The 61,182-nt window shown below is 40.2% G+C and overlaps 2 protein-coding genes across 4 annotated transcripts; one reads left to right on the top strand and one right to left on the bottom strand.

Moving 5' to 3' along the window:
* Positions 1–19,384: 19,384 nt before the first annotated feature.
* Positions 19,385–38,559, top strand: LOC121984584 (extended synaptotagmin-1-like). 2 transcript variants are annotated; one of them, XM_042537584.1, is made up of 14 exons: positions 19,385–19,856; positions 22,856–22,930; positions 23,002–23,109; positions 25,905–25,937; positions 26,029–26,118; positions 30,414–30,530; positions 32,390–32,533; positions 32,649–33,068; positions 33,213–33,350; positions 34,054–34,245; positions 34,350–34,628; positions 34,857–34,994; positions 35,601–35,906; positions 37,985–38,559. In XM_042537584.1, the coding sequence occupies exons 1-14, from the start codon at positions 19,665–19,667 to the stop codon at positions 38,198–38,200; spliced, it is 2,448 nt and encodes an 815-aa protein (XP_042393518.1). In that variant the 5' UTR covers positions 19,385–19,664; the 3' UTR covers positions 38,201–38,559. The 2 variants fall into 2 exon arrangements, with proteins under 2 accessions (XP_042393518.1, XP_042393519.1); XM_042537585.1 differs by lacking the exons at positions 19,385–19,856; positions 22,856–22,930 and having other exon boundaries at positions 23,005–23,109; positions 26,029–26,110.
* A 1,610-nt stretch (positions 38,560–40,169) lies between these two features.
* LOC121984583 (KH domain-containing protein HEN4-like) lies at positions 40,170–46,973 on the bottom strand. Of its 2 annotated transcripts, none has more exons than XM_042537582.1 (8): positions 46,754–46,973; positions 45,288–45,946; positions 43,850–44,320; positions 43,488–43,733; positions 43,083–43,388; positions 42,171–42,223; positions 41,978–42,071; positions 40,170–40,543 (listed from the first exon to the last, which is right to left on the bottom strand). In XM_042537582.1, exons 2-8 carry the CDS (start codon positions 45,924–45,926, stop codon positions 40,367–40,369), a joined length of 1,986 nt encoding a protein of 661 aa, XP_042393516.1. In that variant the 5' UTR covers positions 45,927–45,946; positions 46,754–46,973; the 3' UTR covers positions 40,170–40,366. The 2 variants fall into 2 exon arrangements, with proteins under 2 accessions (XP_042393516.1, XP_042393517.1); XM_042537583.1 differs by having other exon boundaries at positions 40,386–40,562.
* Positions 46,974–61,182: the final 14,209 nt, after the last annotated feature.

The raw sequence follows: 61,182 nt of genomic DNA, 5'->3' as shown, positions 1-61,182 counted from the left end.
TCTAGGTTGGTCGGGCGAGGATGAGTGCTGAGTGAATGTACTCGGGGGTTAACTCATAGGATTAGAGTTTACTGTAGCACACTATAGCAGTACTGTAGCGTTACTGTAGTAGTACTGTAGCAATCGACTGGTGGTTTCATCGGTCGACTGGTGCAATCGACTGGGAGCGAATAGAGGGCTGATATCGAGCCGTTGGGCTGTAACGGTCGAATTTCCATAGAGGGCAGTCGACTGATGGTTTTGGCAGTCGATTGGTAGGCGGAATTTTTCAACCCGTGGCCTAAATAACCAAGACTTGGGAGTTTGGTTGAGGTTGATGAAATAGAGGTGGTTAACCCCTATTAGTAGTCTACCTGTGCCCTAGCGTCTCAAGTGTTCTTGTGAGAGTTGTGGTGAGGTTTCTGCACCCACAAGGAGCTACGTGAGCTAGCCGGAGTTTACCGGGGAGTCATCCATCGACGGATGGGGATCGTCCACATTACGGATAGCCGTGGAGTAGGAGTCCTAATCTCCGAACCACGTTAAATGATTGTGTAACTTAGTTTGCATTTCTTACCTTGTATTTAGATTAACTTTCTATTTGTTTATTTGTACTTCTGCTGCGTAACTAACAAGTGTAGGAAGAAGCGATCGATTTGGGTGAGATGCTATTCACCCCCCCTCTAGCGGACGTCAAGGTCCCAACAAGTGGTATCAGAGCTAGGTGAGCTCTTGTTGGACTAATCGCTAAGAGAGCGGCTAGAGGAAGAAGATGGAGTCGGAGGGATCTCTCAGATGGGACATCCAAATCCCACCTCAATACGAGCGCGAGGACTTCGACTATTAGAGGAAGTGCATCGAGATGTGGTTCCAAATGAATTGGAACCAATGGATTGCATTGGAGGAACCATTTAAAGCTCCAACGGACAAAAAGGGAAAGCGTCTCCGACCTCAATATTGGACTGAGGAGCAAAGGGAGCAATCAGAAATGAACAAGGAGGTAACTAGAATTTTAATTAATTTATTACCTCCTAATGTGATATTGAATGTAGGTGAATATGAGAATGCAAGTGACCTTTAAAAAAAGATAATTGCGCTTCATGAGAATCCTACACAAACCCAAGAAGAGGAGGAGCCCAAGGAGAAGAGCTCATTGGTCCAAGAGGAGAAGGACCAATCAGATGTTGACATGTGTTCAACATCCGAGGAGGAAAAGGAAGATGAGGAGGTATCATCTGTTAGGATCGTTCGTACTCGGCTAGAGAGGGGGGTGTGAATAGCCGACCCCAAATCTTCCGTTTCTTTCTACAATTAGGGTTAGCGCAGCGGAAATAACTAAATAGAAACGAAACGAAGATGATCAAACCTTAGACGCAGCGATGTAACGAGGTTCGGAGATGATACTCCTACTCCTCGGCGTGTCCGTAAGGTAGACGAAGCCTATCAATCCGTCGGTGGATGAGTCCCCGGAGAACCGGCTAATACAAGCTCCTTGTGGGTGGAGAAACCTCGCCACAACACACTCTTGCAACAGCAAGTAAGGAGAGTACAGAAATACAAGGAAAGACAGCAAGAAATACAACAGTAAGAAAACTCTTGCTTGCCTTCTCTTCGACTGGAAGAACAGGTGACCCAGCCAAAGAGAAGCTCACGCAAGCTTCAACGCTTCAAGAACTCAGCAGAGCTCAGCAGCAGAAAGAAGAAGAAGGTTCGGAGGAGAGTAGTCTGTAGAGTCGCTCGAACCCTTATATAACCTGCGAACCTGCAAGCCAAAAAGCCAGAAACACAGGAGCCAAAAATAGCCTAGCCGTTGTCTCTCAACGGCTAGGGCCAGACCGATCAGGCATCGCCCTGATCGGTCTGGAGCTATCCTGATCGGTCCGAGACACCGATCAGGCCCCAGTCTGATCGGTCCCCGGACCGATCCCACCTCTCCTACAGAGAGGTGGCTGCGTCTCTGATCGGTCGTGGAGACCGATCAGCATGGTCCTGATCGGTCTCCAGACCGATCTAGCTGTTCTACAGAAAAGCGCTCAACTTTCTGTGCGTACCCTGATCGGTCCCGGGGACCAATCAGGACTCATGCTGATCGGTCCCCAGACCGATCAGATGACCTGAATCGATCCACTGATCGATGCAGCTCTTGGTTTTTGTTCAAACCAATTCCCACGCCTTCCACACCAATATCCGGTCAACCATGACCTATTGGTATCTCATCCCTAGCATCTGGTCACTCTCTTGACCTGCTAGAATTCCTAGCCAAGTGTCCGGTCAATCCTTTGACCTACTTGGACTTTCCTCAACACCAGATGTCCGATCATCCCTGATCCATCTGGATTTTCCCTTGCCTGGCTTCACTCACCCGGACTTTCACCTGGCTTCACTCACCAGGATTTCCACACTGCCTAACATCCCAGTTAGGACTTTCCCACTGCCTGGCTTCACTCACCAGGACTTTCCAACTGCCTAACATCCCAGTTAGGACTTTCCCACTGCCTGGCTTCACTCACCAGGACTTTCCAACTGCCTAACATCCCAGTTAGGACTTTCCCTCGTGCCAAGCTCCCTGCTTGGACTTCTCCAGTGCCAAGTCTCCATACTTGGACTTTTCGCGTGCCAAGCTCCCTGCTTGGACTTTCCAGTGCCAAGTCTCCATACTTGGACTTTTCAGGTCAACCTTGACCTAGGGTTGCACCAATAATCTCCTAACCATCTATTCTTGTCTCACATCAAGAATAGAACTCTCTCACGAGTGTCAAACATCAATATGCAACTCAACTAGGTCAACCTTGACCTAAGGTTGCACCGACAATCTTCCCAAGTCAAACATAAAAATACAACTCGAGTCAAGTCACCTCGAGTCGGGTCAACCAGGTCAACCTTGACCTAAGGTTGCACCAACAATCTCCCCCTTTTTGATGTTTGACAAAACCCATAATCAAGTTAGGTTAACCCGATAACCTAACTTAGGTTTTCCAACCATCTTCCAATGTCCAATGTTCTTTCCTTGAACATTCTCTGGACATTCTCCCCTTAGGTTAACCCGATAACCTAACTTGGGTTCTCCAATAATTCTCCCCCTTTTTGACACACATCAAAAAGAATTCCAATGTTCTTCCTCGAACATTCCTTGACATTCTTCCCCTAGCTTAGGTTCTCCAATTATTCTCCAATGAACACTCTCCCCTTTTGACACACATCAAAAAGAATTCCAATGTTCTTCCTCGAACATTCCTTGACATTCTTCCCCTAGCTTAGGTTCTCCAATTATTCTCCAATGAACACTCTCCCCTTTTTGACACACATCAAAAAGAAAAAAAAAAAAAAAGGAGGGTATCAAGGTCAAGAGTTTCTTCCTAATGAAAGTCCCATACCTTTTATTGAAACTCTTAATTTCCCCCTTGACACTAAACTCAACAATCAACTTAGTAATAGTCCCATATCACTAATCCTCAAAAGTCTTAAGGAGTAAAAACTCCCCCTAAAAGTCAATTCCCCCTTGACTAATAGGTAAAACTCCCCCTCGACCATTGCACCAACAATGTCTTGGTGAGTTTTCAAACCTTTAGAAACCCGAAACTCAACTCCCACAGCTGAAATTTCAGACCACAGTCGAAATTCAGCAAATTTAGCACGCCTGATCGGTCACCGGACCGATCAGAACCCCTCTGGATCGGTCCCCAGACCGATCCAGCCTTGGACAGCCTCGAGTTCTGATTTCCTTCTCCCGAAACTCAGAAACTCACAACAAATTCCAGAAAATTCGAAAAATTATGAAATTTTGAGGATACATTCCTCATAGCATATACTATCATGGAAAAATAGTTTTCTATGAAAATAACTTCCATTTTTCAATCTTGATACAAAGTTCAAAAACTTTGAAATAGTTCAAGTTTAACTCAACTTTGTATCACAATGTTCAATGATGAATGCAATCACTAAGATAGCTTCATCAAGGTTTTCCAAATCAATTTCAAAATGATTTTAAACCTTTTAATTTACGACCATAATCTTAGGGCTAAATGTACATGACTTGTACACAAGCTTTCCCTATGATCCTCCATTTCTTGAATTAGGCTCATCTAGGTACAAGAACTATGCACCTTGATCCTAATTCATGATCCTAATATCTCACACACATCTAAAGTGTATCAAAACACATCCATGGCAATTTTGATGTGAGATATGGGTTTAGGTATCTTAGACTAAGGTCTCATGCATTTTCTAAACACAAATTTGATCTCAATATCAAAATGTGTTTTTCATCCTTAAATCAATTCAATTGATTATTAATGCAAGAGATGATGACATGGCATAAAATGGTATCATAAATGAAAATATGTGCCAATGTCATGATGTCATGGCATAAAGTTTGAAACTTAAATAAACATGACATATAAACTAGCCTAAGCATTATCATGACATTTCAAATGATAATAAAACTAAACATGATGTCATGACATGTGAGGGCAAACAATTATGACAAGATTTAGCATAAATAAATATACCTAGATTACCTATCTAAGTATCCTTAACCACTTTGTTAACCTAAAATTTAACCCTTGATTGCCCTAAAATGCCAAAATCCTAATTTTGACACTTCTTGAACTCTAGATTAATTCATGCCACTTAAAGATCAAATTTATCCTCAAAACTTGGCATGTTTCATTTTTCCTCGAGAGTTCTCTAGATTTTTCCAAATTGTGCCAATTAAAATCATTCTTTTCCATAATGACACATTTTACTCTTCCAAGGAGTAAATGATAATTCTATTTCATTTTCAAAGGTTCACAAAACCTTGAAAATGCTCCTTGATGATCAATTTCCTCAAAGTTGGTTAACTACCCTTCTTATTGGAGTTGACACTCTCTAACTCATTTATGGGGTAGAGAAGATGCTCCTAGGAACCCAATACCTATTAGAGCTCATTGGGTTCACTAAATATTCACTAGGGATAACTTCCCTAGCAACCCTCCTAATGACCCTCTTAGGCTTTAAAACCTTGGTCATTTGGGTCTCATCAAGGTCAACTATAGGGGTGACTTCCCTTGTGACCTTGGTAATGGTCTTCCTAGCCCTAGGTTTTGTTCCATAATCGAATGGAACATTGTGGTAAGTGGGCTTGACCACTTGGGACTTAGGTTTGTGACCCATACCTTTCTTGTCCTTGGACATTGGTTTTTGACCCTTAATCCCTAGGGATGACTTCTCCATGTTCTTAAGAGTCTTTTCCAAAGTATCAAGTCTTGACTTCAAGACTTGATTCTCCTTCTCTAATATCTCAATTTTTGATTTATCACTCTTTCTTGAGGTATTCTTAGGCATATGTCTAGTTGATTTAGGATTCCTACCTAGGTTATCCTTAGCCTTAGATGGGTTGATCCTAGGGTTAGCCTTTCTAGAATTATCCTTATCTAGACTCACATGTTTAGTTCCTAAGCACATGTATTGATTCCTAAGGTTATCATGCTTGTTATTATCGACAAGTGCAATAAAATTCCTAGCATGCATTTTATTAGAATTGCAAAAATGAACCTTAGAGGTTACCTTAGGGTTTGCCTTAGCTCCCCCTATCGATGTGCCCGGTCTCTTGCCCTTGTGAGGTTGCCTCCCCCTCGGACAATGGCTCCTATAGTGTCCCCTTTGCTTGCATTGGAAGCACACGATGTGCTCCTTGCCCTTGCGTTTCGGGACTCCGGCTCCCTTGACCTTTGGCGCCGGTGGAGTCTTTCTTACCCTCTTCGGACACTTACTCTTGTAATGTCCATGTTCCCTACACTCAAAGCACATAATGTGTAATTTAATTGAACTTAAATTGCTTGAGTTACCTAGGGTTGAGGGTGGAGATGAGCTTTCTTCTTCATCCCTTCCGGAGGTAGAATCTTCTTCTTGCTCCGATCTTGAACAAGAGGAACTCTCCTCCTCTTCTTCCTTGGATGTTGAGTAGCCCTCAACTCCCAATTCGCTCCCTCCATGATGTGAGCTACTTGGCTCACTAGGCTCCTCTTCATGGCTTGAAGTGGAGCTCTCCTCATGGTACTTGGCCAAGTTATCCCATAATTCCTTGGCATTGTTGTAACCTATCTTACACAAGATGTTAGTAGGCAATGAAAATTCAATTATTCTCGTTACCTCTTCGTTGATTTCGGATTTGTGAATTTGTTCTCTTGTCCACTCCTTCTTCTCAAGTGGTTTTCCTTCCTTATCCACCGGAGGAATAAAACCTTCTTGTACACAAAACCAATTCATTATGTTAGTCATAAGAAAGTACTTCATCCTTACCTTCCAATACGCGAAGTCACCGCATTCGTAGAAGGGTGGAATGGTGACATCTTCTCCGAGTAGATCCATCCTCTAGCTCGTGCTCCCCGGGTGTTAATCCGTCGAAGAGCGGCCTCACTCTGATACCACTTGTTGGATCAAAAAGAATTTAGATATCTCCACAATGACATGATATTATCCACTTTGGGCCTAAGCCCTCATGGTTTTGCTCTTGGGCTCTCCCCAAAAGGCCTCATGTCAATGGAGATATCTTTCTCTTATAAACCTATGATCTTTTCCATGTGTTTTCAATATGGGACTATTTTTGCAACCTTGCAACCCCAACAATCCTCCCCTCAAACAAAGGACCATGGGCTTCCCACGTCCGATTCTCGACCCACCAGGTCTTCCTGCCCCTCGGTCTACCCGACCTACTAGGACTTTCTGCCCCTCGGTCTACCCGACCTACTAGGACTTCCTTGTCTAGCCGTAACTAGGACTTCCTGCCCCTCGGTCCACCCGACCTACTAGGACTTCCTGCCTCTCGGTCCACCCGACCTACTAGGACTTCCTGCCTGGTGTCTGGTCCTCTTGATCCGAACATAGGAGCCCCCACTTTCTTTGTTCGAGGTCAATATTGTACTCACATGGTTCAATCAGACCATAGCTCTTGTGCACAGTCGGCGGTTAAACCTTCTGGCAGTCCGGGCTCTGATACCACTTGTTAGGATCGTTCGTACTCGGCTAGAGAGGGGGGTGTGAATAGCCGACCCCAAATCTTCCGTTTCTTTCTACAATTAGGGTTAGCGCAGCGGAAATAACTAAATAGAAACGAAACGAAGATGATCAAACCTTAGACGCAGCGATGTAACGAGGTTCGGAGATGATACTCCTACTCCTCGGCGTGTCCGTAAGGTGGACGAAGTCTATCAATCCGTCGGTGGATGAGTCCCCGGAGAACCGGCTAATATAAGCTCCTTGTGGGTGGAGAAACCTCGCCACAACACACTCTTGCAACAGCAAGTAAGGAGAGTACAGAAATACAAGGAAAGACAGCAAGAAATACAACAGTAAGAAAACTCTTGCTTGCCTTCTCTTCGACTGGAAGAAGCAGCAGCTCCAAGCGCCTACAACAGTAGGTGACCCAGCCAAAGAGAAGCTCACGCGAAGCTTCAACGCTTCAAGAACTCAACAGAGCTTAGCAGCAGAAAGAAGAAGAAGGTTCGGAGAAGAGTTAGTTCTTCTGTAGAGTCACTCGAACCCTTATAAAACCTGCGAACCTGCGAACCTGCAAGCCAAAAGGCCAGAAACACAGGAGCCAAAAATAGCCTAGCCGTTGTCTCTCAACGGCTAGGGCCAGACCGATCAGGCATCGATCGGTCACCAGACCGATCCACGGATCGATCAGGACCTATCCTGATCGGTCCACAGCTTACCTGATCGGTCGTGGAGACCGATCGGGCCGCAGCTGGATTGGTCTCCAGACCGATCCTTCCTTCTTCTCTTCGCAATCGCATCTCCTGATCGGTCCGCAGACCGATCAGTCCCCAGACCGATCAGATGACCTGGATCGATCCACTGATCGATCCAGCTCTTGGTTTTTGTCCAAACCAATTCCCACGCCTTCCACACCAATATCCGGTCAACCTTGACCTATTGGTATCTCATCCCTAGCATCTGGTCACTCTCTTGACCTGCTAGAATTCCTCGCCAAGTGTCCGGTCAATCCCTTTGACCTACTTGGACTTTCCTCAACACCAGATGTCCGATCATCCCTGATCCATCTGGATTTTCCCTTGCCTGACTTCACTCACCCGGACTTTCACCTGGCTTCACTCACCAGGATTTCCACACTGCCTAATATCCCAGTTAGAACTTTCTCACTGCCTGGCTTCACTCACCAGGACTTTCCAACTGCCTAACATCCCAGTTAGGACTTTCCCACTGCCTGGCTTCACTCACCAGGACTTTCCAACTGCCTAACATCCCAGTTAGGACTTTCCCACTGCCTGGCTTCACTCACCAGGACTTTCCAACTGCCTAACATCCCAGTTAGGACTTTCCCTCGTGCCAAGCTCCTTGCTTGGACTTCTCCAGTGCCAAGTCTCCATACTTGGACTTTTCGCGTGCCAAGCTCCCTGCTTGGACTTTTCCAGTGCCAAGTCTCCATACTTGGACTTTTCAGGTCAACCAGGTCAACCTTGACCTAGGGTTGCACCAATAATCTCCTAACCATCTATTCTTGTCTCACATCAAGAATAGAACTCTCTCACGAGTGTCAAACATCAATATGCAACTCAACTAGGTCAACCTTGACCTAAGGTTGCACCGACAATCTTCCCAAGTCAAACATCAAAATACAACTCGAGTCAAGTCACCTCGAGTCGGGTCAACCAGGTCAACCTTGACCTAAGGTTGCACCAACACCGAGGAGGAAAAGGAAGATGAGGAGGTATCATCCACATCATCAAGGGAGGAAGAAGTGGAACCGCCCACATCTTCAAGTGAAGAGGAAGAAGAGCAAACCAAGGAAGAGGAGATCTTGGAAGCTCAACCCTCCACCTCAACTACCAAGAAGAGCACGAAGGACCATATCAAATGTTTTGAGTGTGGTAAGATGGGGCACTACAAGAGTAGGTGTCCTTCGCTCAAGAAGGTAAAGGAGTTAAACTCTAAACTCACTAAAGTTAATTTAGAAACTAATGTGAGTTGTAGGAAGAAGAAGGAGAAGAAGTACATTAGATGCTTTACATGTGGTGAGTGAGGTCACTACCACACAAAGTACCCAAGGAGAGGAGAGCTCAAGAAATTGACGCACTTGAAGAAATGGGAAAAGAAAAGGAGCACAAGCCAAGGGGGAATTTCAAAGGTAAAAGGGAAGGTAATCCCTATTTTAAAGTTTAATCCAAGTTCAAATTCCTTTATGCTTGTTAGGAATATTGAAAATTATGTACCCATGCATAATTATGGATTTAGGTATAATAATAGAAATAGGGTTAATACTAATACCCCGGTTCTGAGATTCTGGTTAAGTATGACTTAAAAGGTTAGATGGTACTATCCATATCACCAAGGTGCACCTTCCTTTTCGGAAGCTCAAACTTAAAAACTCCAAAGTTAAGTGTGCTTGGCTTGGAGAAATTTGAGGATGGGTGACCTCCTGGGAAGTTTTTCAGGGTACGTGCGAGTGAGGATAAAGCACGCTGAAAGGACCTCCGGTGGTCTGTGGAGGAAAGAAAGTGGGTGAAAATCTAAGCATTAATCTCAAGAAAGGGAGGCATATGCCTAAGAAGGTGGGTAAGTCTAGGGATGCCCAAAGTGGACATGTTGACTCTAGGGTTAAAACCCTAGAATTAGAAAATCAAGTCTTGAAGGTAAGGCTTGAAGAAATGGAGAAAGTCTTAGATAGGTTCATTATTGGACCTAGAGGATTTGACATGTGTTTGAGTGGTCAAAACCTTAAAAATGTCAAATTAGATCTCTCTCATGTCAAGAGGAGGTCAAGTGCTAGGGTGACACATGAAAATGACAAGGGAGGAGTGACAAAGGGTAAGGGAAAATCATCCAAGGTCTGTGATAAGAAATATGCATGGGTTGCATATGATTATGGAAAGAATGAGGTGCCCAAGGTTAAGAAGAGGAAGTCTACTAAGGTACACCATGTGGGTTTAGCCATGGTAGATGAGTCACCAAGGAGGTGATTAAGGCTAAGAATTCTAAGGTTAGGAAGAGCCTTTGGGACCCATGGTAGATAGGTTATCAAATGTGTCAAGTGGTTAGGAGATAGACTTGAGTCTCTAACCTAGTGGGTTGGCACAATTAGGATGGTATCATGCATAAAAATATGACATTGGGGTCACATTACATGAAAAATAGTTTTTGATGTATAGATGTCATATAACCCAATGCTAGGGATGCATTATGGTTTAGTATGGATAGATACATAAAGAGGAAGTCAAAACTAAGACTTTAGGTCAATGTTTAATTGAACAATTTAGCTAGTTTTGAATTTTATGTCGATCTTGGGATCTGTGATAAATATATTTATATATATATTTTAACCAAGCAGGCATGGATAAAATAGATCTCTCAACAAAATTTGGGATATTTTGGAGGTCTATGAAATTTTTAGCGCATTTATGAAAGTTGGTAAAAAATGTTGATTTTTGCCAACATAGAGACAGAGTACCAATCGACTGGTACAATTACCAGTCGACTGTTAATAGTAATTTTGAGCACAGAAGACCTCTGTAAGCTCATTTTGACGATGGCAGTCGACTGGGTTTATACCAGTCGACTGGTAATACTGTTCATGAGCACAGAATGTCTTTGTAACCTCATTTTGATGATGGCAGTCGACTGGGACTTATAGTAGTCGACTGATACGGTCTCAAAATATTTTTTTGCATTATAAAATGACCAAAAGAGTGGTGAACATGTATGTAATCTTATGGGGGATTAATACATGATGTTATGGTCATTAGAGGTCAAATAGTTCAATAATTGGGATATTGTTGGATCTCTTTTTGATGTATGGTAAATGGGGAGAAATTTAGGTTTAAGTGGGAAACTTATATACCTTTGTAAGAAATCCTAGCTCAAAGGGGGGAGCTTAGGTGAAGGGGGAGCGATTGCTCATTTATTAGCAAAGGAGGAGAAGTTTACCTTTGCAAGAAATCCTAGCTAAGGGGGAGCTTAGGTGAAGGAGCCTAGGATTAGGTTCCATGATTTATGCATGTATAGATTGCATATTTATTTGCATTATTATTGCTATATTGTTTCCCTAACTTAAACGGGTTGCCAAAACATCAAAAAGGGGGAGATTGTTGGAGCAATCTGGGTACTCTAAGTTTTGATGTTTGAGCAAAGGTTTAAGTTAGGTTTATTGTTGTATTTGATATGCATTGCGAGTGTGCAGGATACAGGTACAACAAGGAAAGTCAAAGTGTGATCTTGGCAAATGAGAAAAGTCCCAGGATGAGTCTTGGCGGTGTAAGTCCAAGCATGTAGTCTTGGCAACGTAAGTCCAAGTGTGACTTGGCAATGAATGAAGTCCCGGAGGCGCGACTTCTTGGCAAAGGAAGACCCGAAAATAATGACAAGGCCGATGGAAGCTCCAGAAGACAAAACGTGAAGGATGGGGAGACATCCAAGGGACACAAGGTTGATGGAGGAGGCTAGAAGGCTATGTCTAGGTTGGTCGGACGAGGACGAGTGCCGAGTGAATGTACTCGGGGGTTAAGTCCTAGGATTAGGGCTTACTGTAGAAGTACTGTAGCGTTAATGTAAAAGTCGACTGGTGGTTTCATCAGTCGACTGGTGCAGTCGACTGGGAAAGAACAGAGGGTTGGTATCGAGCCGTTGGACTGTAACGGTCGAATTTCCACAGAGGGCAGTCAACTGATAGTTTTGGCAGTCGACTGGTAGGCGGGATTTTTCAACCCATGGCCTATATAACCAAGACTTGGGAGCTTGGTTGAGGTTGACGAAATAGAGGTGGTTAACCCCTATTAGTAGCCTACCTGTGTCCTAGCGTCTCAAGTGTTCTTGTGAGAGTTGTGGTGAGGTTTCTCCACCCACAAGGAGCTACGTGAGCTAGCCGGAGTTTGCCGGGGAGTCATCCACCGATGGATCGGGATCGCCCACCTTACGGACAGCTGTGGAGTAGGAGCCATAATCTCCGAACCACGTTAAATGATTATGTAGCTTGGTTGCATTTCTTGGCTTGTATTTAGATTAGCTTTCTACTTGTTTGTTTGTATTTTTATTACGTAGCTAACAAGTGTAGGAAGAAGCGATCGATTTGGGTGAGACGCTATTCACCCCCCTCTAGCGGGCGTTAAGGTCCCAACAAAGATGATTGAGTTGCTGTCCGACAATGTGCTGGATTACCTCAAGTGAACCCACTCTTGCAAATCTTGTCTCATTTTGTGTTACTCCTTGTAAAAATTCTAAATGTTAATGGAAGATTGCCCGTTCAGCTTGCTTTTCCTTTTATGCATTGATTTCCACTCTACTCGAATAGGACTATGAACCACTTACCATTTCTGCTAAAATTTTCTTAAGTGTGGCTCCATGGACTACCAATCAACGACGTTATACTCGCCGATCATCTTTATTCGTAGTAAGCCTAACTTTAGAGCGATCGATTAGTCGTTTCCTGTTGTAGCCTCGGGTTTAAAGTTGCTGTTCGACGGTTGAAATGCATAGGCACGAGTTTAAGGTCACCGCTCAATCGTCGATGAAGACGAGGATTTAAGGTCGTTGCTCGACTGTTGATGAAGACTAGGGTTTAACGTCGCCGCTCAACGGTTGATGTAGATGAGAGTTTAAGGTCGCTGCTCGACTACTGACGCAGATGAGGGTTGAAGGTCGTTGCTCGACCGCTGACGTAGATAAGGTCCATTGGAAACGGTCCAACGATGTCCATGCCCATTGGTCGAACAAGTATGACACCGTGGGCGCCTTCATCTCCTTGGTCGGTTAGTGCAGGATGCTATGATATTTTTGGCATGACAGACAAGTGGCTACTGTTTGAGTAGCATCTTCTTGAAGTGTGAGCCAAAAACATCTAGCTAGAAGGATCTTCCAGGCTAGTGAGCAGCCGTCCGGGTGACTTTCGCATGAGCCTTGATGTACCTCTCAGAGGATGTACTCTGTGTTTTCTGATCCAACACATTTGAGTAATGGCCTTAAGAAAGCCCGCTTATAAAGCTGATCCCTGATCAACGTAAATCATCTGACCCTCTTTTTCAATAGATGAACTGCTTCCTGATCGGACGGTGTGCTTCCTGATCGGAGGAATTTGATCAATGGCGTCCTCCAATATTTGGAAAGGAAATTACCTCCATCCGGTCGATATGCGCCACCAATGAGACTTGCTCGATCGGTTGACTTATCACGACCAGGGATAATGAACTAGTTAACTTAGACAGTTCGTCTGTTGCCTGGTTGTCAGATTGGGGGATCTTTTGTATAATGGCTTCTTGGAAATTTGCCTTCAACTTCTCAAAGGCTTCTGCATACAGCTTGAGTCGGGAGCTGCTTATTTCAAATGTTCCTAATAGCTACTGAGCGACTAACTGGAGTCCGAGTGGATGAGAATTTTTGTAGCTCCGATGTGTCGAGCTGTCTGTAGGCCAACTATCAAGGATTCATATCCAGCTTCATTGTTTACATCCGGTCCTCCCGAGGTGAAATCAATAGAATGCCGATCCCACTGCCTTGCCGAGTGGATGAGACGTCGATGTATATCTTCCAAGTTGCATCTGGCTTGGTGTTTTGGACCTCTGTGATGAAATTAGCTAAGGCCTAGGCTTTGATCGTCGTCCTGGGCTTATATTGAATGTCGAACTCACTTAGATCGGTCGTCTACTTGATCAGCCGTCTGAACACCTCTGGATTAAAAATGACCCTTCCCAGGGCGCTATTGGTCATCATGATGATCGGATGTGCCAAGAAGTATGGACAGAGTCTTCGAGCGGTTAGCACCAATGCATACACTAATTTTTCGAGACAGGTGTACCGGGATTCTGCATCTTTCAATATATGACTCAAAAAATACACGAGTTGTTGTTCATGACTGTTTTGCTTCACTAATACCTAGCCAACCTCGTACTAGGTAGATGACAAGTAGATCCAGAGTGGCTCGTCAGCGCTTGGCTTAGGCAGTACAGGCAAAGAGTTGAGATATTCCTTAAACTCTTCCAATGCTTTGTCACATTCTGTGTCCCATTGGAATTTGATCTCTCAGCGTAGCACCTTGAAGAACAAATGACTCCAGTTATATGACTTGGAGATGAACCTTGATAGCGTGGTGATCCGTTTGGTCAGCCGTTGGGCCTCTTTCCAGTTGCGGGGTGGGGACATGTCTTGTAGTGCCTTCACCTTGCTCAGATTCGCCTCGATGCCCCGCTCGGTGATGATATATCCGAGGAAGCGACCACTCTTCACGCCAAATAGATATTTGCTTGGGTTCAGCTTTATCCCATATGCTCTTAAGGTTTGACATATTTCTTCAATATCTGCACAAAGATCATTAGCTCAGAGGGATTTTATTAATATGTCATCGACATATACCTCCATGTTATGGCCGATCTGCCAACGGAATACTTTATTCATCAGCCTCTGGTAGGTGGAGCTGACGTTCTTCAATTCGAACGATATCATATTGTAGCAATATTTCCATCGACTGTGATGAAGCTAACATTCTCCTGATCCTTCTGAGCCAGTAGCACTTGGTGATACCCTTGGTACGTGTCGAACATGCAAATCAGCTCACAACCTGTTCTAGAGTCCACCATTTGATCGATCCTTAGTAGCGAGTAGAAATCCTTCGGGCACGTCTTATTCAAGTCATGGAAGTCGATGCAGACTCTCCATTTGTTGCTCGGCTTGGAGACCAGTACAACATTAGCGAGCCAGCTCAAGAATTGGACTTCCTAGATGTGTTTGACCTCCAATAATTTTTTGATCTCTGCCCGGATGATCAGGTTTTGCTCCGCGCTGAAGTCCCTCCTTTTTTGCTTCACAGGCCTAGCGTCCGGTCGGACATGAAACTCGTGTCGAGCCACACTCGATGAAATCTCAGGGAGCTCATGTGCCGACCAAGCGAACACATCTTGATTTTGTCTGAGACAAGCGACCAGCTTTGCCTTCTTCTCGCTTTTCAAGTCCCTGGCGATAAAGGTAGTTGCCTCTGACCGACTTGAGTGAATTTGCGCCTCCTCCTCCTCATCATAATCCAGCATAGGAGGCTTCTCTGTGATAGCGTTCACCTCCAAGCGTGGGTTCTTTCGAGCGGCCCTTGCTTCAGATTTGATCATCTCGACGTAGCATCGTCAAGCGCCCAACTGGTCGCCTTTGACTTCACCCACCTTGTCGTCCACAGAGAATTTGATCTTCTAGCAGAAGGTGGATACCACTGCTTGGAACTCATTGAGTGCTGGTCGACCTAGTATAACGTTGTAGGCTGATTGCGTGTCCACCACAATGAAATTTGTGGTTCTTGTCCTTTTAGCGGCTCCTCCTCAAGCGAGATGGCCAGGTGGACTTGGCTGATCGACAACACTTCATTGCCTGTGAATCTATAGAGTGGAGTCGTCATCGGTAGAAAATCGCTCAAATCGATTTGTAGCTGATCAAATGTCTTCTTAAATATAATATTAATCGAGCTCCCTGTGTCAACAAAGGTTCGGTGAATAACATAGTTAATGGTTATCGCTTGGATGATCAGCGCGTCATCATGAGAAATTTCCACTCCCTCTAGGTCCCTCGGGTTGAAGCTGATTTTGGACCCTTCGTCCCTTTCCTTGCTACAGCCAACATCGTGGATTTCAAGTCGCCAAGCATACGACTTCTTCACTCGGTTGGAATCACCGCCGGTTGGCGCTCCGACGATCATTCATATTTTTCCCCGAGCGGCGTTGCTCCGGTTCTCCTCCTCTAGAGCCGAAGGCCCGCCCCGCTCGACGGATGCTTGGGGCGGGGCTTGGGTTGTTCTTTCGCTGGGGCTGGTGGTGTCGGGCTCGATCGTCATCCTTTCTTCTTCCCTTTGCCCGGCTGATTAGCGCTTGTGTCTCCGATCAGGAGATGGTGATCGACGATGATACCCCCTTAGGGCCGACCTACTGGCTATCAACATTAGATCGTAGTAATCCCGAGTGTTGTGTGTCGTTGACTGATGAAAGGAACAAAACATTAGCGTCTATACTTTGCTTTTGCAGTCTTTGGGCGGCCGATTGCCACATGTTGCACGACATATGTCATGGGCTCAGGGTGTGGCTAGGCTCCTCCCGATCAACGCCCCTGAGGGGGTTGATGGCTACTCGGCTGTCTCGGTTCAGATGTTCCTGGGGGCTCAGTGGGCATCTCCCTCCTCATCGCCTGAGCTTCTTTCACGTTGATGTATTCGACGGTCTTCTTTTGTAGGTGGCCGAAGTCCCTTGGCGACTTTTGAATGAGTGATCGGTAGAACTCACCCTCAATGAGCCCCTGGGTGAAGGCGTTTACCAGCACGTCTAAGGAGACCGCTGGGATGTCCATGACCACCTGATTAAAGCGCTGGATGTAGATCCTCAATGTTTTCTTGGGCTCCTGCTTCGGTGAGAACAAATTCACGCTCGTCTTCTAATGGCAACGGTTGCTGGCGAAGTGGTGTAGGGAGGCCGCTCGGAAGTCCTTGAAGTTGTGGATTAATCCGTCCGACAACCTCTTGATCCGGCGTTATGCTAACCCCGAGAGAATGGTGAGAAAGACCCGACACTTCACTCCATTGGTGTACTGATGAAGTGTAGTCGCGTTGTCGAATTTGTCTAAACAGTTGTCCGGGTCGGTAGTTCCATTATATTCTCTGATCGCTAGCGGCGTGTAGTGCCTTGGTAGAGGGTCGTTCAGAATCCCCTGCAAAAATTACTGATTGATCTGCTCGGGTGAATCATCCTCCCTGGGTGTCTTCCCTTTCCTTGTGTCCCGAACTAGCGCATCATCTGAAGAAGACCCCTGGTCCTTGTCCGCTCAACCCCGTTCCTCTGATAGGGCCCTAAACAGTGCTCGATGGAAGGAGATAGGCGCATTGGGTGCTTCCTCATATGTGCCAACCGACTTTTGCTATTACCCCGAGCGGATACTCGGTCTGCTCAGTCACCGTGTTCAGTTGGTCGACCAGCGGCTGATGTTGCGGGCTCCTGTGCTTGGCGTTTGACCAACGCCTGTTGTTGTTGCTGCTCCACTATCTTGGTTGCTCGGGCTTGTACCAGCATGTCGAGCTCCTCTTGTGTCAGCGTCACCGTGGTGAATCGTCTAGCCTCCTCCATCTTCTCGTTTGGATGCAGGCTACGTTCCCACAGACGACGCCAAAATGATCCTATCTGAAAGTGGGAAGATGGAAAACTGAGGATGTGGCGGCGTCACTGACCGACTGTAGACCTTGTTCTGCTTTGTAAAACAAATAACGTCAGTGCCGAGCCAGGGAAGGTGTCTCTGGTGTTGACCCTCCAACGCTCAAGTCAGTCACCAGAAGTGGAGCAATAGTAGAACTAACATCAAACAGTAATAACGCATACCTTCACCGGTGATGAACCCCCCTTTATATAGAGTTCTGATGGGCGATGTGCATGCTTCTCGAGGTATGAGCACGCTCTCTAATATGTCCTATGAAAAGATCTGTCAGAAAAGTACTTCTGACAACATACCTTAACAGGACATCCATATCCCTGGTGAGATAATAGAAGTTTCCGTCGTATGATCCGCCTGTCGACTATGCCTTGTGTTAACGACACACTCTCTCAAAAGGATGTTGAGAGATGTCATAGTGGTCCCGTTTCTTGGCTGAGCGGGGTAGCCGCTCAGTCGGGGCTTCGCTTCGTCTACAACCAGGTCTCTTTGCTTGCTCGAGTAGGGTAGCCGCTCGGCCGGGAACCCTCCGCTCTAGCAACCTTAGTTGCTCTTCTGTGTGGTGACTGTGTAGTAACATATCCTCCTTCGTTCGGACCAGCTATCTGGTCTTCCTCGGCGTCCTGCTACTTTGTATTGAGCGTCGGTCGTCTTACGTATCATTCCGAATTGAACTGGAGGTCTGCTTGGATGTCTCCCGTCGGTCGGGCCCTGACTACTTGACCGACCATTATAATTATCCTCCGTTTGACCTTTTGACATCTAAAAATTGACTATCTTAAATTTGACCTCTTTCCTAATAGTTGAACTCGTACTAAATATACTTCCCTTTATCGTCACATCACTTTTTATTTTAGTTGAATCATTCCATTACTTGTTTCGTGTATAAATCACTAAAATAATAAAGATTAAAAAGAAATAATATAACACAACCTTAACCCTTTTTTTTTTTTTTTTGGTCGAATATATCCAAAATTTTGCTTATATGATTGATCCTATCTTATTAGAATATATCCCCTTTACTTTTTTTTTGTTGGTCCCTCCCTTTTAATTTGTCTGCCAAATAAATTACTTTATTTCCTATTATCCATTATTATAATAAATTTATTTAGTCCATAAATGTTTCACGTGCCCAACCTGTTTATTTTAATATAATTGTCATATGGTAGAAAATGAATAAATAAATAAAGAATATTTTTTTTAAGAGGGAGTACGGAGTATTTATTTTTATATATTTAAATAATTAAATAATTTTTTTTATTAATTCAGTTATTATTATTTAAGATGATATTCTATAAAAGTTTCCATCTATCATCCAATAAATTAGGAATTACTTATAATTATCTATTCGGAGCGGATTTATCATTCCATTTTTAAAAAATAATCTATAGACTGACTACTGTATAATTATTGATCAACATTATTTCTGGCAGAACATAAACTATTCGAAGCCAATATGAGAATATACTGTGCTATGTTTAGTTGAGTGTAATATAATTGAATTTGTAATGTAATTAAATTTGTAATGTAATGTAATCCTGATTACATTACTATGTTTGGTAATGTAATATATGTAATCTTTGATTACAAGGGTGATTACATTCTTTTGTTTGATGTCTATTATTTTTTATAAGTAATGTAATTCGTATTATTATAAAATGATAAAAATATCCTACGACTTCTACCGGTGGGCGCTACATCTCTGTCGGAGTTTGCGGTCGCCGCCGGCCGGTCGTCGGCCGCCGCCGGCGGTGGGCGGGCGGTGACGGTGGACGGCAGTGGACGACGATGGGCGGCGATAGATTATGAGTATATTTGACATTTAAATTTTTGTTAAACGATGACCTTGTAATGTAATCGGATTACAATGTGTTTGTTTTGTAATCTAGATACAAAATTTCATTACATTTTGTAATCTAGATTATATATATTACAAGTTAAAAATGAAACCAAACAAATTAACCAACCTTATAATATAATCTGAATTACATTATAAAATAGATTACCTCTGTCAAACACAGTCTTGTCAATAGAAGAATAAAGTCAATATTCGTATGATGCGAGAAAAAGCTGTTTTATGATTATTATTTTTTAAATTGTCAGCTTTAAAAAATATTTTTGGGAGATTTAAAATAGAGGAATAAAGGAAGCGACATTCTTCATCGGTACGTAATCTGCGAGATGAGCATTTTCCGGATTTTAAAAATAATAACAAGTATTTTATTTTATTTTATTTGTTTAGAATCATACTTTTTTGGTTCTCATTCGTTTCCTATCAGCGGAGGAGGCGATGGTGACGGATTCGAAGTCTTACGACCATCGTCGGTCTCCGACTTCTTCCGCTTCTAGTCTTCTCCTCTTCTCCCCATCTCCTCGGGCCTCCTCCTCAGATCTGTTTCAGCCATTTCTCGGCGATTTGGAACTCCATTTCTCGGCGGAGCCGGGAAACGAGAATAGTGTTTTACAATGATTGAATCGGTGCTTGCGGCAGAGGGAGGGAGGGAAGGAGAAAGTTGAGGTTGTTTGAGTAAATGGCAAGGAGGATATGGAAGCGGTTTCAGGCGAAGGAGGCGTCCGTCGAGCTGCCAAACCAGCTGATACAGGACAAGCCCCTTCTGCCATTTCTGATTCTGCTATTTCTCTTCGCCTGGGCCGTGGAGAGGTGGTTGGTGCCCTTCTCCAACTGGGTGCCGCTTGCCGCCGCCGTCTGGGTTACTATCCAGGTGAGTGGTCGCTGCTGTCTGTGATCCGTGTGCCGTTTTTTTTCCTCCTGCGGAAAGGTAGATCCTCAGTGGTTCGAATTAACCTTTTGTTGAATTGTTTTTTTTTTTCTGTTTTTTTTTAATGTTACTAGAGTTCTTCCGGAAAGGTAGCTCCCTTTTTGATGGTTCGCATAAGGATTTTTTTTTCTTTTTTTTTTTTGTTTGAGATCTCGGGTGCTGTTTATATGATTATTTGAGAGAGAGTTTTGCGAGATAAGATATATGTAACAGATCCCAAACAGTCGAACTAGTCCGTCACTGTTATATATATATTTTGTTATTGTCTTTCCTAAATGAATTTTCACTCAGTCCCTTCACTTTCTATAGGGCTATAAACGAGTCGAGCTTTAGGGTGTTCAAGCTTGCTTGATAAGTTAACTGAACCGAGCCGAGCTTAAAATGAACTAAGCTTTTGGAATGATTGTTCAAGCTTGACTTGATTTATTTTTTATGAGCTTGAGCTTGGTTCATTTAGATGTTATCGAGCTCTCAATTCAAGCTTGGCTTGAGCTTGGTTCGAGCTTGGCTTGAGCTTGGTTCGTTTAGATGTTATTGAGCTCTCAATTCAGGCTTGTTTGATTGCTTGAAACTTTTAGTTGTTTGATTGGTTATTGAGCTTAATAATTTAAACTTATTTTTTTATTTTATTTTATTTTATTATTTATTTAATATATTGAAAAGTGTTTTATTAATGAATATGGTTCGTGAACATTGTTCATGAACGTTGTTCACGAATGTTAACGAGTTGAACACATATATGTTTAAGCTTGTTTGTTTAGTTTAACGAGCTGTTCAAGCTTGTTTGTTTAATTAATCTTATGTATATTGAACGAACATAAACAAGCTCTTATCAAGTCGAACATCAAGTTTGTTCATGAACACTTGGTTCATTTATATCCCTAACTTTCTATACTTTGATGGTTTAGCTCCGGCCAAAGCAACGGAGTCCGTCATTGATACAAATGGCTTCGACACGTTTGCTGTGGGCGACAGATATAGCAAGCAGATCATATAACTAGGACTATTTTCAGGATCATCTTCAGACTGTTTGTCAGGATGGTGACTGGATGTGGATGGTTTTTGACTATATCAAATTATTAGCCTGGTTAGCAATAGAATATATCTCTGGTTGAAAGCTTGGAAATGATGCTGTTGGTATTGATTGATAGAGGACCTGAACTTAATGGACACGTTCCTTTTTTGTTCCCCATTGAAAAGAAGACACTTGAAAGGTTTTTTAAGCACCCCGTTCATGAACCTCTTCGGCTAATTGGGTTTATTATTATTATTATTTTTTAATATGAGTTGACTTCTTTATCATCTTTTGCTACTATATGGGTTGACTTTGACACACATGTGCACTAGGTGGGTTGCGGTTCAAATAGTCAAGCCACTTCATGTGTCTGACAAGAGAGATTTTATATTTTTTTAAAAAATTATTCTCATTTAGAAACGTTGTTTTTTTTATTGGAATTGGCTTTCTTGTGGCTCCTATGATTGATTCAAGTTTACTTTTATCCCGTATTTTGAGTTGGTTGTCGCATCTTAGGACAAAATTGGTGTATGCTTTGCGCAGTGCAAGCCAATATTTTCTCTAAAGAGTGTCGCTATGCTAGTGCTTCAACTAGATAACATGTTTCTAACTCTATTTTCATTTCCTTTAAATTTATAGTGCTTTACTGACTGTGTGCTAGTTCTTTTTTTTTTTTTTTTTTACTGCTTAAGGGAATTATTTCTAATGGGAACCCTTGGTAGCCCTCTCTACCTTTAAATATGTATTGCTGACTAAAAGAAATATCGCAAGCAATCTTTGACTGCTTACAATTCACACATGACTCCCTAACACCTCTCCCTTATGTTGATTCAAATATATTATAGAAGTCTAATTTGTCACAAATATGCTCAACCACTCTTAACTATTTGGTGAATAAATTTACCAAATGATTGTTAAAACTAACAGTGATAATCTTATTGGATTGGTCCTTTTTTCTGATGAAGTCAATATCTATATGGTTTATCCTCTTGTGACATACAAGATTTGAACTAGAGTCTAAGCCCTCCGATGATTTGGAATTTTGATGGACCATAGTTATTAAAAAGTTCAAATAGAAAATTATCTATGTTATAGCCGCGATTCGATGTCTGATGCTCCCCATCATGCATATGCATCTCCAACTACAATTGGCTGACATTAGGTAAGAAATGTATCTTTGAAGATTTTAGTCAAAACAAGTATTCCGTCACTAAGTTCTTGAATTTTTGCATAGTTGATAGAAATATTCTATCATTAAGTTCTCCTTTTGAGTTTTCTTTCTAGATAAATAATCCAATGCCCAAACCATACATTTACCTTTGAACTTGTTTTCCTGAGGAATGGAGTTTTTGCAAGGTTAGAGTGTCGCCCCCCCCCCCCAATGAAAGATGGAACTTTAGTATCTATAGGTAGTTTTTACCATTGCTGCTGGAGTTCCTTCTTCCTGCATGTTAGAAATGTGGCAATTAGTTACCTTAGGGTGCTACCAACTGAAATTCTTTAATTATTAGGGAACATTATAGTGACCAACTGACCATGGAGTTTTGATACATTTTCTTAAAGGCCATGGCCACATGTACCCATATCTTTTAACATGCTGGCAATGACTTTAGCTTTCCTACCAGTATATTTCATCTAGAAAATTGGGTATTATTTGGAGTGAGAGTGCAGATAACCAAGGAATGCCAAAGCATGAGAAGCTGGGTAGAGAAATAGGCATTTTGCAATATATTACTATTAGCATTTAAACCAAGGTTATTTCTCAGCTGAGATAACTATATTGTTCATTTGATTTCTTGGTCAAAGTTATAACTATTTTGTTCATTTGATTTCTTGGTCAAAGTTAAAGTTATGTTTTTCTTTTCTGTGCAATAAATTTGTTTGAACATAGGGATTATTTCTTTATTCACCTTTATTTTCCTTGCAGTATGGTGAGTTCCAACGCAGGCAGCTTGAGGAAGACATGAATAAAAGATGGAAGCAGCTAGTCTTAAATACATCAGTATGCTTTTGTCTATATGATTTGCAATTATCCTAGGATCGACAAGTGATTTATTTGTAAACATTATGCAGCCTACCACACCATTAGAACCTTGTGAGTGGCTGAACAAGCTTTTGGTAGAAGTTTGGCCTAACTATATGGAACCAAGACTTTCAAAAAGGTTTTTCTTAATGGTAGAGGTAAGTAGATTCATTGAATTGCTACTGTATATAAAGCAAGTTTGGAAATGTAAGGAGTCTAACAACCTGCTAATACCTTGTGGGAGAATCTCAGTTTCAATTATTTGACTTAGCTTTGTACCTATATATTCAAATACTTAGTTAGGCCTAAATGCTTTATATATGAGTTGTAATCTCCTTAAGTGAATCATAACACTTCTAATATTTTTCTCTCTCATTTGGTACTTAGAGCAGATCCTGTATTCATTAGGATTGAGACCACAAGTTTGAAACTATGATGCAGCCTCTCCCTCCCTCTATTATAAGTCATAATTCTATTTCTTCCCCTTTGGCAACCATCTATCTCTGTACAGTTCACAGTGATTTTATCTGTGCCTCCTCTTCCTCTTTATCTCAAGATGAACTATGAACTATGCTTAAAATTTTATCATCAACTTTTCATCTTTTATTCATCTTGTGGGCATGATTTAAGATGGCGTTAGAGTATTAGTTACTGTCTACATCACCCAACATGTCCGTGTATCTCTTGACATCTTCTCCCTCTCTTGGGGTAAATGATAGCAAAATTACTTCCCTCCTTTCTTAGAAAGATGTTGTAAACCTAATTTCTCTTAATTTGCAACAGCTTTATGAGCATCTCAATTCATTGCAACTTTGAAAAGATAAATTAGGCTTTGCCCGTTTTCTAGTACTCTCGACGCTCTTGCCAATGAGTGGAAGGGAGGTAGGTAGGCAGGTTGAAAATAGAGGCCGGTAGTAGCGGTGCTCCCCTTCACCTATTTTGTCATTTTTGTCAGATTGCTGGCAAAATTTGGTAGTGGCGGTGGTTGTACCTCTTGGAACTCCTTGAGGTGGGCCAGGATAGTGATCTTCAAAGGGAGAGTCATTTTTAGATCCCGTCTCCTTGATTGATGGCTGCTACCTTCTCATTGCCTCTTGTTTGCGATCATTCACTAGATCTCCTTAAGAGAAGATGAGCATGTTTTGATTCTCGTAGAAGGAAAAGCAAGGTTAATGTTTGAGGGAAAGGGTGGTGTTGCATCGAGAAGGGCAGATTTAATACTAAAGCCCAGCATCACGAGTAGGCAGAGAAGGCACTACTGAATCTAGAAACATGATGACAAGACTGGTGGAGGTCCAGCTCACGGTCTTGTGGAGAGTGGCTCCTTTATTGCTTGTACAAGCTGAAAGTGGTAGCAAATGCTGTGGTCGATGAAGACAATGTCAAAGAGAGTTGTTTTCTGTGGTATCACTGATGGAGCAGGTTGAGAGGTGTTTGTTGTGGTGTCACTGATGAAGCAGGTTCTGGTGGAGAGGGGATTAGGTCAAAGGCCTAAGGAGTTCATGATTGATGGTGCCTCTCTCCCTCTTCTTTGCTTGTTGTTTCCCTACGTGGTTGAGGTGGTGAGTGCAATCATAGGGGGCTAGTAAATCACAAATTGCAGGATGAAGGCCATACGGAGGAGATCACATATTAAAAGATCTCTCAAATTGATGGAGCGTGTGGCAAATAGATTAAGAGGTAGTGTGCAAAGGAGAAGGGTGAAGGGGTTGGAGGTGGTGCCCGAGTGAAAGATGGGAGCTCGAAGAGGTTGTGCAGTACCAGCAGACAAAGTTGTGCAAGGATGGAGCACTGATGGGTTGTCTAGTAGCTATAAAACGAGACAGAGGGATAGAGGATTGAGAGATGAGGAGGAGGTTGACATAATGAAAATTCTCCATTGGTAAAATCTCAACTTTAAAAGTCTCCAATAATTGTAAAATTTGGGATAAGAAAATGATTATATTGTTTCGAGATAACAATCACAAAAGATTTATATAGATTCGTTAAAAAAATTCTAAATGAACTATTGATGTGATTGATATGAGACTAATCTCGCTAGATCAATCCCATTAATCTAATATCTCTAAAGAAAATTTCATAGTTTTTGGATATTAAGGCTACCTTAACATAGTTGTATTTTGTGTAGCTGAGAACTTGAGATGTAGTAGACAAAATTTCCTTCATTAGAGGCCTGAAAATATATGTGATTTTAGTTATCATAATCTAAAAATGCCAAATTGTTTAAAAGTAACATTTTTGGTTCTGCTTCTATGAAATCCTTTTAAACCCAATTAACAGTCTTTTCTTTTTATTCAACAACAGAGGTTTTTTCTATAAGTGGGTGCACAAGATGGAAGGGGCATTTTATAGTTCAGTATACGAACATATTTTGTTCATTATGTTCTACAATCAACTTATTCAATCTCAGGGATTACCATTGTCCTGATAACTTTCTAGGGGAAAATTCTCACGTGCTCATGATTCCCATGAATGAAATCCCCAAATAAGCAAAATAAAACTGGAGTACCAATAATCATCTGAAGCAAGCAGCTTTGAGTTTTTGATATAGGTACAAATTTTTAAGAAATGTAGATAAGTTGAGTAACTTTTCCCTCATATTCCAGAGTTAAAAAAAAAACTAAAGGGAAAGCTGGCAATTTGGATTTTGTAATCCTATAAACTAGAGGATTCTACTGAACCCAAGCGTACATGATGTGGGTGTCTTAGCCTTCTTGCATATACACATACCTATCATGAATGCTTTTTTACCCACTTCCTTTTTAATTTTTTGTTTACACCAAGAATCATAAACTATGACCGGCATATGAAGACAGACACTTCTTTGCCATGCTATCTGCAAATGCTAAAAAGATGGACCAGGAGTAATAAGAAAGTTGGCGAAGTGTGATTTTCTGCAAGACTATTTTTGAACTGTCCATTAGCTAACTGAAATTTTCTTTAAATTTTTCAGAGGATGCTAAAGGACCGGAAACTAAAGTTGATTGTAAGTGCATCCTTGTCATGTTTACACATTAACGCTATGCTGCAGAAGAGTAAGAACTCAGCCATTGATTCGAGGATACTACCTGCTGCAGGAAAAAATAGAACTTCAGCAGTTCTCACTAGGTTCTTGTCCACCTAATTTTGGACGAAATGGCATGCAATGGATTACTTCAGGTGATCAGGTTTGAGACTTGGATTCTGCTCAAGTATACAGAGGATTTTCTTAATTGTTATAATCAGGATTCAGTAATAATTTTAATCATGTTTAACTTGTAAATTGGTAAACAGGTATAAGACTGCAAATAGCAACTACTTTTTGTTATTGATCCAGTGAATAAGTAACTAATGTGGGTTAGATCGGTAGACTTTCCTCTGATCTTTTTAAAAAAGTTTCTATTTGTGGTCTTGTCATAGGGCCCCCAATCTTTTTATCAACAGCAATGAGTTAGTCTTGGTACCACCTTCTTCTGGACAAGTTGAGGAAATGAACATGGTTCTAATTACGACATGTTTACAGTTAGGTTTGGTTTGATTTGACTGTGTAATAGTTCGATCTAAGCTTAATGGCAATGATGAGAAAACATTTAAAACAGAATAAACATTTATCCATGGCAATGATAAGAAACATTCAAAACAGAATAAACATTTACCCTTTTGATATAGTCTATAAGGTATTATCACAAGAAAGAAATGATACCTTTATCTTACAATGCCAGAAAGTTCCATTATTTAAACCAATACAACAACAACCAAACATTATTCCAGAGGTCGGCTATATGGATCCTTTTACGTCATTGGACTCTATCCCCTACTATATCATCATCTATATTTAAATAAATTTTATTTTATTTTATTGTTGCCAATCAAGTCTTTTTTTGTCTTCCTCTTCCTCATTTGATGTGCGTGTTTATCATAGTTTTACCTCGCCTAACTGGAACATTTATGGGTTATCTAAGTACATGCTCGTACCATCTTAAACTTGTCTCTTGGAGTTTTCCCTCAATAGATACAACTCCGACTTTCTCTTTAATGTTCTCATTTTATATTTTGTCCATCCTCATATATCCATGCATTCTCATTTCTACAACTCTCATCTTCTGCTCATGTGCTCTAGTTATAGCCCAACATTTAATTCCATATAACATAGCAGGTCTAAATGCGATTTTGTAAAATTTTCTTTTAAGTTTTAGAGGTACTTTACGATCACATAAAACACTCGACACTCTCTTTCATTTCAACTATTCTGCTTGTATTCTATGTAAGACATCTCTCTCAATCCCTCCATCGTTTTAAAAAAATAATTCTAAATATTTAAAGCTCTCAGTTCTAAACAATTCATTATCTCCTATCTTAACAATTGTCTCATTACGTCTAATATTACTAAAATTAAATTTCATATATTTTGTCTTTATTCTATTAAGCCTGAAATCTTTTTCTTCTAGTGTTTTCCGCTAAGATTTTAGTTTAGCATTTACTCCTTCATGTGTTTTACCTATCAAAATAATATCATCTGTAAATAACATGTACCAAGATACTGTGTCTTTAATGTGTGCAGTGAGTTCGTTCATAATTAGTGTAAAAAGATAGGGATTTAGAGCTAATCCTTGATATAACCCTATCTTTATTGGAAATACTTCAGTTACTCCGCTTCAAGTCTTTACTCTAGTCGTTTCATCCTCATATATATTCTTAATTAGTTCAACATATGTTACGCTAACACCTCTCTTTTATAGAATTCTCTATATAATTTCTCTTGCGATTTTATCGTAAGTTTTTTTTAAGTCAATGAATACCATATGTAGATCTTATTTTTGCTCTCGATATTTTTCAATTAGTTGTCTAAGAAGATGTATAGCTTCTATTGTGACCTTCCAGAAATAAACCCAAATTAATTTTCAATTATCGTGATCTCTTTCCTTAATATTTTTTCTATTACTTTTTCCCAAAGTTTCATGGTATGACTTATTAATTTAATACCTCTATAATTTGCACAATTTTGTATGTCTCTCTTGTTTTTATATAAAGGAACTAGAGTATTTACCCTCCATTGATTAGATTTTTTTTTTTCTTTTTCATTTTCAATATCATGTTAAATAATTTTGTAAGCTATTCAATACTTTGTTTTTCTAGGCACTTTCATATCTCTATCATAATATCATCTGGTCCAACGACTTTTTCATTGTGCATTCCATTTAAAGTTTGTTCTACTTCTGAAGTTTGAATTTACGATAAAAATTTAAATTTTTATACTCATTTAATCTACTTAAATTACCTAAGTTAAGTTGGTCATCTAAACCTTCATTGAAAAGTTGATTGAAAATACTTTCTCTTTTATTTCTCCATTGTTTACTAGTACTGTATTCATCTTTAATACATTTTATTTGGATAAAATATTTTGCCTTCCTTTCTCTTATTTAGCTATTCTATAAATGTCTCTTTCCCCTTCTTTTATATTCAATTTTTGATATAATCATTCAAAAGTTGTATTATTTGTTTTATTCATTACTTTCTTAGCTTCTTTCTTGACTATTATATATTTTTTTAAGTTTTCTCATTCTTACAAATATATAATTCTTTATAAGTTCGTTTTTTCTTCATTTTCTCTTGTACTTTCTCATTCCACCATCAAGATTCCTTACTTAGTAGTGCATGTCTCTTTGATTCACCGAGTACACTCTTAGTTAATATTTTTAACTTTGATACCATCTTATTCCATGTCGTATTAGAGTTATTGTATATTTCACCTAATGCTTGTACTCCTACCTTCTCCTTAAATATATTTTGCTTCCCATCTTTTAACTTTCATCATTTAATTTTAGGAGTCGTATATATTTTCTTTCTCTTGATACTATACTTAGGGCGTATATTCAACACTACTAATATATGTTGGGTAGTTAAGCTTTCTCAGGGATGACCTTGCAATCTTTATAAACTTTATATCCTCTTCCTAACCATAAATAAGTCAATTTGCGATTTATTATTTTCACTTTTGAACGTGACCAAGTGTTCTTCTCTTCTCTTAAAAAATATATTAGCTAATATAATGTTATATGCTATCTCAAAATCCAATATAATTTTCCCTTCTTCATTTCTCGTTCCAAACTCATAACTCAATGTACCTCTCATATTCCTCATTTTTCATTTCGACATGCCTATTTAGATCACCTTCTATTAAAATCATTTCATTTGATGGAATGCTTTGTAATACTTCATCTAGGTCTTCCCAAAATCTTGATTTTGGTAGCTTCATCTAATCTTACTTACGGTGCATATATGCTAATTACGTTTATAGTTTCTTTCGCCACTATTACCTTAAAGGCTATAATTCTATCTCCTTTTCTATTTACTTAATGAACTATCTACAACACTACTCACTCTATTTCTTGTTTTACTCTTTTTTGTGTACCATAACTTAAAACCCAAGTTCTCTATTATCTTTGCTTTCTCGTCTACCCATTGTCTCTTGTACACACAAAATACTAATTCTTCTCCTAATTATCGTATCTACTACTTCTATTGATTTATCCTATGTTCCATGTTCCAAATTTTAGACTATTAATTTTTCTATAATATTTGTTCTTATTCGACCTATGGTGGGAGAACTCTTGCCTATTTAACACTACACTAAAGTTCTCATGGAAATATAGCGATCCTTGCCTAGATGTTATAATTGGATCCTGCAATGCGAACTCTTGCATATTTAGCATTACACCCGAGTTCTGGAAATGTACCGTCCTTGCCGAGACGTTACAGTCAGATCCTGCAACGCGTTCCTTCTGAGGAACAACCTAGCATTAGCACAATAGCTTAATGGATTCATTCATTGAACATTTATCATAGTTTAACGCTGGCTGACAACCTAACGCAACTCTCCTATGTAAACCAATAGGACCATAAAATGAAAAACATAGAATTTTGTTCTAAAATATGTCAAATTACTTATAGTAATAAACTCAAATCAACATCCTTATAAACATTATAGTAAAACTTGTCCATGTTATGAAAATTTAGAAGTCCAAGGATGAACAGGTGTATCTTGTATTATTAAGTTTGTTTATCAAGTGTGCTGGATTAAGTCCCAATTTTATACCAATATAGCTGTATTTTCTTAAATATTTTGGATGAGTTTTTCTGGTAATTGAGCATATTAGATCCAATGATTAACAGGTATCTTGTATTATTAAATTTCTTTGCCAAGTCTGCAGAATTTAATCCTGGTTCTATGCTTAAACTTGATATGAATATAACACTATTTTCTTAAATATTTTGGATGAGTTATTCTGGAAATTGAACCTATTAGATGTGATATGCTATTTTCCGGTGTCATTAGTCCTACATATTTTTCAAATAATAGACCTTGTACATTTTTTTTATTTGCTTATTATACTCGCTCCCTTGGATACTTTGCCTGTTTACATTAAATGATAGAATACATTTGAATACCAGCCTGAACATTCACAATTTTCTTCACTTACAGCAAGTTATGCGATTGGGATTTGATTGGGATTCTGTTGGCACGAGCATATTATTGCATGCTAAGTTGGCACTTGGAACAGCCCGCATTATCATCAATAGCATTCATATCAAAGGAGATGTACGGAAGTACTTCCCCTTTCCTAGTTTTGGTTGTCTTTATAGTACTTTGCTTTTGCTAGATATTTTTTATGAAGTGATATGTTCATTAAACACAATTTGTGGCTTTGAATGGACCAATGGAGTTGAGATACCAAAGGAATAGAATGAATGGTTTCAGTTTTCGTATTACTGCTTTGGTTTGATGCCCATTTGAACTTGGTGTATCCATTTGATCTAGCTTTCTATTAATTCTTATTTCAGAAGGTTCTAGTGGCAGATATGAAGACATTCCGGTATATCAAATATCAGTTGGAATAAGCTTATACTGTCATATAATGTATCACAACCAAACTAGTTATCTATCATCAATTCTTAACAGATATAACCGTGCTGCCAATTGTTTATGAGTTCTATATATGCTGAGATAGTTACCTCATAGAATATAGTTTTGTGTCACTTCTTGCATATTCCAGAGAAATTGTCAGCCTCTATCATTCCAACATATAGGATCAATTGATAGTGCAATGTGGAAGATGGGATTGCTAGAGGGGGAGGGCGTGAATTGCAAACTTGCAAATAAACCGTCTAATTTTCTCTTGCTATGTAATTAGCAAGGACACACACATTAGTATATAATGTGAACTAATGAAAACATAGAATCAAGCGTGCCAAGAGACTCATGTTGCTACGTTAAAGACCTATGCACACAGAGTCACTATTTTTCTCCTATTCATTAAAGGGCTAAAGGTGAAGAAACCTCTTAATACACTTAGCAAGAATACATATAAAGAATAAGGCAATGGAGGCTTAAAAGGAGAGCAATGTAATTAACTAATTATATTTAAGTGTGTATGTGTAATCTTCGAGCCTCCTTTATAGTCCCTACCTTCAATAGTCGAGTTTGTCGACTGTTTAGGTTGACCAAAAGCACTTTCGATCCCATTGACCTCATCCATGAACAGGTCTCCTTCTATCCACATTTGCTGATGTGGCAACTTTTTGGTCGACTAGATCCACTCCGGTCAATATGATCCTCATTTAATACAGATGTTTGATTGTCTCATTCGAATGTGATCCACGTGTACTTTGGTCGACTGGATCTTGTTCCAATCGCTTGTAGCTCCCAAATAGATTAGCTTGTAACCTGTTCAAAGAAAAATATTATTGACTACATATGTTAATCGGATTCATTCTTGGAACTCAAACTCAAGTTGATTATGACCAAGCCCGCTTAAGATGAGTTCTACCCTTGGTCCCAAATACAAGTTCACTCAACTCATCTCACAAACAACTTCCCGTGCTTCTTGCTCCACCGGCGTACTCTTCCTCCAAGACTCTCGTCCCTTGGATGCATTGAGTCCGTCGGCTTCCTTCTTGTATCATCCTTCTACACGCTTACGTCTTTTGCTCTAAGAAGAGTTGTTTCTGATACTTTTTTGTCTTTCCAGTCCCTCGGATGTCCTATACCACCCTTCACCATATTACATCAAACCCTAAGTCATCAGGTGGTCTTGTGTATTCTCCCAATTCTCTGCACACTTAGACACATATTAAACCACAAGGCAAGCCTAACTTACACCCATTTGCCCAAACATCAAAACCGTGGTCATCACCACACAAGGTACCAATGATTGCTCCTTTAACCGTTCGGAGTACTAACATTATACGCTAATGGTTAGAAGTTTTATATATGCAGAAATTAGAATGATCTTGAGAATACATTTTTATCTCATTTAAGTGAGAACTAACTTATTAGCTGTTATTGTATTAATATATGCCATTCTCAACTGCTAACGGTTTCCAAGCTCTATTTTAAACACTATCATATCATCATCCTTAAACCAAGGAGTCAAGGACCATTTTTTTTTTATGGTGCAGTTACTCTTAAGACCAATTCTTGATGGTCAAGCTGTCCTCTATTCGTTTGAATCAACTCCTGACATTAGAGTAAGTGTTGCATTTGGAAGTGGTGGCTGTCAGACACTTCCTGAGACAGAGCTACCTGGTGTTCGCAGTTGGTTGGTGTGTTCCTCATCCAATTGCAATTCTAGTGTTGCCAACACTATTTCATTTTCTGATCTTTAATTTCCTATACAAGTTAATCTTCTTGCTACATCTTGTTTTATACTATTTTTAGGTAAAGCTTTTCACAGAATCAATAACTAAATTGTTAGTTGAGCCTCGCTGCCATTGCTATTCTTTGCCAATTGTGGATCTACATAAGAAAGCTGTTGGAGGTGTACTCTCTGTTTCTGTAGTTTCAGCCAGTAATTTAGACAAGATTAACTTAACAGTCAACAATTCAGAAACTTGCCAAAGCTCTAGTGGGAGCATTCAATTGCCAGGAAATCTTGGGAACAAGGCTTTGCAGACATTCATCAAAGTGGAAATTGGTAATTTAACAAGAAGAACAATTGTTTGTGATGGTTTAAATCCCAGATGGGATACTACCTTCAATATGATGCTACATGGAGAAACTGGAATTTTGAAATTTTACCTTTATGAATCAAATGGAAGCAGCATGAATTCGAACTACTGGACCAGCTGTGAGATAAAGGTACTGGTGTCAATATAAGATTCCCAATTTTATTAGTTCTTGACATGCAATCTTACTCGTTAACAAATCAATATAAGATTCCTAATTTTGTTAGTTATTGACATGTGATCTAACACATTAACAAATTCTCACAACTGGGATCAGATGAAGTATGTTGCAGATGATTCTACAATGTTCTGGGCAATAGGACAGGGATCTGGAATGGTGGCAAAACAAGCTGAAAATTGTGGGACCGAAGTAGAAATGACTATTCCATTTGAAGGACCATTTAGCCAAGCGGAGGTAAATATTCTTTTCTAAGACATTAATAAATGTTATTTGTGATTCTCGTTGCATAATCATTTTTAGTACTTATTTGAAAATCATTGCCATGAATCTATTTCTGTATCAATCAGTAGTTGTTTTCTATGTTAGGCTTGTGAACATTTCTGTTATCTTGTTATTACTTGCCCTATCAATGCAATGAGGTGCTTGCTTGTAAGGAGGCAATTCCTTGATAGTTACTAATATTTTCTAGTAGTAGTTTTCAATGGATTTATTTTTCTTCCAAGCACCTGGCTGAGTAGATTATCTAGCCTTTGGCTTTCGCTATTGGATGGTTCCCATCATTAATCTTTGTTGGCGACAACACTGATCAATTGACAGTTATTAAATCTTTGTTTAATCTATTAGATTTTTTAAGGTGTCTTTTTCTCACTAGTCGTAAATGACCTTCATTTTGCTTGTTCATCTATATAGGTTTTAATCTCTCAGTTTCTGTAATAATGGAATTATTTCATTATTGCTGTGCAACTAAACTATGTCTAATATACACTAACACTCGAGCCAAGAAGATAGCTTTATAATTTTTTCTGCTTTCAGTTAACTCGGTTATTCTTGTTCCCAGTTAATTCTACATAAAATTATTGAATTGTCAACTATTCATGGTTGAATTTATGTAACTTCTCTTGCAGCAAAATTTCTGACGTGGTTTCATTTATTTCAGTTAACAGTCAGGCTTGTTCTTAGAGAATGGCAATTTTCAGATGGTTCTACTATCTTGAGTAAATCTGTCCCTCATTACCTTCAGACAAGAACAGAAAGGAAGCTTAAAGTTACTGTACTTGAAGGAAGGAATCTGGCCACTAAAGAAAAATCTGGAAAATGTGATCCCTATGTTAAGCTTCAATATGGAAAGGTTGGCTGCAAAATTATACTGTCTTCATAATAAGCTCCTCTTGAATACTGAATATGTATCAGAACAATGCTTACTTAATTCTTCTAACCTGCAAATGTTTATAGGCTTCTTACCGAACAAAAACCATTCCTAACAATGCAAGTCCAGTGTGGAACCATGAGTTTAATTTTGATGAAATAGGAAGTAGCAGTGAGTATCTCGAGATCAGATGTTACAACACAAATATCTTTGGAGATGAGAATATAGGAAGTGCAAGAGTGAACATGGAAGGAATTTCTGAAGGTTCCAGCAGGGATGACTGGATCCCTCTAGAGAGAGTTAATTCTGGTGAAGTGAAACTCCTAATAGAAGTAGTGAAGAATGATGATGATGAAATTTCAAAGGTATGTGGTTAATATTCTTTCTCAATACCTTCATTAGAAAACAAGTTATACTTTGTTCCCATTTTCCAATCTAATATTTCAAATTAAGAATATATTTGTAGTTTAATGGATTGAATGTTGTGCTCATCCTCATTTAGGTCATGCAATATTTTGTTAAAAGTTATGTGCATGTTTGGTTTAAGTGTTTTATGTTTCTTTTTCTGATGTGTGTAACTTGTAATTTTATAGAATCCAGGAATGAAACAGGGATCTGGCTGGATTGAACTAGTACTTATTGAAGCTAAGGATCTAGTTGCTGCTGATGTAAGGGGAACAAGTGATCCTTTTGTAAGGGTTCATTATGGGACTTCCAAGAAACGAACTAAGGTTAGGAAATTGTCCTACATTTAAATTCATAGTTGCATTAGCAAGTGGATATCTGGGTGGGTTTCTTTTTCTTTTTTGAAATCTTAATTCATTTAACCAGTAGTTGGGCATATTTTATGATTGTACATAAGTATCTGAAAAGGTAGCATGTATGTTAATCATTGGATGGCAAAATGGATTTTTTCCACCAGAGCTAAGTCGAGATCAATATTACTAGTGAAGAAATAAAGACTATTCTTATTGTTCCTTCTAAGTTTTGTCACCTTCTCTTTTTACTTCACAGCACACACACAACCTACTGAACTTCTTGTTGGGTGATGCATCTTCACAACTTATTTTGAGACATTACCTGAATTACACAATTTGCAGATATCTTATTTATCCTGTTCTAGGTTTCAACTTTGACGCCCCAAAACTTGTCCTGCTTATAACTTCTGGTTGCAGACTTGTGATCAGTTTGTTTCTTGACATGATTTTCATGATTTACAAATTCTCCCATTTTCCCTCTGAGTTTAAATACTAAATACACTGTTTCTATTTTAGTTTGTTGCTCACATCAGAGCATTGCTGGAGAATAATCTAGCAATTTATACCTTCACCTTCCAGGTCATTTATAAAACATTAAATCCGGAGTGGAATCAAACATTAGAGTTTCCTGACACCAGCAGTCCCTTAACCCTGCATGTTAAGGACCATAACACTGTGCTGCCGACATCTAGTATAGGGTACTGTACAGTTGAATATGAAGGCTTGCTCCCAAATCAAACAGCTGACAAATGGATTCCTCTTCAAGGAGTAAAGAATGGGGAGATCCATGTGAAAATAACAAGAAAAAGACCTGAGGTACAGAAGAAATCCAGCTTGGATACTCCTATTTCTTCATTTGACAAAGCACACAATATATCTACACAGGTAAAATTTTTAATTGTTTTCTTCTCTTTTAGTAATTTGTCCTTCCTAACAGAATATGATTGGGTTTCATTGCATAATCTGTGAAACAATTAACAAATATCCATGCTTTCTTTGGCATATCTTTAAAGCATCCCATGCAGTAATCTAGGGTATGCTACCAAGATGAGCAAGTGAAATATATATATATATATATATATATATATATATATATAAATCAGTGATTTTAATATGGATTTAGGTGTCACCCCTCATCCAGTGCCTATTGGCATTCTACACAGATAGTTTGACATCGGTTTACTGTGCTGGCCTCCATTTGTTGTATGAATTTACCTTCTATATCTTGTTAGCGATGATCTTTTGATTCTTGTTGCCACACCCTCAATTCTCTTGAAAAAGATAATTATAATTTGCGTCAGTAAAATTGTGTATTGAACCATCATCATTTCAAATTCCTATTTATGCTACTAAATTGCACAATCTTGTAATGATATTTATCAATCTCACTCGACACTCATGAAAAAGACTCCGACCACAGATTTCAAGGCTGAACTTGCTGAAACGCTTACAGAGTATAAATAAACTACAATAATAGCTTGATTCAGATTGTGGTTTCTGTGAAATAGTCTTATATTTACTTTTGTTTTGTAGCTTCAACCTTGAATATTTGTCTAAGAAAATATTTGAGAGTTTTCTCATTTTGATGTTACAGTTTTGGGGTTTATTGGAAATATTTTTTTAAATTTATGTTCTAATTTGGAAATTTAAAGAATCTCTAACCTAATATGTTAGACATGAACTTACAATCATATCCCTAGTCTGGATTTTCATGTGTATCGCTTGTATCAAACTCCAAATCATTTGTATCCGTCTCTATGCTGAATGTGTCTCGTTTCTTATTCCTCCATATGGATAGCATTGGCAAAAATGCGTAGCATGCTTATGTTGCCAATGTACCAATCTCAACACAATATTGAACCTTGTGTCCCACAAATATCGCCTATGCAGCATGAGGATTAAATCCGTGAAATCAATAGCTTCAGTCTACTCCGCATAATTATGTTGCTATCAACTTGAGGGGTGGGGTGAGGTGCTCTTATAATGTTCTTGGTCTAAGATCTAATTTTGAATCACAATCAACTCAACTGGAAAAAAGACCAACAAGCTGCCTATTTCATCATTTTAGCATTTTTCTAGGGCTCGCTCTAGTTATTTTGTTATTGGTATTCTAGGGCTCACGTGGATATATTGCATTGCAGATCTTTACATAATGTTCATAAGTACTTCAGATACTAGTCAGATTCTCCTTTAACTAAGATTAAGATTAGATATGCACCTGTGAGTGGATGGTATAACTATAGAAAGACTAGAAAGTGTTGGTCTTTGATGTACAACGACTTCATTTTCAATTCTAATCCTTCCTAATTTATATTTGACATGTGAAAACCAATTCAAAAAGGGGAGTCTTGGCAACGGTAAAGTTACTGCCGCGGAAACAATCTCTTGTAGAGTAGGGTAAGGCTGCGTACAATAGATCCTTTCCGAGACCCCATATTGGTAGGAGTTTCATGCACTAGACTTTCTCTTTTTTATGTGAAAACCAATTCAAGAGGTCAAAACTCACAGGTGAGTACTTATAGCCATGTAACCCCTCGAATGAATCTGTCATGAAAGAGTTTGTGTATCTTTATTTACTATTGTGAAAACATAGGTGGAGTGTGCTTCTGCTCAAACTAGATTACTAAATTATTCTTCAGTTATACATGGGCATTCACAAAGGTTTTTGATGAAGAATCTTATGTTAACGCCCAGGCATCCTTAACCTATCTATGATTTTAACTGGACACTATTCAATTCTTATGTTTGTATGCATAGAGCACCAAGAAAAAACGAGCACTTGAAATTTTCTTCTTGAATATTCAGATTTTTACTCCATCTGCATTCCATCTTCCTATTGCCTTCTGTATTTCCAATAAGGAAAATTTATTTTCTATTTGCAATGCATAAACCACAACTTGTTTGTGTTTTCCTTTTTTGTCTTACCCATATTGGGGTACTGAACTCCAATTTTTTAAATTCAGATGAGAGACATGTTGAAGCAATTACAATGCCTAATTGACAAGGGTGACCTAGAGGCGTTATCGCAGGCTTTGAGTGAGGTAAAAAATGCAGAAGATGACCAGGAGAAATACATGATTCAGCTCGAAAGTGAGAAGGCTCTGATGATCAGCAAAATCGACGAACTTGGTCATGAGGTCACAAGAGCATTCTCTGACCCCGCAAACTACAACACATGATTTTAGTCCCACTTAGAGTCCAAGAACAAATAAATGGTGTTTTACTTGACTATTATAGGTGTAAACTGGCATAATAAAAATCAAAAGGTGCACTCACATAATTTAGCAAGGATCACGCTGCTGCAAAACTATAGTGGCTGTGATGGCAGGACAACACGATCACAAATTAATATAGGAATGGGTTTGATTCCATGGCTGATTGTGGAAGTCTGAATCTGAGTGGGCTGGATCTTGAAGGAACGTTTGTGTATATTTGATAGCTGTTGGTTGAGCTTCTTGGATGTTGAGGTATGTCATGCATAACCATCAGATCGAATAAATTTAAGGTTTGATTAAATATCATTTCTATTTTCAACCAACATTTTTCCATGAATGCCAATAGTTTATATATGTAATGGAAGTTTGTTGGGTGTCAGCTCTAATGGGTGCACCTCGATCTTAGTATTGGGAAATAATTAATTTTAATGAAATGAATTCCCATACACGAAAATTTACCAGTTACATTGCCATAGTTATCAAACTTATAAATGATAAGAAACAATTTTTTTGTTAGGTTAGTTAATTCCCATACAAGAGAATGTTGGTGCGGTAGATACGGTTTGGATCAGAAGGGATGAATAGAACATTTGTAATTAAAAATTGATATTTCTCTTGCCAACGAACTGACAAGAGATAAATCTATATATATACTCGAATTAGAATTTACTTAGATTATAATTCTCGAATTGTTAGACTAAAAAATATGAAGAGCTCGACTAAGATCTCCTTTGAACAAGAGTTAGAGACAGATACTCCTTATAACAGTTGAGCACTAGACAAACGTAAAGAAATGAATATAGAAAACTAAATGTGTTGTTTTTGACTATGAGCCTGAGTCCTCATTTTATAGACTTCATCGTTGATGTGACCGTTTGCTGATATGACACTTCTAAGCACCTAAACTAGTCAAACTTAATCCACTCGACAACAATCCGCTCAACTGTTCTAGATGACTTTAGACATTTTGAGCACCTAAAGTGTGCTGAAGTGGATAGATCCGTTTCGACAACTCTTGTTGATGTTGCCACCCAATCTAGACGCCTGGAGTCCGAGCACTTGAATTCGTTCTAAGCGCCTGGAATGGTCAACTTATGAAGTTGACTGTTTTTCTTCTCTAGTAGCATGGGTGATTGCATCTCGGAATTCAACTCACTCCAATTCAATTCCAATCTTCTCGAACAATCTTTCTCCAAACTTCTCATCCCTTGAATACATACTTTGCATCCTTCACACACCACCATAATATTCTTTCGTAGCTCTCATACCTTGAATGCACTGAGCTCATCGGCTCTTGCATGCGCCTTCCGTCGTCTCCAATGCTCCTTAGCCATCAGATACCTATATGTTCTCTTAAATCTCTGCACATTTAGACATACAAATCAGATTGACAAGATCTAACTTAATTTGCATTGAACTCATATCAAAACTATGACTCAGCTACTTTGGTTGGATACTTACAAAAAAAAGCGATCAGTCTAATCCCATATTTTTTTATTGATCACTAGAGTAAATCCAAAAAATACTCGCATCAAGCCCATGGTGTCAGACTTTCACGGTCTGAAATCCACTGTGGACGGATTCTCCTCTAGATTTGTCTCGAGCTTATGAATTGAAGAACATATTCGAAGAAATTCTGGCTGTTGGTCGGAGTGATTTGTTTATTCAGATCAGCTAAGTTTATAGTAATGGATTTGAAAATTCAGAGGTAACATGATAGCCTTTCATCAACTTAATGTTAACAATTCAAATAAACAACTTACTTGATTAGACCCAGCAGCATAATTCAATAAGAATACAACAAAATGCAACTGAGAGTAAAACGCAAGAAAAACTCGAGCATACTTGAGTATGCAAAGAACCGAGTAGCAAATGGAGCCAGGACATACCTGTGGCATCGAATCTAAAGATCTGAATTATAAAGCTGAAGATATACTTCTACCTCCGCATCCATTCACAAGTGCGAACCATAAATCAGTTCGACAACTAGTAACAAAACAGAAAATTGATGCTCTATAGGCCACAGTCTACAACAGCTAAAGATTTAATTGGCACTTGCTTCAATTCGCAATCAAACAGCCGGTGACAAGTATTTGAGTGTGAGGAAGAACAAGATCGCTGATTGCTAAGCTAACAAGGGTGAATCGATTGTTGCGATGGCGGTATGCTCTGGCTTCCTGAAGGCATATAGGGTGGTGGAAAATAGCCCTGTCCTGGCCTTGAATATTCAGACGGGCCGTGTCCGTGGATGACATGATCTGGCACACCCAACATAGGATCATGCGATTTAACTCTTGCTCCAGGAACCTACTTGCACAGGAAAAATCTATATAACCAACATAAGCATAACCCTGTTCCTTTAGATGCCAAAAATTCTATTATTATTATTATGTCACAGATATATGTCTGAGAAGAGCAAGTAGGGGTGACTTCCATAATTAATAAAATGAGATAAAATAGATTAAAATAATATGAATATGAGCAGAGAGAGAGAATGACTCTATCAAAAGCTTAAAAAATAAGTCTTAAAAACTAATTATACAATAAAAAATTTAGATTATTCATATATCCAATCCCAAATAATTTCGACAAACACGAATTAGTTGTGGGTGTAACAATTTCTACACAAACAACAAGGAATGGGATGAGGGTGGATTTCTTTGAGCATCCATGACTACCTGACTTGTTTAATTGTATTCAGACAGATACCCATTAAATGGGTTTATCGGTTCCAACGAAATGGTATACACCCATCATGTGTACGACATGTATGGGATGGCTTTGAGGTTACATATTCAGTTGTGGCATGTCTATCTATATATTTATATCTCTATATATATATATATATATATATATATATATATATACATACACACACTTCACCTTAAGTTTTCTTCCCAAATCACCCCTCTTGTCCTACCAATTCAAATGTTAGAGCAGTTTTGGCAAAAACAACTAAAACAATGTTCAACATGAGCTGCCCCTTTTGATGATAATGAAAAAGAAAGAGCACCCCTATATAAATGGCACCCTTTTTTTGCCATATATGTGTGTGTATATATATCGATATACACAAATTCTCTGCTCTCAATTCAGCTCCTTTTGATGGTGACAGTAGCAGCAGTGGTCACCCCTCGCAATTTTATTTTTTTAGTTAATTTTAGAGGTTCAATTTGTTATTATTTTAAATATTAGTGATATAAAGATATGCTAATCTGGGGTGGGGCTGGTGTTTGGGTGAATGCTCCAGGGAGGTGATGGGACTAGCAACATGTATCGGAACGGTATGAGTTTGGAAGGTATGTGTAGTAAAAAGTTGCAGATACCCTGATCGTTGCTGCCCCTACAAATGCTAGCATAAAAAGAGTTACCATTTGCTGATTCAAATTCTACATGAGACTCTTATATCAATCATATCAAACATCCTAACATTCTCGATAGAGCATTTTATTGTACCCGGGTTGCCCAGTTGACTGGAGGATGACATATTTGCTATAATGGGACACAAATTAACTCCCGGCGAGCACATGCCCTTAGCCACTAGACAGTCGGTTATAAACTGACCCCGTGATTTATCTCCTTCACATAACCTGGGGACGGTTGTGCGGGACACTTGGGGTGAGCATAATCACATTTCGCTACCGTCGAGAGAGCATTTTATTTATGAGGTATTACCATGACAAATTCTATGAAGAATCTTATAATTCTCATAGAGATAGTTTGAAGGTGTTATCTCAATACCTGATGAATCTCAGAATTGCTAATATCAGCTCTGCCAAATGAGGTGGCTCCACCATAAGGAATCTTAGATTCAGCAGGAGCTTTATTAGTGTACCTAAAATATATAAGACAAATTAGCGGCACCGTGACATTTTGAGATCTAACTTTTGCAAGCTGAGCAGCCTCAACAAAGAAGAGAGACAGTTACACTTACCCAGAAGCACTTGGTGAATGGTAGTATTGAGCTTCATATGATTGTCTATAAGCCTGTCAAAATAAAAGACCCATCTTCATCCCCAAAAGATCAATGGAAATACAGAACACGAATACAAATCCAATTTAATAACATTGAATATAAATAATCACCACAATGATGACCATCCTGATTACATTACATTGATGAGTTGTAGTTAGATTATAACTTTATTGAGCTCATTCTCACCGAGCTTGACCCACAAGCAGGTCATGCTTTCTAAATCCGGACTTTAATGGTAATATCTAGCATTTAATTGATGGATATGAATCTACTTTGTTTGGAGACTACAATCAAGATGGTTTAAACTTTGAACTATAGCATAAAAAATACATGTTTTTGGCTCATAATAGGTGGAAGGCACACTGCGTTAAGACCTAGTTGTTGACCAAACCTATGAACTAGCATATCTAGATGGGTCAACATCCAAATCAACTAAAGTTGATTCAGATTGTCCAACCACTCAATTGTACCATCCTTTGCTATAGGTTCTTAGTACCAGGTTCAAATGGCCGAAATAGATGAGTAAGGCACATAAATAAAGCATTGTTTTCCCTGTCGGCATGACAATTGTGTTTAAACCACGAGTAACAGATGCACCAACAACACATTATGATCAAGCATTGAGAATTTGTACTAACCATGTGCCATCCAATGCAGAGGATAAGCAAACTAATCCTAAACCAATTCATCCTACTGTAACTTGAATGATGTGAAAAATAGGGAATTCTTCTCTGAACCAGTGCAAGCAAATATTTTGATCCAAAACCATTCCGTAGACTATCAAATTGGTGCACAAATGCACCCGAAAAGGTAAAATAATTATACTAAAATAAAAAAAAATGGAGAAAAAGGTATATATATAGACAATACCTTTGGGTAATCATACCCAACAGATTTCTCAGGTCCAAACATGCTGGATGATGAAGTTCCTCTATCAAGAAATCTTTCAGGAGTATAACCACGAAAATGACCTGGTCGTGTAGAACCTGTGTCAGTATTTCCAGCTGAAGGTGCACCTCGATGAGAAATTCTTTCGAAAGGAGGAACTCCACGAAAAGGAGCTGCAGGTGCAGATGCAGGGCTAAAAGAAGAATTCTCGCTCCGAAACGTCCTTGCTCTAAGCCTTGAAGCAATCTCTGCAAGTGCATCCCGGGAAAACTCTCTAGGTCCAGAAATCTGAGACAGAAGATGTAACAAAATGTCAGGAAACCGAAAGATGTCCATCCTTACAAAAGGCCGTCTAGGAATATTAAATGACTAACAATGAAACAGCACCTGCACTAACTCTTCATTTGCAGATGTATATTTTGGCTTGTCATCCTTGGAGTAAACACGAATGTCTGCTCTAGTTCGTCTTCTCATTTCTGTTATAATGTCGCCTCCTTTTCCAAGAATGGAACCAACTTTACTTGATGGGACTAGAAGTCGTGTTGTGATAGCACCATCATCAGAGTTCGTACTTGTTCTACTTTGAAGTTGAAGAACAGCTTCAATTGTTGGAGATCTTGTCTCCCACGGAACCTACAATTTTAATGAACATCCAATTCCATACCATGTAACATCAAAGTCTAAATAGGCCTATTTGCCAAGATTTCACACATCTATGCTATTAAATTGTGTCCAAATGGACAGCATACCTCCTTGCATGAAATATTGATCACACGTTCCTCAGCATCAGGTGCAGTATCCTCAACCTGAATCCGAGCACCTGTTTGTTGCTCTAGTTGTCTGATATTGGTCCCACCCTTGCCAATCACACCACCAATCTTCACAGTAGCACACAAAATTCTCATGGAGAATTCTTCTGCTGCCTCACTCTCATGGAAATTGTTTCTGCTAAAACTACCTGGAGGATATCTCAATGGCTCATCTGGGTACCTACCGAACCTTGAGATTGTTGGTTGATCACGAGTGTCAGAGTAATAGGGAGACCAAACTCGATTTCCCTGAAGAAATGGCGGTGGGAGAGATGAATCTGAGCGATTAGAACCTTGGGTACTGGCATATATGATAGTTTCCAAAGGAGGATTTTCTTTATTGGGATGTTGATGCAGTAAAGTTGATATTCTGAAAAGAGCCTTTTTTGTAATAGATGGCACTCCTGATACCTGGGAAGGAAATGAAAACACTTACCAAGATGATAAGAGCCAGGCTAAACAAGCAATTGATAAAAACACAAGAAAATACAAAAAAGGATACAAAGATGAACTATGGTCCTGTGTAAACAACTAGTCAATCAAAAGACATTAGCTTTTATTCACAAATATGATCATTGGGCATCTTGAGACTTTGATATGATTGAGGTTTCAAATATCAATCTGTTCCCGGATGCTTCCCCAGTCAGAACAATCTGGTTTCAGCATGTATCTCCTTCCACTTTATTATTTACTTCCAAATACAAAAACAAGACTATCACGATTAGATATACAGTACATGTGCTGATTCTCAACATGATTCAACATATGCTTTGCATATAAAAAAGTTTTTGGATTTTTTTGTTTTTAAAAAATAATAATAATAATTAGATAATTGAATTAAAAAGGAGGTTTGTTTATTTTATTTTATACTTTAACCCATGTTTGAATGAATTTAGATAAGTTATACTACTTTAGTTTTCTTCCACTTAACTTACCATGGTTATGGTATAAGATGAGAATTTATATGCATAACAGGTGCTATATAAGTCAGTCCACCACATACAAACTGTCTGAAGATAACAAATTTAGAAGTAGGAATTAATTATGGATTCTGCCATTACCACAAATTTATGAACGAATAATTGAATTTAAAATTTTACCGCTCTAGTCTCCATATGTCAGAAGAAAAAAGAGGATCATTTGACCTAGCAGTCTCCATCAATAAAATGCCTCAAGACACAAAACATGTAACCATCCAGTGGGCAAAATAGGAGGAGGAGATGTTGAGCCCAAAAAGGATGTTTGTTTTCCTATTCTCTTCAAGGATCTCATCAACCATGAAATAGCTATATTGTCTTAGCATAGATCAAATTCAAAAATTCTACCACTAAGATAAGAAATTTAAGACAACCAATTACTGACATGAAACTGGTGTTACCTGTACTAGTTCATCACTTCCCATGGCACATCGCGGTAGGTGATCAGAGGGCAATATGCGAATATTTGCACCAGTATCAGTTCGCAGTTGCTGTATAATATTTCCACCCTTGCCAAGAAGACATCCAACTTGATTTTTTGGGACCAAAATTCGAGCAGTAACAATATCATCAGGTTCAGTTCTGTCTTGCACCACACCACCACGCAAAATCTCATCTGCAGCAATCCTATCATGAATCTTGAGTAAAGCATCCTGGGCAGGACAATTGGGCTGCGTGTTCTCTAACTCACTTGTATCACTATTTTCAGTATCCTGACCAGGATTACTTTTTTCACTTTCTGATTGGTAATTAAAAATGATAATTACTCTCTCCTCTGCACCAGGGATAGCATCTGCAACCCTTATCTTTGCATGGGTCTCGTCTCTAAGGGCATTAACAATATCACCTCCTTTACCCAGAACACTACCAATCTTTTTTACAGGGCAAAGGATGCGGTAGATTGTATCAATAGGTTTATTGGTAGAACCATGATCATAGTTAGGATTGTGCTTCTTCCGTTTCCCATTATCAAACTGATCACGAGGTCGTTTTCTGAAACTTCCTGATCCTTGCTTCCCATAAGCCTTCTTTTCATCCATACTGCCCAGCAGCCCTCAAACTGAAGGTGTCATATTCAGGAAAAACAAAGTTAGATAGATACCTTGACATGGACAATCAGATAGGAAATTATACATCTTTGTATAACGATGGATGGATGGCTGGCTCAAAGTGAACTATTGAACTTAGGAATGAGACAGCATTTAAAGAAATATTTAATGGAAAAAATAGTGTTGCATTAAAGACAAGAGAAAATCATAGCAAATATTCTCACACCAATAGCTAAATATAGTTAGCCTCCCCCTTGCACAACTATCCTACAAATAAACACTCTTCGACCTATGAGTAAATTATTCGCACAGTCAGAGAAACAAAATGGAACCAGAGGATGGAAAACAACGTGACATTGAGGGAGAAACCAAATCTATCCCAAGCTGAGTACACTTCATATCATGAATGTGAATCACCATTTGTTCAAACAAATGACTGAGCCAGTCCAAGGCCGGCCTCGGAATCAACAACCATTTGTCCTCCAAGCTCAAGGTCTACAGCTCAATCGAGTAACCATCAACACAAATTAACCTCTCCAGCTAGTGTGAAATCTCTCTAAACTGAGCAGTGTAAAAAAAGATAACATCTTTCGATCATCAGAACAAAACAAGTCAATAGAAAAACAGACACCAATTTTTCGGGGGGAAAGAAACAGACAACAACAGCAGAAAGGGCAAGCATGAGAAATCCGGACTGTGAAGCCCCAAGATTCCGGGCGACGAAATGAGTGCGAGGAGGAACCCTAAGAAGCGGATCTGATATAACCAAGCATAAGCAACTCAAAAAGGCCGGAGGCAGTGAGACCAAAGAAGCTTACCCGTCGTGCGCGAAGTCCTCTTCCTTTCGTCTTCCTCGTTTCTTCTTCTTCTTCTTCCCTGCTCGAATCAGAAAGGAGACAAGATGCCGGAGAAAAGTAGGATCAAGAGTCCGGCGCTTTATACAGTTAGGTTTCGTGGGGGACGATGCCAAAGAAATAGAGCAGGAGAAGAAGGGTTCTGAGGCAATCGAGTTGGGATGAAAATTAATTGCGGCTGGACACCACCGGGATTTAATTGGGCCGCATTTGGATCTATTAAAGGCCGAATTCAATACCCGTGAAATTGGGCGGAATGAACCATGTAATTTATGAGTTGAGATCCTCTGTCCCCAAAATGGTGTGTCCCCATGTCCCCTCGTCGATCGGACGATCATGATGACCTCGTGATGTGCGCTGCATCTTTGAGATATGATTTAACCCGTCCGATCAGCGAGGGGACATGGGGACACACCATTTTGGGGACAGAGAATCTCAACTCGTAATTTATGACCAATTACGTAACCAAGTAGTTAAAGTCATCGAATATCTAAATCACGTAGATATGTTTCAAAGTTATATAATCGTATTCTAATCCCATTTTTACCCCTCCACATTCGATTATCAGCACAGCAATGTCCCGTGGCAATGGATTAAAAAAATTGATTTCTATGAAAAAATCGTGAATTAGACTAATACATTGAGTTCTATATTAAAGAACTTAGAGTCATATAGATCTAAATTTTATGTATTTATCTATATTTTTTTTATTATAGTCATATTTTTAAATATCATTTTCATATGTCTTATTAAAATAATTTTTTAAATATAAATCAAAATTTTTAATTATTTATTATAGCGTAACAATCGATTTAAAATATTATTTGATCATGTCCGAGAGTGAGTCGATGGACACTGTGATGTGGCGCTCATGCTGACTGGATGTTGAATGAAGACGATGTGGACTTCCAACGAGCTAAGCCTGTAACCACAAGTCGTTAGTGCTAAGCCGGGGAACAGTTTCCCGGCGATGGCCCTCCGACGCTCAAATCAGCTACCGACGGCAAACGAACGAAGTAGAGAAGAAAGGAGCAACATCGTAACTGTAGCTACAGTAGTGAATATACCTCCGTCGAAGCCTGAGGGTCCTTATATAGAGCTATCGGGAGGTGCGCGCATGTTTCCCGAGGCATGCACGCTTCTCAAAGCATACTTGGAAAAGACGTACCAGAAAAGTGTGTCTGACGCCATACCCGAACATGCCCATCATATCCCTGACGTGACAGTGGAAGCTTCCACCGTACGATTCGTTGCCCGACAATGCCGCTGACCATGCAGCCCGTCGGTGACACTGGTCCTTAGGAAGATATCACCAACCGCTCCTCTTGTTTGTTACTGGGCCGAGCGGGAGAGCCGCTCAGCTAGCTTGTTGTCTGGGTGATACAATGTTCGGGTCGAGTGTCTGCTCGGCAGATGACTTGCTACTCAGTTCTGCCCTACCAAGCGAGGGAACCCTATCTGCCGGGTCGAGGCTGCGCCCACTGCTTAGCCGAGCGGGGCGGCCGCTCGGCCTTCGTCCCTCCCTACTTCAAGCTTTATGAGTGTCGGAAGCTCGGTGTCTGATCGAGGTGTCGAAGTGTCGGATCGGCTACTCTTCCTGCTCACCAGGAAGGTAGTTCGCCCGATCAGACGCTTGCCTAGGACGTTGACCACTTTGACCTCCTGCCGGGCGGGCCCCACCTTACCACTGGATCACGTGTCTCCCCCTCAAGTCTAGTCGAAGGAGGCTGCAAGTCCGACTGACTGAACAAGTAGTCTGGTGACCGATTGGCTGATCGACCCATGGGTAGGTTGGACCCCGATCGACCTAAGTAAGACTGATCTTTCTCTGCCGATCGGCGCTTTGAGCCTTTGTACTTGGATATTTTTTCCTCATAGTTCCCAGAGGGGCATGAGCCGGGTCGTCCATGCTGACGCCACTCGAATCTCCTCGGGATACGTGCAAATCATCCCCATTAAGGCTGAGCATGCGACCACGGCCATTAAATGCTGCCCTGTAGGAGGGTGCCACGTGTCGTCATCGCAGCCGCCGCACGTCCGAGGTGACAGCTGCTGATATGACATTTGACGATTTGAATTCAACGGCTGGATGTGCGTTCCGATCCCCGTGCCCTAAATCAGACAGCTCCGGTGGACCACGCCCTTCTTCATAAAGCCACGGTGTTGGCTTCTGCTCCATCGTCCTGCGTCTACTGTGTGCTGCAGCGATTGTGTGTTTGCTTGCTCCGGCGAACCTTGGATCTTTGCTGCGGCGATTCCCTACTCCCGGCGGTGGTCCTCTTCCTCTCGTAAGCTTTCCTCCTCCTCCTCCATTGCTGCTTTCTCGCTGCTCCTTTTCCACCACCATATTTTTCAATTTTCTGTGTTTTCCGACCATCTTTCCCCTCGAACCCTCTGCATTTTCGTTTTCTGGTCATGGCGAGCTCTTCGCAGTCGTCTGACCTCGCTCTCGGTCTCTGGTATACTACCATGGAGACCCGATTCAACGCGGGTGACGCCGCGAGTTTGGTAAACACCTTTGACATTCCTTCCGATCATGAAATAGTTCTAGCCTTTCACCCTTTCATAACCGAAGTTTGCATAGTTTCTTTCTTTCGGCCCAATGATTCGCCGATCGACACAGTTTGTTTCTTTCTAGATCAGTTCGTGGCCGGTCTTCGGTTTCCCATCCACCCTTTCATAGCCGAAGTTTGCAGTTACTTCCGCGTCCCGCTCGCCCAACCTGTTCCCAACTCCTTCCGCTTGTTGTGTGGCGTGGTAGTGTTGTTCCGAGTGCACAACATTCCACTGACCCCTCAGGTCTTCCACAACTTCTATTATCCCAAACAGTCCGAGCTGGACACTTACCTTTTCCAATCTCGGATCGTACTAGTCTTTTTTGACAAAATGTCCACCTCCAACAAACACTGTAAGGAGTACTTCTTCTTTTTGAGACTCTCCGAGCGGCCAAGCTTCTGGACCAAATGGCAGGTCGAGCTTCCTACTCAACTTGATTTGAAGAAGTACAAGACCCGACCGGACTACCTCCATGCTACTAATATGCTGGCCAGTCTGAAGTTCGACATTCATAAGTTATTGTCAGAGGGTGTGATGTACGTGTTCGGGCTAAGTCCGATCCAAACGAAGCTCTCAAGCAGCCTAGGTATGAAATTCCTCAACCTTCTTTCCTTGAGTCTAACTAATTCTTATCTTCTTTTGCAGCCGACATCATGCGCGCTCAGGCAGTCGACATAATAATGAAGGCCAAGCAAGCCGAGATTGAAGCAGCCCCAGCCAAGGAGATGGAACGGCTCGGCTTGACCCCTGTCGGCTCGCAAGAAGGTATTTCCTCACCTGTGGGCGAGGGGCAGCCGAACAGATGCCTAGCGTAGGAGGGGCGGCTGACCCGTGCCTGGTCCGAGAAGTGCCACCTGTCGTCCATGCCGAGGGCTCGGGGTCCTCGGGCGATGAGGTACCGCACACCCGCAAGAGACGTCGAACGGACATGCCCTCTCGCTCCGCCACTTCGATCGTACAAGCTTCGGCGGGAGGAGGCACCCCATCTCCAGCTGCCCCTAAACAGTGGAGGCTATTTCCTCTGATCGGACCCCGTCTTTAGCTGAGCTACCGGAGCCACTCGCCGTTCAGCCGATTACTTCCTTGCCTCCGGCTAGGTGGAGGATAAAACGGTCCGCTATTCTTCCAGTCCCTCCTGCCCAAGCTTCAGGCCCGACGACCTCCTCTCAATCGGCGCCAAGCGGGTGACGATCCATCACCGCTACGCTTCGCTTACCAACGGAGGATCTTCTTGCGCCAGGCGACCAGCCCAGCTCTCCCCAGCATCAGGTCTACATTCACGGTCGACTCGCTCGTGTTTGGGAGGAAGCAAGGGCACGAGCAGCGGTGAAACCCCCTGACGCGCTCGCCGATAGCCATCTGGAAATGTCCACCAGGGTTAGTATTTTCAACTACCAATTCATGAGTTACATCCGATCGACACTAATGATTGCTTGCAGTTTTGGGTGGAGAACATCGCCATGTGCCAGCGGTTGGCTCAAGTGGAGGATGAGCTGAAGAAGCTCAAGATCTCCGGAGAAGCTTCCTCCACCCGAGGGCCACCGATCACTCGTCTGCAGGCCGACCTGGAAAAGGCCTAACAACTTCTAGTGGCGGAGCAACAGAAGTCGGCCTAGTAGGCTAGTAGGCTGAGCCAGATCGAGGCGCAATTGAAGACTTATGACTGGAAACTCGATCTGGTTTCCACAAGGAAACAACAGGCCATCGCTGACCTGGAACAGAAGAACCAGGAGGCTCGGCAGCTCGGCAGCTGGCCAAGAAGCTGAAGAAGGCAGAGGACTCCCTGGTTGCCGAGCGGGAGAGTTGTTCAGTTAAGGAGGCGGAGCTTCAGGATCAAGTGAAGCGCCTTGAAGAGGATCTAGGGGCCTCCCGTGATGCACTGACAGCCTGCCAGGAGGCCAAACCGGGTCGCTTTGCGGTCCTGAGGCAACAATACATTCGTTCGGACCAATTTCTAGAAAAGGCGACCAATCGGATTGTCCGATCGTTCGAGTTGGCCATCGACACGACGCTCAGCCAGCTGAAGGCGAACGACCACGCCTTTGAAGCCCTGTCTGACGACGATGTCAACCGCGTCCAGCTCCTCGACTCCATTCCTTACAAAGCCTTCGACTATATCAAGTGAGTGAGGGGCTCGTAGAGAATATTTTTGGAAGTTTTGAATGTATTCCTACCGCTCGACAGTGTCTGACTTATTATCAATAAAATCCTTTTGTGATCTTTCTTCATATGCTGTCATTTTACTAGTGTCCGACTGTATAGCCCCGATCGGCTGCTACGACCGTACCTTTATTATTGGTAAATTCGCTAGGATCATATCTCTTGGGTTTAAGGTCGTCGATCTACTCAGGGGTTTACAGTCGTCGCTCGACTCTGGGGTTTAACGTCGTCGCTCGACGGTCTTCTAAGGTGGGAGTTTAAGGTCATCGCTCGACCGTTGGTGGAGACTTGGGTTTAACGTCGCCGCTCGACGATTTGGTGAAGATCTGGGTTTAAGGTCGCCGCTTCACCGTCGGTGGAGACTTGGGTTTAACGTCGCCACTCGATGATTTTGGTGAAGACCGGGGTTTAAGGTTGTCGCTCGAATATCGGTGGAGACTTGGTTTTAACGTCGTCGCTCGACGATTTGGTGAAGACCAAGGTTTAAGGTCGCCGCTCGACCGTCGATGGAGACTTGGGTTTAACGTTGCCGCTCGATCGTCGGTGAAGACTTGGGTTTAACGTCGTCGCTCGACAATTTGGTGGAGACCGGGGTTTAATGTCGCCACTCGACCGTCGGTGGAGACTTGGGTTTAACGTCGTCGCTCGACGATTTGGTGAAGATCGGGGTTTAAGGTCGCCGCTCGACCGTCGGTGGAGACTTGGGTTTAACATCGCCGCTTGACGAGAATTTCAATAAACTTTCATTTTGCATTCCGATCCTGCACTCAAAGGAAACAGGAAGAATGGAAAGTACACCTCAATTACATTGGCGCACTTTTCATCCAGCTTGGTACGAATGAAGATGGTTCGCACTCCAAGAACGTTCTAGTTGCCGCCTGTCTTCATCCTCTAGGTAGTAGGCGCCCGAGTGGAGCTTCTCCATGACTTTGAATGGTCCGTGTTGGTGCGGGAAGCATCCGACGATCGAACCTTAGTTTTGATAATGGTAAAAGGAATTCAAAGTTAAGGTTAATTGTTATCTAACAAGCTTAAATGAGGTTTCAGGAAAGTTCTAACTACGGTTAGGCGGGTGAAAAATCCTAAGGGGCGGTAACCTTAGGTCCTAGGGGGTGGTAATCCTAGGTGGAGGAGAAATCCTAAGGGGGTAACCTTAGGTCCTAGGGGGAGGTAACCCTAGGTGGAGAAAAACCCTAGGGGGTGGTAACCCTAGGTCCTAGGGGGTGGTAACCCTAGGCGGAAAGTCCAGTCGGTCTGGAGGACCAGACTAGCATCAGGTATGCTCTCCCTGAGTAGAGTAGGTGAGGACGCATTCCTCGGAAGAGGGAATAGTAGGCGTCGGTTTGACCTAGGATTTCCGGTCGAAAATCCGAAGTCAGAACTGGACAGTCCGGAGACTGTCAAATACTTCTTTTATTGGATTTATATATGTGCTAACTTTGTCTTGCAGGGTATGTAGGTGTTTTGTGGACTAACATATTTTGCAGGGACTAAAATGTATATCTTGCCTCAGATGAACAGTACCCGAGGCGCCCTCATGGAGCTTGAGGTGCCTCAGGTGCAAGGGAGAAGAAGTTTGCGTAGCAAGCTTGGAGGCGCCCTCGAGGGAGGCTGAGGCGCCTTGGATGCTAAGCTTGAGGCGCCTCCATGGAGCAATGAAGGCGCCTCCGGGCAGGATAAGCAGCAGGCAGCGGAGGCTTATCGCAGCGCAGGAAGAGGGATAGAACTTCACCTTTGAGGCACTTCCATGAGGACTTGGAGGCACCCTCAACAACCCATTTAAGGCCACTTCGACCAGCAGCTCAACATATCAAGTATCAAGCGATCTGTTTGCAACCAGCTGCTAACGAGAAGTTCCGACGAAGCTACAACTTGATGCCGACGACCCGGAGCTTTCAAATTACTATTTTCTCTATTGTTGGTATAATTACTGTTTTTAATTGTACTTTAAATTGCAACACTTTAACGATATTATAGTTGTTGCCCACCGAAAGCGATCAACGATTGCGGGCCTTGGAGTAGGAGTCGCCCAAGGCTCCGAACCAAGTAAATCTTGGTGTCCTTGTTGTGTGTGTGTTGTTTTTTATTGTCGCTGCTTTACTTGTACGATTTACGAATTCAAAACGTGTGAAAGCCACGAGCGCTATTCACCCCCCTTCTAATGCGGTCTCGATCCAACAATTGGTATCAGAGCGGGGTAACTTTGATTTGGTGCAACCACCAATCAAGCACTTTTTCCGTGGTGTTTTTTCAGTTTTTCGGAGTCGATCAAAATCGGTATTCTTGTCGTCTTCCAATCTAGTTTTTTTCATAATCATATTCTTTTCTCGAAGTTGGTGCAACACCACTCGAGAACGTAATTTATTCTTATTTTCATACAGCACTACTAATCCAGGATCAAGTCCTGGGACATTCTTTTTATTCGTTTTCTTTGTGCTAGATCTAAAATGGCTTTCCAAGAAGGTTTCAGCACTGCTCGCCCACCGCTCTTCTCTGGAGATGATTTTGGGTACTGGAAGGGCCGGATGGAGGCGTATCTCCAGATTTACTTTGAAGTCGGGATGATCGTCGAAATCGGACTAGAAATACCAACTGACGACACCGGCAAGCCACTACCGTAGGAAAAATGGGATGCGACCCTTATCAAAAAGGTAGAAGCCAATGCTAAGGCGACCTACACTCTCTAATGCGGATTGACGAAGGAGGAGCTGAACCGCGTCAGCCCGTTCACGAGCGCCAAAGAACTTTGGGAGAAGCTGATCGAGCTTCATGAAGGAACGCCCGACACCAAGGTAAGTAAAAGGGATTTAATATTTAATAAATCATATAATATTAAAATGCAGGAAGGTGAGACGGCTAGCCAGCTCCACGCCCGGATACAGGATCTACTCAATGGTCTACATGCAATCGGACAAAAAGTAGAGAACCGGGACATCTTGAGATATGCCTTGAACGCTTTTTCGAGGAATACCTGGTGGGCATCCATGGTAGATGTTTATAAGGTTTCCAAAGATTTTTCTTCCATTAAGTTAGATGAATTATTTGCAGAATTTGAATTACATGAACAAGTAAACTCACGTCCGGCCGAGAAAGGTGTTGCTTTGGTTGCAGGTACAAGCAGAACCAGGGAAGCAAAAACAAAGTGCAAAATCGAACCAGAATCGGAAGAAGAACCGGGCTCTGACGACGACGACGAAGACGAACTCACAACCGAACTCGTCAACCTGGTGAAGAAACTCTACAGAAAGAAGAGGGGCTTCAACAAAAAGGATATTAAAAAGGTAATTCAGTCGAAGGAGGCCCAACCAAAGGTAAAGTTTGAGGTGACGTGCTACGGACGCAATCAGAAGGGGCACATCAAGGCGAACTGCCCAAATCAGAAAGATGCGAAGAAGCCAAGAAGGAAGAAAGCTTTGAAGGCAACCTGGGACGAGTCATTCTCGGAAGAGTCCGACGACGAAGAACTCGAACAGACGAGTTTTCTTGCGATGATGGCCTGGGACTGCATCAACGAATCCGGAAGCGAGGACGAATCGGAAGCCGAGTCCGAGAGAAGCCACGGATCCGCATCCATTTCCGAAGGGCCAAACCCCTCTATAAGTACAAATTGTCTATATAATTTAATTAATTACTTAATGTATAAGTTAGCAAAATCCAATGTTTAGATCAAGTCGTTTTTAAAGGAGGTAACATCCCTTAAAAAAGTGACTAATACCGAATCCTTGGCTGACCCTGTTCAGACTGGAACCTCAACTCAAATCCAAAAACTTGAGGAAGAGAATTCCAGCCTGAAAAGTCAAGTCAAGGATTTGAAGACTGCATTGGAACGATTTACACTAGGTTCCAAGAATCTTGACTTGATTCTTGGAAAACAGAAAGCCGTATACAATCGCTCCGGACTAGGATTTAAAGCTAAAAAGAAACATCGGTCTTATTTATCGCTTCTCAACAGACCGAATAGTAAGATAGTCGAAGCATGGGTACCTAAGTCCAACTTGGTCAATCAAGTTGGACTTGGTCAATATTGAGTCCCCAAGAATCAAGTTCATTGCCTTGATATACCATATTGTTTATTTAATTTTTTGCATTATGCATGTTTAGATTAGGGTAGACTAAGGACCTAGGCATAATTTACACTTGTTTAGTTAAACCTAGGGGTCTCAAAAGGAAAATTAAATATATATTCTCTTTGAAAGGCTCTGTCTAGAAGTGGTGGATGATCTCATACCCAAGAAGGCCTAGTGCCTCGCCACAGCCTGGGAGCTGATCTTCGAAATGTATATTTAATTAACCAATTGAGAAACCTAAGTTTAACTCAAATGTAAATTAATCCTTATAAATAATTTAAATTGAAGATAATCATCTCACAAAACTACTTAGGATTCTCTGATTGATAATATAGAATCAGGTGAGATGGATCTAGGTTGAACTTAGTCTAAATATAATTAATTTCAATTTAATCAGATTATCTCAATTTAATCAAATTAAAATCAATTTAATCAGACTATTTTAATTTAATCGAATTGATTTCAATTTAATCAGATTATTTCAATTTAATATAATTAAAATCAATTTAATCAAATTATTTCAATTTAATCAATTTAATTTCAATTTAATCTGATTATTCCGATTTAATTTAATTATTTAATCAAATTAATTCAATTTAATATTAATTAACTCAATTTAATCAAATTAAGTTAATCAAATAAATAAACTTAATCAATTCAACTTAATTAAGTTAACCTTGATTAAATTAATATACCATCTCACAATCACCTATAAGGATACCATGTTTTGATCATTTAGATTGGGTGAGATGGAAAATTAAGTTGATTTCAATCAAAACTATCTTCCAAATCCATTAGATTGATCCAAATCAAATACTTTATGTAGGAACATAAAGATTTGGATCAATGGATGTTAGATAGTAGATGCTCCAGACATATAACTGGAGATAGATTGAAATTCAGTAAGATGAAACTAAAAAACCTAGGATCTGATGCGTTCGGCAATGATGGGACCTTTAAGGTAATCAGAATAGGTAATATTCAATTAAATTCTGACTTTTACATTTGAAAAGTATTATTGGTTGACCAATTTAGCTTCAATTTACTTAGTATTAGCCAGTTATGTGACTCAGGATATTAAGTCACATTTTCAAAAACTGAATGTATAATTAAGAATATCAATAATCCTAAAATTACACTTAAGGGTTTTAGGAAAAAGAATATTTATACTATAGACCTACCAACTTCCTCACTAGAGTGTTTATTAACACAACAAGAGGAAACTGAGTTGTGGCACAGGAGACTGGGTCACACTCATACTAGACTCATTTCAAAAATAAGTCAAAATGGTCTAGTTAGACGTCTGCCTAAATTAAAATTTATTGAAAATTTAACTTGTGATGCTTGTCAACAAGATAAACAAACCAACTCAAACCATAAGTTAACCAACCTAAACAGAACAACTTCAACACTTGAGCTCCTTCACCTAGACTTATTTGATTCACATGAAGTCAAGTCACTAAGCAAAAATCAATTTTGCTTAGTAATAATCGATGACTACTCAAGATTTACTTGGGTAAAATTTTTAAAAACTAAAGATGAAACTTTTGAAGTATTTAAATTTTTTTGCAAATTAATTGAAAATGAAAAAGACACTCAGATAAAAAGAATTAGAAGTGACCATGAGGAGAATTTGAAAATCATAACTTTATTGAATTTTATGAAATTAATGGGTATAAGCATGAATATTCTTGCCCTAGGCCCCCCCAACAAAATTCTTTAGTAGAACGTAAAAATAGAATCCTACAAGAAGTCGCTAGGACTATGTTAAACAGATACAAACTATCTAATCAATTCTGGGTTGAAGCAATAAATACAACCTGTTATATACAAAATAGAATTTTAATTAATACAAGTCTAAATAAAACACCGTATGAAATATATTATAATAAAATTCCTAACTTAAACTACTTAAAAGTATTTGGATGTAAAGTATTCATTCTAAACACCAAAGATTACTTAGGGAAATTTTCATCAAAAACAACCCCAGGAATATTTTTAGGGTATTCAACAACTAGTAGGGCATACAGAGTTTATAACAAAAATGCCCTAAAAGTTGAAGAAACAATAAACTTAATATTTGATGAAGAAAATAAAATACCCAATTTAATAAATGAAAATAATGATACAGAAAATGTTAACTCAAGAAATATAGAAGATGATGAAGAAATTATACTTAAACCTAGTGACTCACAAGAACCAATTACTAACCCAGATATAAGACCAACTAGAACAAGTACTAATCACCCATCCGATCAAATTTTGGGTGATCCAACTCTAGGAGTCAAAACTAGGTCATCCTATAGGAATCTAAGCTAGATAGCCCTTATTTCCAAAATTGAATCCAAAACTATAGATGAAGCCCTACCAGACCCAGACTGGACTTTAACAATGCAGGAAGAGTTAGCCTAATTTGAAAGAAATTAGGTCTGGGAATTAGTACCTAAACCCATTAACAAGACCGTAATTGATACTAAATGGGTTTTTAGGAACAAATTAGATGATCAGGGCAATATAGTTAGAAACAAAGCAAGATTAGTATTCAAAGGGTTCAACCAAGTAGAGGGGTTAGATTATGATGAGACCTATGCCCCTGTAGTCAGACTTGAATCCATTAGAATACTGCTGGCCTACGCAGTACATAAGGGATTCAAGCTATATCAAATGGATGTAAAATCCACATTTTTGAATGGATTTATTAAAGAAGAGGTGTATGTAGGTCAACCCCCAGGATTTGAGAACTTAGAACATCCAAATCATGTCTTTAAACTAAAAAAAATCCTATATACTCTAAAACAAGCATCTAGGGCATGATATGAACGTCTATCTAATTATCTAATATCTAAAGGGTTCAACCAAGGTCAAATAGACCCAACTCTGTTTGTAAAAACCTTAGAAAATGACATTTTTATAACTCAAATATATGTAGATGATATAATTTTTGGCTCAACTAATTCCAAATTTCTAAAAGAATTTACCAAATTAATGGAAAATGAGTTTGAGATGAGTCTAGTAGGTGAACTTAACTTTTCCCTAGGTTTACAAATTAAACAAACAAAAGATGGAATTTATATTTTCCAAACAAAATATGCGAAGGAATTAATTAAAAAATTTGGAATGAAAAATTCAAAAAATATTAATACACCAATGGCTACCAATATTAAAATGGACTTAGACTTAGAAGGAAAACCAACAGACTTGAAATACTATTGAAGTGCGATAAGAAGTCTACTGTACCTAACTACAAGTCGACCGGACATCCTTTTTGCAGTAGGTATGTGTGCAAGATATCAATTTTATGCAAAAGAGTCACACTTAACTTACGTTAAAAGAATACTTAGGTATATTAGGGGAACCTTAAATGTAGGACTATGGTACCCTAGAACTGGCACCCTTGATCTAACTGGCTATTCTGACTCAGACTATGCAGGGTGCAAACTAGATAGAAAAAGCACAAGTGGTAGCTGTCAATTTCTAGGTCAGTCCCTAGTAAGTTGGTCAAGCAGAAAACAACACTATGTTGCCTTATCTACTACTGAAGCTTAGTACATAGCCCTAGGAGAATGTGCATCTCAATTATTATGAATGATGCATACCCTAAAAAAGCACCAATTAGAATATCAGAATACTAAAATTTCAATAGATAACATAAGTTCAATCAATCTAACCAAAAACCTAATTCACCACTCTAAGACCAAACATATTGAAGTAAAATACCATTTTGTAAGGGATCACATAGCTAAGGGTGATATTGTACTTAACTATGTTGAGTCCAAATCAAATCTGGCTGATATATTCACAAAGCCCTTACCTGAACTTGAGTTCAGTGCACTTAGAAGACAAATAGAGACGTGCTTAGTAGAATAGGATTTATTTTTACTTAAAATTTATTCTTTAAATCAGTTTGGTTTTAAAACTCTAAGAAAAATAATATTTTCAAAATCTCAATTTCTTAGATTTTCAAAATTTGGACTTAGCCTAGGCTTAATCCTAGAAATCATGTTCCCCTAGATTTTAGCCAGAGCATCTCACAAGCACACTAGGTTTAAATTGTTTGTGTTTGAAACACTTAGAATGGGGTGAGATACATAGGGTTCAGTTTAGACTTAAGAATGCTTATTTCTGTGCATCGCTAGGTTTTTTTTGTTCGTCTTATTCTCCAAAGTGAAAATGACCTTAGTTAAAATTTTACAAATTTCTCAAGTTAAGCATTTTTATCTAAGTATTATTTTCTAAAGCTTTTTTCAAATTTGACTAAGTTTTCTTTAGCTAAGTGTTCAAAAGCTTGTTAAATTTGGCAAAGTACTTTTAGCTAAGTTACTTTTTCAAAGTCAAAATAATTCACTTAGCTAAATGTGTTTCAAACTTAGCGTTTAAAATGATTTCTAAAAAGAAAAGAAAAATTTTATGCTAAGTGTCTTTCAAAAGCTTGTTAATTTGACAAAGTACTTCTAAAATTAGCTAAGTTACTTTTCAAAATCAAAATAATTCACTTAGCTAAATGTGTTGGATCGAAACCGCGCTAGAGGGGGGGGGGGGGGGGAATAGCGCTCGTGGCTAAAATCGTTCGATTATCGGAATCGTAAAACGTAAGAGTTAATGCAGCGGAAATTAAGTAAAGAGACACAGACACGAAGGAGTTACTTCGTTCGGAGCCTAAGGCGACTCCTACTCGAAGGCCCGCGATCCTTGATCGCTTTCGGTGGACAACAACTATAAATCCGTTAAATAGTTACAGATTGCAAGTACAATAATAAAATATACCAACAACAATGTAGAATCGAAAAGACTGAGCTCCGGGTCGTCGGGGTGTACTTGCAGCACTTCAGGATGGTCGTATTCGCAGCACGTTGCAGAAGATCGCTTTTCCAAGTTCTATTTGAAGCTGCACCTCAACCCTCCTTTTATATGCGGTTCCGGGCGCCTGGATCCCTTCCAGGCGCCTGGAGTGTGACGTGGCCAACCAACCAGGATGCTCCACGTGGCGAAGTTGCGCAGGGGATAAACTTTGGTCCCGGGCGCCCGGATCCATTCCGGGCACCCGGACACTCTTTTTCCAGCAGGTTCCTCACCTGCAAACAAAGGTTAGTCCGAGCAAAATACCCTGCAAGACAGTGTTAGAATATGATAAAACATAGTAAGGAATAAACGACAGTCTTCGGACTGTCCGAGTCTGACTTTGGATTTCCAGCCGGAAACCCTAGGTCGACCCGACGCCTACTGTTCCCTCTGCGGGGAACGCGTCCTCACCTACTCCACTCAGGAGATTTACCTGTTGCCAGCTGATCCTCCAGATCGACTGGACTTTTGCTCAGCACCCGATGCTTCCGGACTTTCTGCTGGACATCCGCTTCCCCGGCTAGTCCAGTCTTTCACCTGGTTCGCGACACCAGGAGTTTTCACCTAGGGTTACCACCCCCTAGGACTTTTGCCTGAAGCCCTCGACCTGCCAAGACTTTCCGCATAGGGTTACCACCCCCTATGACCGAGGGTTACCGCCCCCTAGGGTTTTCCCTTTGCCTAACCGCAGCTAGGACTTTCCTGAAATCCTCAAGTAGACTTGTTAGACTAACAAACATCTTAACTTTGAATTCTTTGCCGTTATCAAAA

The sequence above is a fragment of the Zingiber officinale genome, chromosome 5B, assembly GCF_018446385.1.
Source record: "Zingiber officinale cultivar Zhangliang chromosome 5B, Zo_v1.1, whole genome shotgun sequence".
Taxonomy (NCBI): domain Eukaryota; kingdom Viridiplantae; phylum Streptophyta; class Magnoliopsida; order Zingiberales; family Zingiberaceae; genus Zingiber; species Zingiber officinale.
The sequence above is the reverse complement of the archived record's forward strand: the minus strand, read 5'-3'. Positions and strand labels throughout refer to the sequence as shown.

What these genes read in the sequence shown, in the direction of transcription:
- LOC121984584 (XM_042537584.1), top strand. Translation starts at nt 19,665, where the DNA reads ATGGCAAGGAGGATATGGAAGCGGTTTCAGGCGAAGGAGGCGTCCGTC. An exon ending in GGACCAGCTGTGAGATAAAG is followed by an intron (nt 33,069 to 33,212) that starts GTACTGGTGTCA and finishes AACTGGGATCAG; the next exon opens with ATGAAGTATGTTGCAGATGA. An exon ending in TTAAGCTTCAATATGGAAAG is followed by an intron (nt 34,246 to 34,349) that starts GTTGGCTGCAAA and finishes AAATGTTTATAG; the next exon opens with GCTTCTTACCGAACAAAAAC.
- LOC121984583 (XM_042537582.1), bottom strand. Translation starts at nt 45,926, where the DNA reads ATGGATGAAAAGAAGGCTTATGGGAAGCAAGGATCAGGAAGTTTCAGA. An exon ending in GAAGTGATGAACTAGTACAG is followed by an intron (nt 44,321 to 45,287) that starts GTAACACCAGTT and finishes TTTCCTTCCCAG; the next exon opens with GTATCAGGAGTGCCATCTAT. An exon ending in CAAATGAAGAGTTAGTGCAG is followed by an intron (nt 43,389 to 43,487) that starts GTGCTGTTTCAT and finishes CTTCTGTCTCAG; the next exon opens with ATTTCTGGACCTAGAGAGTT.